The following is a 66,038-nucleotide window of genomic DNA, read 5'->3' on the forward strand; positions in this document are numbered from 1 at the left end:
AAAAAAAAAAAAAAAAAAAAAAAAAAAAAAAAAAGGAAGGGACTGCCTTTATTTCTGTGTTTGTAGCGTGCTTGGGCCGAGTGGATTCCTTTCGGCATTCCTGGATTGCTATTCGAGATAGAAACAGGCTAATTTATAAACGCCCACTGCGCTTACGCCTATTGCTTTTAATGGGCTTGTGAGCAGGATCTAGTGACTGCAGCGTGTCTGCTAAGAACATCTATCCCGGGGCTCTGCCCACCTGGCTGCGGGTCCCCTCGACACCCCGGCCCGGCTGGGCTGCGCTTTGGGTGCACCAGGACCACGGTGTGAACTCCCGGGGGCAACTGTCCCTTAGGACAGCTCTTCTGTGCACAGGTCAGCAAGAATTCAGTAAAGGAGCAGCGCACACTTCTTTAAATAAAATTTAATTTTTTAAAGCGTGGAAGCCGACATAACTTTAAAATAATTTGTCAACTATATTGCATTTGTCCTCTTAGAAGAGACGTTCAGAGATTACTACATCTATGTCATCAGGGAGTTTCAACTGCAATCATGACCTATAATGTCAAGTTGCCATTCCACAAAATGAGTTTTTAAATGACGATCCTGAAAACCTTGCTAAGCTGTAGGAAGCTATTCCATGACTAACTGGTATAATATTTCATAATACTTTTCAGCTATATATTCTTCTCAGCTCAATGTTGCCCGAAATATATGTGTATATATAGAGACACATAAAAACTAAAAACCTTCAGGAAAAAAAAATGCAGGGAGTGTTATGCTGAGCGAGATTTCAGAAATAATACACGAGAATGAAAGGGAGTTTTATTGGAAGAAAAAACCCTACTGTTCCTATTCCCTGGCCAGAGGGATGGCTAGACCTGGCAGGCTCATACTGGAAGAGTTTTATCATTCTTTGCATACTTAGGGGCACTCTACTCCCTGAATATGAAAATCAGATGAATCCGTTTTAATTAGGGATATTCTTGTTGCTACTGCCTTGTATCACTTGAGACAACTGGGAGTCTATAGGTAACAAGCTTATTTGATCTGTATCGCTGTAGTTAAATGGACACATGGATGAGAACTCTATTAAAAAAAAAAAAAATCAGTGTATGTGATTTTGGCTGCTGAGTCTCCGTGGGCTTTCGCATCTCGGATGGCATGGAGCCCGAGGTTTCTCTCCAGTGCTCCTATTGAGCTTGGACGTGGCTTTTTTACGCCCCCACCCTTATGTCCAGAGTTATGTACATGTTTCCACATATTAAAAATGCAGTCTACACTGCTCGGATTGACAACAGCACAAGAGCCTCTGCAGACGTATCCATCACCAGGTCTACGTGAGCTTAAATGCCTCGCCGGAGGCAGCTCGTCCCATTGATTCGGTTCTGCGCTGGGAGGCAACTTGCCTAAGAGTGGAGTGATATTTTTTTTCCTGCTCACTTCGCATTTGGTGCCTCCTCCACAACTACTGCAGTCCCTTTAACCCAACAAAAATCCCCAGCGCTGCTGCGGATAGATTGGTGGGTCGGGTGGCCTTTCACTTGGTTGTCACCTCTGGAAAAAACAAAGTGCTAATGGACATTTGTGGGTAGGATTGTCGCCCAACCGACGGCTCGGTTTCTGCGATGCAGGCACGGACTTGTGGCACGGGGCTCACTCCTCGCCCGTGGGTCCCGCGACTCGCGTGGAGCTGACCCCGCAGGGAGCTCTGGGCTCCCCAGGGCACCTGTTGTACCCAGGTGCTCTGAGCGCCTCGCGCTTTGCGCTCCTTTTCATTCCGTTACCCCGCGGGTGCGAGTTCCTCCTGCACGGGAGCCGTGTGCCGACGAGAAGGGCACTTAATCGATACAAAAATAAATAGAATAATAATGACTTGTCACTCCTTTGCCTGCGGTCAGTTCTGAGGAGGGTGCTTCCCGTGGCAGTACAGCGGCCGTGTCAGGAGGAGTAGCAATGCAGCTGTACTTCTGCCTTGCTTCAGACATCATTACCTAGCAAATGAGCCCACCAGCTTGTGGGCAGGTACAGAAGCCCTGGCAGGCAAGCAAGAAAAGAGATTATTTTTGCATATCTTCAGTGAATCTCCGGAGAATTCAGCGGTGTTCTTGATCTCAAATGCTTGTAATTAAGAGGATGGCATCTTTAGGCTAGAGAATTCCGGAGAAAATCATTTTCACAGCACCTAGAGGGCTTGATGTCGCGCTTGATGACAGATGGGGAACCTTTATGAAGGCTCTGTAACCTATTGCCCTGAGAGACTATACTTTTTGACACCGCAGGATTGGGAGGATATAGATGTTTTTGCTCTGGTGATAGTGTGGTGATTTTTAGGAACAATGAGTCGTGGATTAAAGTATTTTAATGAACTATGCAAACAGCGAAAACCTGACAAAGCCTGTGTCACTGCTGAGAGCGAAAACATAACTATTAACCACAGAGTGTTTTGCTTACGGAGACTTTTACACTGCACAGAACTAAGATGCGGGAAAAGACCAGCAGATAACATTTCGCGTCTCATCTTTTCAGATCATGACCTCAGGAATGCCATGCCACTTCCCTTCCTTCGCTCCTTTCCTTGAGTTAAAGGTCTCTATGAAGTTCTTTTCTTTTTTTTTTTCTCCTTTTTTTTTTATATAGATAGAAAGAGAGAAAGAGAAAACAAGACTCATTCACATTCCGAGTCTGCTTTCTGTCTCACACGTATTACATTTCACAAAACAGATAGAAACAATAGAGCTTATTAAGAAAAACTTGTTTGAATGGCAAATTAAGCATAATGAAAATACACACGTTTTTACAAGTAGTTATTTTTTCACCAATTGAATATTTTAAACCTTTTTTGAGAGTATATACTTGTCTCTGCAAAATGTTTTTCTTTTAGCTCATTTTCACCATATCACCCTGCTATATATAGCTATTTAAAATTGCTAATTTGGTCAGCTCAGAAACCTTAATAAATTTTAGCACCTTGAGCCTTCATTCTGTAGCCAAATATTAGCCAACGGGGGGCCCTGCCCCAACTATTATGAGTAAAATGGAGTTGGTTTCCAGGCAGGAGAAGCTGATGTTCAGACCACTCCACGCTGTGTGTCTCCTTAGGCAGGCGAAACGTGGCTATGAAAATCAAGAAAATATCTTAGCCTTCTCCCTCGGTTCCAATACACGTGTTTGCAGCATAAATCGTTGTAGTAGATTAGTAATTTCTCAACAACTGGGAAAATTGCATGAAATGAAGAAATAGTTCTTTTTTTTTCCCCAGAAAAGTAACTTTAAACTAACAAAGAGTCAACTTCATCCTTGTGTAGACAGCTTTAACAAAAAGAAATGTGTAGATAATAGCAAAAGAAGGAGCAAGATTTCATTCTCCGTTCCCCATATCACTGAATTATGAAGCACAAACACACACAAGCTTAGAAAAGGGCACAGAGGTTATCGTATTTCTTCCTGTATATTGCATATCCATTAAATTAGTATTTTCTGTTCACATTAACTTGTGTTTCTAGTATTATAATGTCTTTTAAACATAAAGTAATTCGATTTTGAGCAGTAAAGTGGACGGAATTTTTGTACTTCCTAGGTATTGCAGCGATCTGGGAATTTATTTTTACAGCCTGAGATGTCAGTATGCCACAGAAGCACGAAAATCTCACCATCTGTATGCTCACGGACAATCTCATCAAGAACACTCCACGACAGACTTAGAATAACAAAATGTAGACGCTATTACTCCCCTCCACCCATACAGGCACCCCGGCGATCTATTTTAAATAGCATCCAGCCTAAGTGGTGTTGCTAGCTCGGGCCTAGAGCGGGTTGATCCCGCTCTTTGTTCGCCTGCCCCGCGGTCCTGCCGCAAAGCGGGTTCGCGCTGCTCGAAGCGGCGCGTGTGAAACGGCACGGGAGGCTGCGCCCGGGCGCAGGGCCGCGCGCGGGGCTGCTGAGCCCGGCGAGGGCTCGGGACTCGGGCGAGGGCTTCCCTGGCTCGGGCAGGGCCTCTCTGGCCGCGCGTTCCCCGCCAGGGCCGGGGCGCTGGAGCCCGGAGGGAGCAGACATGGCGCAGCCCGCGTGGATGCGCGTCCCGCCGAGCCGCGCTGCTGTTCCCTTCCCCCGAGCCCTGCAGGTCGCGCCGATCTGCAGTAACGCGGGGTGGAGCGTCCAGCAAGCCGGGCTCCTGCGGGGCCGCGCGGCAAGGCGGCCGTGTCGCTTCCCGCGGGCTCGCAGCGGCTCCCCCGCACCCCCGTTCCGGGGCACCCTCTGAGCAGGACCCTGTGTCCCTCGCTGGGCGCAGCCCGGGAGGCGGCGGGGACGTGGCCGCCCGTTGCCTCTCGCCCGAGGCCTGCGGCGCGCGGGGATCCCCGAGCAAGCGGCAGCCCCGCGTGCCCCCCGCCTCGCGCTGCTCTCCGCGAGTCAGCGGGAGCCCCCGGGGCCGAGCCCGCCCCGCCGGGGCCCGCCAGGCCGCCCCGTGGCCGTGCGGGCCGGAGAGGAGGGATCGCGGCAGGCAGGGGCTGCGGGGGGAGGCAGGAAGGAGGCCGGGCTGATTAGCATGCAGCAGCGCTCGCGAGCCCGGCTCCATTGTTTTAACACCTCCCCTCTCCTCCGCGCCAATCTGTCACCGTTCAGCAGGCGAACGCTGCTGCCTCGAATGCTGCTCTTCTCAAATGAGACGGATAATTAGCTGCCCCGCACGAATGGCGCACTCTTCTCACCCCTGATTGCTATCACCTTCTTGCTCCTGGCAGTTTTGACACCTCGTAATCAGCCTGCTGCTTTTTCTCTTTTCTTTCCCTATTTCTGATTTTTTTTTTCCTCCCCCTTCCTTCATTTTTTTTAATGTAATCCCAGTTGCCATTTGGATTGAGACTCCCCTGTTGAGTTAACCTTGTATGATTGCGGGGGAAAGGGGAATGTACGGGAGTGAGGCAAGAAATCGCCTCCTCTGAGTCTCATCTGCTGAGTGAACCATGGGTGGGGGTAGGAGCAGCTCGGCTTGATCCCACAGCGCTTTTGTTTGGAAGGGGGAAGAGCCTCCCCGAGTGTCCTGCGAATTAACCTGCCCTCGGACGGGCGACAGCAGCGGAGGCTTCTGCGCTCCCTTAGGCTGCGCTTCCAACCACCTTTTCCTTCTAGTTAGATCCGGCGCTGTGGGGAGGGGATTAAGAAACTTAGCTCACATGGCCGGAAAGATCTGTCTTCCTCCCGGGGAGCTGTGGAGGGAAGGTAACTTTCGCTGAGCCTCTTAGAGGGAATTAGCCGTGTTTCCTGGCAGTCGGAAGGGAGCCCTCATTGGAGCGCGGGAATAAAGGAGGTGGCAGAGGGATCTTCTCCCGAATGCGGGAAAATTAGAGATCTCAATTAATGCTCTGGCGATTTCTTAGCGATGCTAAAAAAAAAAAAAAAAAAAAAAAAAAAAGACTCGTGGAATCTGTCATAGGAGCGTTTCCCTCTCCTCTAACGAGCTCTGACAGTCTAATTACGAGAGGTACGAGCAGCTGTCGAGGTAGCCGGCGAGCGCGAGGAGCTGCACGTGCTGCAGCGGCCGGGCCCTGCCCCGGCTCCCCCGCCGCCGGGGCGCGTGCCCGTGGGCACCGGGGGTGCCCGTGGCTACCGGGGGTGCGCGTGTCGCGGCGGGGCTGCCTGGGCGGCCGCACAGCCCCGGTCACCCCCCCAAAGAGGGACCGCGACAGGGAGGAAGGCGGCAGGGCCCATCGGCAGGACCCTGCTGCTCCTTCTTTCCTCTCCAGCTCCACTTTGTCCTTTCGGATCATGATTTCTTTTTTCTTTAATGAAATCCCACTTCCCATTTGGACTCAGCCTCCTCTGCTGAGCTGAGCTCGCGCGCAAGGGGGAGAGGAGGGAGGAAGGCTGAGCCTCCTCTGGTGAGTGTAATAAAGCAGATGTCCCTGCTGGCAGCAGCAGCCCCCTCCAGCAAAGCTGTATGAGAGCGGGGCCCACTCAGGGAGCGCACTCACCTCCCACGTCAGCCGCTCACAACTGCTGAGCGCGAGATGTTTATTTTTGTTTTCTGCTCCCCAGCTGCGGGTTGACCCGAAGCCCTCCCGGGTGCCCTGGGGCAGGGAGATCTTTACCCGGAGTTAAGAGATATCTTTACCCGGCGTTAAGGAATATCTGTACACGGAGTTAAACCGCTCCCCAAGCCGGCGCCCGGGGCGCTGCGGCTCCCAGCAGGACGGGGGCTGCTCCGCGGAGCCCCCTCGGGGCTCCTAAGGTTTCTCCTAAGGTGCTTTGCAGTTTGTTCGGCTCCTGCCAGCGTGAGCTGGGACTGCAGGGCCGGGAGAACAAGCCGCTTTAGCGCGGGGCTAGGGGCGAATCCCCTCTGCTCCACCCCGCACCTGGAGCCTCTCCCGGGACGCGGGCGATCCCGGCGGGGCCTGGAGCTCTGCAGCCCCACGCAGGTCGCGCAGCGCAGGGCGCTCTGCCCACGGCCAGCCCCGACGCGAGAGCTTTAAAGCACAGCAAGGAACTGCGGGGACAAGATGTGGCTGTACAAAACCTGCAGGTGTGAATTGCTCCGGAAACAGGCCACCTGCAAACAAATCTTTAAAGTGTTGCGCTTTATTGCTATAAAAACATTAATGCTAACTGTCAAATATCTGAACTGAAAACTATACTCAGGTCAAATGCCAGAAAAAAAAAAAAAAAAAAACCCAAGTCATCCTTTACCGTTAATTGAACTTGCTTAGTAAAAAAAAGTCCCACTTCTTAAATTGGGACCAAATAAATCCCTAATACATGCAACTTTGTCACACTGCAATGTTGCAATTAAACATGATTTTAAATTGCATTGAGGAAGCTCCCAGGTGCAAGTTAAAAATGATGTCGTCTAGATTTGGGTGAAGAGGTTTTTCCTCTTTCCCCTCTAGGCCATAAGGGATTTGAACAATACTCCGTGGCAGACAAACCAAAGGTTTCAGACACTTTTGGTACCTTTCAAACTCTTTTTCATCACCTTTGATACGCTTGGTTTAAGGAAACATTTAGTCTTTTCTCACTTCATCCTTGATATCAATATAATTTTTTTTTGTGAAAGAATATTGTAGAGCTTGAAAAGTACACTAACAAAGTTGTTATCTTTCACCAATATTTATCAGATGTACATAAAATTGCTACTGTTACATTTTAGCAAAAGGGTTAATTCTATGCTGTAAAAACAGACAGTAATGTGTTGGGCTTTAATAAAAATGACATGGGAAAGACATTTTTATTATCAGTGAACAAGCCTATCCCAATTTTGACACACCTGGCATTCAGGTACTTCACTGACCTCCTGAGCATCCAACTTAAATAGTTCACGTTGTAAATGAAATGATTAAATTTGGTAAATATATAACAGAATTTTTAAACAAGACCCTACTTCTCCTCTCAGTTTACTTTAAGAACAGAATGTCAGTAGCTGCTAAGAAAAAATCCAAATGTGATACCAGCCTTCCCAGATGAAGGTCTTGCTACTGTAAATCTGTATTCGTGCACATGAGCACGACTTTGGGGTTATTCCGGCAAGCATTAATTAAGGAGAAAAAAAAAAAAAAAAAACCCAAACTAAACTCAGTTTTTAACATCAATCTCAAAGGTAATATTGAAGCACAACAAGTAATACAAGTAATAATGCGAATTACAGTCCCGAGTGACTTATGTTTTCATTTTACCTTGTCAGATGACAATTTAAAAAGTGCTCATCTGACAATTTCAGCTATGAGTTCTTGTTATAGAAAGTCTTAAATCTAAAATTCTTAGCAGATCTATCTATTGAATACAAAAATCAAATGTATGCAAACCCAGTAATCCATTCAGTTCTCATATATTAAGACTGTACTTTAAAGTGGGAATTCAGATGCCGAAGAAAATCTTCCTTAGATGTTAGAGATGGTGGGAAAGCTTCTCGGCAGAATTCACATATTCCACACTGATTCGGTTCAGAGTCTGTATAGGCTTGTGCCAGCAAAACATTGTCTTGAGGCTGCCAAACAAGCTAAAAGAAACAGAAAATAGCTGCTGTGTGGTTTACAAAAAATACAGTTCTATATATTAAAGAAAACCCTACCTGTTTCAACTATGTGCACTTTACACCTCCTGACCAGGGACATAACTAGAAAGCTCTCACTTGCAACTGCAAGACAGGACTTTTTTTAAGTTCCACAAACATGCAATCCTTGCAGAGATTAAAAATACTCTGGTACCTACTGCTGATAAATACTGCTGCTGTGAACAAAATTTAATGTCAGTATGATAAATACTATTAAGGCTTTTCATTAACATTTTATTTCAGTGTTTTACTGTAGAAACCATAGTACATTTAGCTATGTAACAGAAAAAAAGAATGCACATTTTTACTTCAGAATAAAATATACACTTAGTGTAAAAAGTGAATATGAAACTGACTTTATTCTTACTGGCACATATCTAGTTTTCTGTTTACTGAGAGAAAAAGTGGAGCAATGTCATATGGCTTAAGTTACTTGTCTAATCTGACTGCCTTTTAGTGTATATGTATACTAAATAACCTCAGCTTTGTGATCCACTCTGCAATGACAGCACCAGCTTAATAGAGCCATCTGAATATTCACCATTCAGGCAATTCCGTACATGACACTAAACTGGGTTTCTGCAGCTGTACTGTTCTGGGTACCTGAACTAAACTGACTAGTTTAAAGCTGACAACGCAGTTATAAGGTGAGATGCACTTTAAGTCAGAGACATAATATAGCTTGATATCAGCAGGAAACAAAATGTCTTCTGTCTGTTTGCCAAGCAAAGTGAATCAAGTTTCAAGAATATTAGCAACACTGGGTAAAGTGCATCGTTATGTTAGATGGCCAGAAAGAGGAGGTTTTGAGCACACTGAAAACTAAATGCACACTGCTGTGAGTGCAGAGCAGGCGGAGTGGCAGCAAGCTGCTATCAGCTCTGTGTGGGGATGCAGCCTCCGAGAGGAGAGAGCCCCACAGCTTTTTTGGCTCTCCTTCCTTTTCCACTGCCTCAATCACACATGGAAAGGCAAGTAAGAATACTTTAGAAAGTAGTTTCTTCTGAAGTTTTAAATTTCTTGCTATCTATACTTACCCAAGAGTCTTAGTTCTCAGCTCCCATTCAAATGTCATCAGAGCAAATGGTTGGAATCTTTTGTTCCTTTTCTCACGGAAACTCACTGTGCCACTAACCTGGCTCTCACCGTGGTTAATCCTTACCTTTTAAACCAGCTGCAACTTCTTGGAGTCAATTTCCTGCCTGTTCCATGTTTAAACGGTGTTTAGCTCATCAAACAGCAGTAGCAGATTTACTGTCTTTCATTATGGTCAGCAATCCATATAATTAAATCGACTAATTAGTAATTAAGTGCAATCACACCACTTTTTTTTTTTTTTCCAGCTCAGAGAGTCTCCTTATTGTATATTGTTGGTGTAAATTGCATATCAATCTATCTAGAAACTGACACGCTTAAATATTCCTACAAAATGTTTACAACTACTGATTTTTAATATCACTTCAGGTAAGGAAATGCTATTTCAAAAAGCTGAAGTGTTCTTGTAAAAACTCTATTGAGGACGTAACAAGATTTCTGTTCTTAGAAACACAACACAGCTCAGCCAGCAACAGACTGAAACAGGCACTTAACTTCCATTTCTTCCTTTGAGTATTAAGCACGTGCTTAAAATATTTTTTTTCTCAATAGGAATGTATTTAAGTAAATGTTTCTTCACAAGAAAGTTAATAGTCAGATTAAGATCCACGGATGAGTGACTTGCTTTTAAAATCCTCTGTGAAATCTTTGGTAGAAATAACCCCCTCAAACTGTGAGCATCCAGTACACAAATGCATAAATGTGCAAGTCTCGGTTAATGGTAGTCTGTAAAATCACATGTCCACTAATATCCATGTTTATTTTAAACTGCTGCTCTTTTCAGTCACACGTTTTTGAAAAAAGTTACTACATCCTAAGGAAACAGTGCTGAGTTTTCACATTTAGTATCCACAAAGAAGGAAAGAGCTAAATTTATTACAGCAACTGAGAACAGTTCCAAGAACTTACTGTTGCCAAATCTATTGCATTTATGGGGTTTTCCATTTTATAAGTTAACATATGTAGTAAATAGTTGAAAGTTTTATCTACACTAGGGAAAGAAATCAGGTATCTCATTTCTCCTTACTGGAGCATCACTAATAGTAAGTAAGGATGACGGAAACCACAAGCAGTACAACTACTCCACAAGAAGGTGTCAAAAATACTAAAAACAAGCATTACACATAGGTTTGACTAAGGTGAAATGTAGTCCAAAGGGCATGAGTGCAAGGAACTTTTTAAAAGCATCAGTATTTTAATCTACATATATATATTATCGTTAAATCCCACCCTCAACACAGTAGTGAGCAAAAAGTCCAAAGCTGAATCCTATTCATCAGCCAAAACATGTACCCTAACCTTCTGAAGGCTGCTAAAATAAAGGTGAAATGTGTTTAGACATATATAGGCAGATGTATATGGTTTCTACAGTAAAACTGTTCAGTTCAAACATTCTGGATAAGATACAACATTTAAATCAATTTTCTTTATGTTCTACAGTGCTATATGACTTATAAATACCAAAACAGCTTCCCATTGCTTTCCCCCCGTCCCTCCAATATGAGCATTATTATATTTTCTCCACAAAATAGACTATTTCCATTCTAAATGACGGACCTAAATTAATTTTCTTATTTTGCAGAAATAAAAGCAAACCTAAAGGGTTATTGCTATTCATCAGCAGTTAATCTCTACTTTTTAAGCAGCATCCTCCCCTATCAATTTATAATCACATACCAGCTGTTTCACTTGCTGTAATACACAATGCAGGGTGCCATCTATTGAAAAATGAATACACAGACTAACTAGTAAAAGAACAAGCTGGAGAGAGAACAGAGAAAGAGAGAAGAGTATCAAGCAGTAGAGTGAATGCTTCACAGCTCCCCAGGAATTCTGCCAGTAATAAAATAAATGGTTTAATTTAACTCAGTCACAACTATAAGTGAGGATCCAATGAAAAATAAAGCATGAAGGAAGTGCTGTTATGAAGTTAGTATAGAATTGAGATCCTCTACATTACAAATAGGCATTTAAAATATTTGAAGAAGCATTTGAAAAACCAGCCTTATAGTTTAAAATAAGATGCTGAAGGGCAGCAAAGTTTCCACATGTTCAACTTTCCATCCAAAAGTGTTTACAATAGAAAAATTAAGCTAGACTAGGTAGGTTTTAGCGGAGAAAATCACAAAATGTAAGATGTCCTAAAAAATGCTTTCCAAACGCTAGTTTTGCTTGTCAAGCAGCGACAAAATAGAGAGATCAAGCTCTTTTGCTGCAGGTCCCCTCTCGCTGGCAAAGAATACAAAACTACATCAATGCATACAGTAAAAATCCTGTAAATGCAGATTTCCTAAATATCAAAAGTTTGTTTTTGACATTTAAGATACTTCCTAAATATCTAAAGTTTGCTTTACTCTTGAATAAGCTCTCCTCTCACAAGGAGGAGAAGTCACAAAATCATAAAAAACTCTGAGCCTATCTAAGTCCAGAATAATTTTGCCAGTAATTTCGATTGAGACGGAACATGGGACAAAATTAGAAAAAATATTCAGAGATGTGACTGTGAGAGCTGCCTTACGAGCCTGCAAGCAGACCTTGCTTTTAGAAGCTCCCATGGACTTAAATAGGCATGACTGAAATTCACACCCAAAGTATCTACGAGAACCTAAACTCAGGATTTTAGCGTATTCCTGTTTACTTACAAAAAAAGAAAATCTTTCTTACTTGATTGTTTAATATGAATAACATATTCTAAGTTTTCCTACAGGGGAAGAGTTGGGGTGCTGCTTATAAACTTCAAATCTTGATGAAGACCAGATCATTTTTTTTCATTTTCCTAGTGAAGTATTTTTCTATTTACTTTTTTCTTTTCCTTTTTTTTTTGCCTGTTAGGTCTGTTTGTCATACACCGTGCTGTGTATGAAAGCAATTAAAAAAATATACACTCTATTAATCTGAGCTCAAGAGCCGAAAGAAAGCAATTTAGGGGGGTAATTTGAGGTATTAATGACAGCTCTGAAATAAATACAGGAGCAATTAGTATCTACTATCTACATGGCCGGAAATTTGTGCAAGCATATACAGCGCTTACATCTGCTTCAGCTCCTGCCCTGTTTCACTGGAAAAGTCCTCGTACACACACATCACTACGAGGGAGAACTGCTGCAACACACGCTCTTGAAAAATGGGCAAGTGAGATACCGCGCAGAATTGAGTAATCCTCTCTCAAAGCCTTTGCAAAGCAGCTGCCTGAACCGTTACCTTTTCTGAAATGCACAGTAGGAACAGAACAGAAAGGTACCTGTTGAGGACCTCTGATGGTTGTTCCGGCGGCTTCTAGGGAAGGAAAAATCACTTCAGGTACAGCAGGGTTTGTGTGCTTAGGTACAAATGTGAGACCAGTTTCTGTCGTTTTCAAACATGTTTTGTCACAGATATTTTCTATGGGCAAGTTGGCATGATTCTGGGGGGCTGTTTTGTCAACAATAGTTAAGTTTTGTAAAGCTGAGGTCATGAGATCAACTCTATGTGCTTCGAATGAGTTAGATTCCAATTTACTGAGGTTAACAGCATGGTCTCTGTGCTCCAGGTTAAAATGATGATCTTGAAGCATGTTCTCAGCTATAGCAGTGCAAGGAACTGTTGGTTTATCCTGAGTGCTTTGCAAGAAAGCAGAGTCATTGTCTGTAGGTGGAAACTTGACATTAAATTTAGAAAGTGATTCTACAGAGTTGTTGTCCTCATCCTGGCCCACTCCTCTTGGTGTGATAGATGTGATGCATGATGCACCTCTATTTATATCCTTTATAACCCGAGGTTTAAAAAGCTCTTCTGCTTGTTCATCAGTTTTATCAGTACACTGTATAGGCATGGAAAACTGTATTTCTGTGAAAAAAGAAAGAAGAAAACATTAAATTATCTGTCTGAAAATAATTATGAAGGTGCATAGAAGGAATAATTTTCCTGAGAGGCTTCTCATTTTCCTTCTTGGCCTTTTAACCTTTTTTTTTTTTTCTTTGAAGTCTGAGGCACATTTCTCTTTCACAGACATTACCTCCAAGACAAAAATGATCAGAAGAAATATAAATCATTCCATCTAATAATTTTAACTTCTCTTTGATTTATGGTTATAAATATTTCCATTTTATTGAAACTTATGTTGTCCTATACTCTTAACACATCTTTGCATATATTTACTGAAGTGTTCTGGCAGAAATAGAAGCTGGAACCAAAACTATTTCATACAGTGCCAACAACATGCTAGGCACCATTAGCAAGATTTTAGAAGGTATTCAGGTACTGAACTCCCATTGATTTCTAAATATTATGAACACTTCAACTGTATAGCTATTCCGAAGAGCGACCGTATTTTCCCTGTGTTTTGAGAATTCTCCATACACTTAGGGCACTTTAGTAACAAAAGTAATACACGATTACTCCTAATCAGGAGAGGGAACTACTTCAGGGCACATTTATTGTACTACGGCCTCCTGACATCACTCAGATATCATAGTAAAGTGGGCCATATAAGTAGCAGAAATCAAAGATTTATATCACACATAGCTTTTCACATAGCTGAGTTAGGCACAGATTTAATGAAAAACAAGTCCAGTCTGGAATAAGTTTCCAAGCTCCCCTCAGTTTCTCCTCCCTCCTTCCTCTCTCCCCAGTCACAAAGTTTGGTAGTGTTCAGTCAGAATTCAACAATATAGTTCAACTGTAGCCATTTGAAGCCACAAGTTACACATTCTAACTTCATATACATATAAAAAAAAATCAAAACAAAAATCAAACAAACCAAAAGAAATCTTGCCTAATGGCATGACTTAAATTACAGGCAAGTGCTGGATTCAGTGCCTTCTGTTTCAAGCATGCAAGTCTGCAGGGTGTTTCCGAAATCGCCTAGAGCCTGATCCTAGCATCAAGAAAAGTGTGTAGGAACGGTCCTATTAGCCATTACACATTACTGAACATCATCTCCAATATAAGTATTAGCTGAAATAGAACTTCAAGACCTCTTCTAGTTGCCACAAAAATCAAGTCTTTTCTGCCTTTCCAGAAGTGCTGGTTCTTGTCCCATGTAACAAAACTATTTACAAATGTGCACAACAAACTTTAGAAAATAAGGTCTCTGTCTCTCCTCAGTCCAGCAGCTTTCTCTTATCAAGTATGGGGGAGAGACATTCACAACAGACATTTTTTGAACTGGCAGTTTAATCAAAAGCAAGTGCTGTCACTCACGTAACATGATGGGATATTACTTGTAGTAAGTGCCTGCCTCTCAATGCAAGGGACAGAAGAATTACGAGAGCCACTGGTGTGAGGACTGCATTTGCAGCAGGGATTCAGAGCAATCGCCACAGAACGCCAAACCTGGTGGTGTGTTTTCTTGGTAAAATACCATGGACCATGTGAACAGACTTGAAAAAGGCAGATGGTAAACAGTAGAAGTACTTCTATGTATGTGTAATCTACAGTATTTTCAAATATAAAGCAAAGCTTTCAAACAGTTGAATCACAATAAGAGCTTAAGAAAGATATTACCAGCTTCAGGTTCTCGCTTTATCTTAAATTTACTCAGCTGGTCTGTTTGTTCTCCGGCTAGCATACATATTTGATGACATTCTTCTTCCATCTCCTGGAAAATAGTCTCCAGATTCTCCCTGGAAGATCAAAATTGTGAATTAAAATTGTAAATTAAAGCGTCAACCAGTTCAGCTCTTCATGGCCTTCAATTCTATAGTCACACCCACAAACCAGAGAAAAACAATAGTGTAAGCTACATTTCTTGGATATGTCTTTCCTCAACATATGCATATACATTTTTGTTCTCCTTAGTAAAAGCAAGGAGAAAAGGGAAAAAACATAGTGAAAGAGTGGCTTAGTCATATCATAGACACAAACATGCAAGCTTTGGGTTCTGCCTGAAAGCACATCCAGCCTCTACATTTCTCTCAGTTCCTTCTAGTACTACTGGAATAGCTTATCTTTTATGAGGTGCTGCTTCCATCTCATTTTACAGAGAATATTAACTATTTTTCTTCCTGTGGCCTTCAGACTTTGCAAGAGAATGAACACTGTAGGTATCTGTTACTGTTCCGTCCATCTTTCATCTACCTGACATTTTGGAGAGGGGCTGGAGATTCTTTGCTTCTCTGCTTTTTGCAGCATCATATACCTTTCTTTTCACTCTGAGAAATCTTTTTTTTTAAATATAATCTTCTACAGAGTATTATGTCTCCATGAAATACTTTGTTACATGCACTAAGCATGGTAAATATACGCTAAGAATGTAGCTATTCTTGCAAGTGTGAGTTTTGCTTGCCTGAAGGCAAGCAGATTATTCAGTTTATTGATTTAACCATAAAATTTCATTGTGCAATTTCGATAAACTTACTGAGTAATCTATATCTCTAAGCACTTTTTTTTGTATATTATAAAATGAACTTTATTTAAGGATGAAAAACTTACGTTGAGGACAAACTGCTTTTGTGTTCTCTTTGTATCAAAGTAGCTCAAAAGAGATTTTTCTTTAATCCAGTGAATCATTTTCCTTTTTACTGCTTGTTCATATAGTAATCAGGAGCGTCATGAGTTGTGTTCCTACTTCTGCTGAGAAACTCATTTGACTCTTTTTAAAGAAACAAATCTATCTGTGCATCTCATTTCAAAAAGGAAACATCTATTGAAAGGAGCAACATTAACACTTGTGTTCTGATCATTTTTTCAGTCATTTCAGTAAGAAATAAAAAAATAATCCATACTACAAATTTCTAATCATAACTTTAACACATACATATGATTAGGTCAATCGACCTTCATCTGCTAGACATCTGTGAGAGAATAATCTTACTAGTTTTCCCGGCCACATACCTCCTTCCAAGAAAAGAGGAAAGTAAGGGAGCTATTTGAGAGGAGGGAGACAGAAGACAGGTAAAGGTTTTTAATTCTTCTTTAGAAAAAAATTCACGAAGACAAAACAGTCTTTATCACAGTCTAATTTTCCACTCCTTTTTGTCATCATATAGTCTTAATGAGTCAGACTAAAGATTCATCTAGTTCATTAATCCCATGTCTGAGAATGGCCAAAAGCAGAGGTCTAGGCAAGAGTATAAAACCAGCAAAAATATATGTAACACTTTTCCCCAATACTCTCCCACCTTTGAGAAGCTTCTACTTCACCTAAGCAAAGGTTGTTAAACATGGTATTACCACTTAGGTTGTTAAAAGTGATATTACTATATATACACCATGGAAGATGCTAGCTGGAGACTTCAGCTGATACTTCTCCCAAAACACACGCTGCAGAAGGAATAGTTGCTTAAGAAATGCTTTTGGTCCCTTGATGACCAAAAGGAATAAAAAACTTCATCTTACAGAAAAAAGACGGATGTGAACTTTCCCATTTGGGATGGATGAGGCCAAGAATCATTTCTTCATGCTGACCCTCACAGCATCCCCGGCAGCACAACAGGCAGCTCTGCTGTGTTGCCATCAGTTCATTCATTTTGGTTGCATGCTCCTGTTCTGAAGTAACTTAATGCAAGGGAGTTAATTCTCACCCCAAATCAGCATCAAAGTTTACTCATTCCTGTACAATTGAAACTGCCACTGAACCAAGTTGCTATTTTTCTCCTTCCCTGCTTATCCGTCTATTCTTGTAAAGCCTCAATCATGGTTTCATATGCTCACTGGCTTTGTTTCATTCCCCACATGACCTCTTTGACAGCCTATTCCTTCCTTTTTTTTTCTTTTTTTTCAAGGTACTATTTAAAAAAAAGGGAAAATAGCTATTTAGTAGTAAAAAAAAAAATTACAAGCAAATTAACAAAAATGCTGCAAAAATATTTACCTTTCAGACATAGATGAAATACCAGAGATCCCTAGAGATAACTCATCCTTCTCTGGAACAACTTTCTTGCTTTTCACCTTGAAGTAAAACATGAGAAGTATGGATCACATGTTAGTATAATCATTTGCTGATATGAATCATGAATGTCACAGCTAATCCTTCTCCCAAAACATTCACAAAATGACAGAGGCTCTTTTATGCTGTTTAACCGAAACACCTTTATTTTAGGTTAACTTAGCACAATTTAGTGTAGCATTCCCTGTTCTTACTTCTTTGAAAGAAAGGGAAATGTCCTATGAATATTTTCTGTTCTAAATGTGTGTAATTCTGACTACATGCAATTGTGTTTAAACTTGTTACAGAGATACTTTAGCTCTTATAACAATCAACTTATTCACTAACATTTTCAACAAGCACATCAAAAGCTAATGTTCCAGAAGTTTTATTATGTTTTTAAAGAAGTTATTAACTTTGACTACCACCTTGTGGTTTACATTAGTATTACATAGGTTTAAGGCCATGCTAGGTATTAAAAAATGATTTTTTTACCATAAGCAGTCATTAAGTTGCAATTCAGTAGATTTACATTAGCAGATAACCTGGTAGGTTACATATACTCCAAATCAGATGCAGAACGTGATCATATTCCTGTCAAAATAGCTGATTTCAATGATATATTGTTTATAGTCACAGTCCTATAGCCTACAGTTTGTCTGCCTTGCAGTGAGGTGGGATTGCAGCTCCTGTAGACAAACATTTGAGCTCCTTTACAATTTCTGCTACTGATGCAACTATACCAGCAATATGGGTTGCAAACACCTGCTACAAGAAGGTAAGAAAATGTTTGGGAAGTCTGATAACTACAAGTTAGGTGTTGCTTTGCTCACACTTTCAACTAAGTTCATGTCAAGAACTCTAGTCAGCTAGAGTTTATTTCCATGATCACATTTGACATATGTGACTATAGCTGCTCCGCAGGTACTGTTCACTCTAGATGTTCTTCCATGACAAAAGGAGTACGGGATACAAGGGAAAAGGAGGAAATCAACTTCATGTTAGAGAAAACTCCAGACTGAAAACTGCAAAACTCAAGTGCTGATCTGAAGTTTTCATAAATACTATTTAACTTTCTAATGACATAACACAAAAATAATTATCACACAAACCAACCAATACGTATTTAATAGTTTAGAGGTCACTATATACTTCATAGAGTTAAACAATTGCCTGGGAACTTCATAGTGCTAAATTTTAAAATGTGTTTATCCGATTAATTGGTACAAACATACTTGAAAGAAAAATTACAACATTCTTTTTTCATTTTACCTTGTTTTCATATCTTACCTCCATTTTATATATTGGCATCTGTATACCCTTCAGTGCTTCATTTAATTCTTTCAATTTGATTTTCAGAGTTCTTATTTTATATTCTTGGTTGGAAATAACTGACATAAGTTTCATTTCCTTTTGATTGTTCTTTTCCTCAATTTGCTTCATCCTAATGCTCTCATTTTCTAATTGTTCCTAAAAGATAGTTTTAGAAACACCAATATAATTAATATAATTGAGGCTGGGCAATATCACTGTACATACGCATATTCCTAGGACAGACCACGGAGCACTTCCCATCCTCTTCCTGCACAGAATCTCTATACACTAGATAAGAGTCCAGGGAAGTGGATGATGAAAAGAAATGGTGCAAAGAGGGAAAAAAAAAAAGAAAAGAAGAAAGATTTTTGGATACAGTTTTGAAAAGAACAAGACATCTGCAGTTTTCAGGCTAAAAAACATATTCATTAAGTTTTGTAACTGATGCTACAGCAGCTAAGTTTTTTTTCTTAAAGGGGAATGCAAAAAAGACTGAACTGGGAGTTATATGAAGTTCAGATTGAGTCAAAGAAATATTTGATGATGAAAAAAGAATGCAAAAAACATATCTAATAATGTGGGAAGAAAACAATTTTCTTCTCACATTACAATTTAGGTTAGGAGGAGATAGAGACATGGATAAAAGTATTCTTAAAACATCTGAAAATACTTTGAAGAAAGTTAGAGCTTGAGCAGAGACTGGAAACAATTTCATAATTATTTACCTTTGCCATGCTCTTTAAAGACTACAAAGAAAGCCTGAAAAACATCATGTTGCAGGAGAATAACAGTAAAATCTCGGCAGCTACACAGCAGGCTTCTGTGTTGCTTCATGAACAAAAGAAACATGAAAAGACACAGCTACCCTTAAGCTTGTGACTGCTTCAACTACAATAACCTCCAGTAGTTCTCTTCCGTTTCTCCCACCTTCTCTTGCAGGAAACGGGGACAAGATTTAAGTAATGAGGAAAGCCATTTTCACAGTCAACAGTGAGAAGAGCCATGAAGCACCAGCATGGCAGTTACTGATACACAACATGTTGCAAAGAAGATAAATTCGTACATACTGATGCAAGTCTTCATTCTTGCATACTGTCAGGACCTCACAGCAGGAATAATATTGGAGAAACTGTTAAACCTTTGGAGATCTAACAATAACACAGCCCTTCGTAATTCGATGATGTTACCGTTCTAAAGATAATTGAGTTTGGGAGGTTTCTACAACGCAGCTCCATTTTTAAATTGGCTGAAGTTCGTAAAATTAATGCCACGACAGCCATGTCACACAGGTGATATCTACTCGGTTAACATCCTCAACCACATGACTCATTGAAGTGTGCTGACACTAGCAGAGAAGTCACAACTGTATTCTGAACAGATAACGACTTTTCTTTCAGAGATGCCTTATGGGATAACAGGATAATTCAGGTCAGAGGGATCTCAGAAGGTCTCTAGTCCAGACTCCTGCTCAAAGCAATGAGCAATAGTCAGCTATGAGGTCAGACCATATTACTCAGTTTGGTCTTGAAAATCTCCAAGGATGGAGACTCTGCCACCTCTCCTAGCAACCTTTTCCAGTGCCTGGATGTCCTTCCTCATACTGAAAAGCTTTTTCTTGTATCTAGTCGAAATCTCTCTTATTTCAACTTAGACACACTGCATATGAAGAGCCTGTTCTCCTCATAGCTTCCTTGGAGGTACTGCCAAGTGGCTTGTAGCTCCTCCAAAGCTTTCTTGAGACTGAAAGAGTGCAGGTCCCTTAGTCTCTTCCCACAGACGAGGTCCTCTAACGTCCAACTATATCGTTGGGCTTTCTGCTGTACTCACATGAGTCTATTAATGACCTTCCTTTGCCTGAGACCCCCAAACTAGCTCTAGTTTTCCAGATCCAGTCTAATGAGTGTTAAATAGAGGGAGGTAACTACTCTCCTCACTCTGCTCCCTGTATTCCTGTACATAGAGCCCCAGAGGCTGTTGCTTTTCTCTTCCTGCCAGGGCACCCAGCTGAATTATACTTGGCCTGCTGTATACCACAGCCCCAGTTCCTTTTCCATAGGGTTTCCAAGGATTTTTTTTTTTCTATTTTTTTAAGCATGCTTTAATGGTCTATTTAGGGATTTTCTGAGATAAGCAAAAATTTATAGATGGTTTCAAGGAAAACACTATCTGACTAACAAGCTACTGGAAATATAAACTGTAATGTCTTTTAACAGTTTAACCACACATTCTTTGTTATTTTTAGGTAGACATAGCCTAAAAAAAAAACCCTATACCAATACCAGAATTGCCTGGATCAAACACTAGGACCTAACTAATAGTTAATGTCAGTGGCACAAAACAGCTAAATGCACAGAAGTATCAAGTAAAGTCATAAAGTACAGCTTTCTTTGCATGGACGATAGGAACAAGCAACACTAGAGATGCAGACGTTGCCTGGAACACTCAGCTCTCCCTTACACTGCTGCAGTAGCTGCTGCTCCCAGTTACTTAGGTCATTTTAGCACCCCGCTCCTGAGCACAGGAAGACTTCTCTGCATCTGCCATTCCTCTGTTATATTCTACACAAGGAAAGACCTAAACAATTATTGCACATTGAACAATTTTATATACCACATATATCATTCATTCTTGACACAGCTTCTTTCCCTTTGTCACAGCAAAATAAAGTCTGACCAATAAACATGAATATGTTTTCTTGTTGCAGATGTTGACCTGAGTGTCACGTTTTATGCAGATTACAAGGAATCAGATGCAAGACTTACACTAAAAGCTGCATGCAGAAGAAACACAGAAGTTTTCTTTGACAATGTCTAATCCTGCTTACTGCTATTTTTTTATTTGCTCAGCAGCTGTGGTTTTGAAATAATCATAGCTACATTCTCTCCAGTTATTAAAGTCAAGTCAGGCAACATATTCCATGAAGATTACTATCTTGCCATTTTTTTTTTTGACAAATATCCAGATTGAGGAGTCAAGGAGTTTTGTGAATTTAATCCTACAGACATTATCCAAACATTTGCAATTAATCCATTGGAGTAAGGAAAAGACCTCTCTTGCTATTTTTTTTAAAGACTTCCCAGCTAATTCTTTAAAATTCATGTAAGCACAATGATTACCTGTGTTTTTTTCATACATAAATTCCAGCTCAGATTCAGAATGCTAGAGGAAAACAGGCAGACTTGCACAAAGCAGGTGCCCAGAAAGAGTCATGCAGGAATCAGTTCATGCTTTAATCAATACACAGAAAGGTGAACAAAGGAAACACTTTAGGCAACAAAACACTGGCAACAAAACTGCCAACAGCAGCTAAAACACAGAAGTATGGCCAAGTTTTTGAGGCTAGAAAACCTATAATTCCTCTGCCCTCCATTTCAGACCTCTGAAAATTAAGCTTTGGTTGTGTACACCTGGCATTTCCATCAGCTCTAATGGAGTGCAGAATACAGACCACGAGAAATCCTACTGGAAACGGAGTTTTGTTAAATCCAGTAGGTAAGGGCAAATCCATAGAGCTTCAGTCATGAAAGAGATTCTAAGTTTCAAGATAGGACAGTCAGAAATATGACATTTTAACTTAAAATTAAGAACAATAATCATGATTTTTTTTTTTTAATCTGGAATTATAGATTTTGCAAGCCTAAAAACTTTATTGGAGAAATAAAGTAGTTAATGCAACAGAAGACAATAGTTTTAAATACTGTTTTAGAAATGAACATGGAATAGAATATGGAATATAGAATAATATAGATACATTTTTTTTCAAATAGAATATTAAAAGACTTTCCAAATTTAAATGGTTAAAAAAGACAGGAATTGATTGAACTGGGCCCCAGACTAAGTAACTTAGATAATAAAGGGAAATGAGCATATCCCAAAACATGTTTTTATGTAAGAAGTACTATAGTAGGTCAGTGACAGGATGGTGGATTTTTAGTCTAACACAGGCAAAAGATGACGTTTGGGGAAGATTACAAGAACAAAAGCATGATATATCCTCTAATAAATTCCCAGGTTTCCTTAGCCAGTAGTTTCTATGCATTTAGAAACAGACAGATTTCTCCTCCATAAAGTCGTCCAGTTTTCCATTGAAGAAAAACTTCTATCATATACAATAATCTTCTGCAGGAAGGTTTTTTTTTTTTTTTTTTTTTTTTTTTTAAATCTGTCCCAAATTATTTGATGACTCCTTATTCATGTATTCACAAATACAACACATTGGGAACTCTCAGATGAGCTCTAGTTGGTCCTGTTATTTTGTTCATTTTCTCAGTTGTTCCAGGCATTCATTCCATGCAGTACAGTTGCACTCTGCATTCAGCTAGCAAACCTGGTTTAGGTCTCAGCTGAATCCTTCTGAAATGGCCCTGTATGCACAGGGTCTGAGCTTGGGTTTAAGCTCAGATAGACTCTTGCAAATCAACAAATTGATATCTGACTTTGCATGGAATTATATCAAAATCTTTCTGTCCATGACACGAATGAAACAAAATCCAGATTAACTGCTTATTAACGACAAGCAGCCATCATAACTGACTAAACCAAAATACAGGTAAAGATAATTTATAATCCATCATATGTAACTCATCAGGATCTGAACTAATGATTTCTACCTGTTATTCACTGCCTGTGAAGATCTGTATAGATCACATCAATTCCCAGTGTTTCCCCACATGACAAGACTGCTTAACATGCCCTCCTTTCTTATACCCATTTTATGGTCATGTTACATAAACTGTTGTCCTATAGCAGGCATTCAGAAACACATTCAGAAACAAGGGTATGGACAACTAGGCTTGGTTAAGTCTCCATGTACAATTGCTACAAAAAAAGTATTATCTGATTCAAGGCAGAGAAATGTAAAAAATATGCAAAGATGTTCCATAAGGGAATTAACCCTTCAACCATCTTGTACTCAAAATATAAGAAAGAATAAGAAAGAAATTATATAATAGGATTAGAATCTACAAAGATTTTTTTTTTAAATATAAAAAAGGAGGGTAATAATAGATTTTGTAAGGTTTTAATCTCAGGTCAGATTTCTTCAGGATAGCTAATAGACATCTGTAAATCAATAAAATTACTTTCCAGTTAACACTTCTGATTAAAGACTGCATTTTTGTGAATTGAGTACATTTCATTTGTTCATAGTTCACACTTGGGAAACCCTGAAACAAAGTACTTTTAATTTCATGGCTAACTTTACATAGGTCTTTTAAGATGATTTTACAGGTTATTGCCATGAATATTAGTACTCAGAACCCTAAAACACAGTAGCTTGACATAAGATAAGAACAAGACAAGTTTGTGCATCTATTTTTACTGCCTTTCTCAAACATGCAAGACAAAGTCTTGCATGACAAAGACTTGCAAAAAGTATTTGCTTTTCCTTTATTATTCCCGTTTCTCTCAGCAGGCAGTAGCAAAAGCATCAGTGCTATTCAGCCACTAGGTGAAGAGTAGAAGGAAAGACACAGTATTAGAACTGGCTGTTTAAGAAGCAAACGTAACATTCATGTTTGCAGAGCAGCAGACAGCCATGGGTTCACTTTCTACCCCATTACTTTATGGGAACAGATTCTTCATTTCTTCTTGGAAAAATACACTCACTTGCTGCAGGATGACAGGATGAGAAGCTTTTCTGAGAGAAAGAGGAAGTCTCCTTTGACTGTTATTTACAGCAGGTTAAGAAATAAACAGGCAATAAGTTCCTCAAAATTATTCTAGAGAGCTGGATGGCCAAACAGCTACTGCATAGGGAAGCACGAAAGATGTTTATTAGTTCAACTAGCCAAATCACATGGACACAATCCTCATGCACTTCAGGTAGGAATCTTGCACAGGAAGAAAGGCAATTCAAATGTACCAGTGAAAATTCACCTTTTAAAAATCCTCATAGTATAATCACAGCACAAATGTGATCTTACGTTAAATATCTGCAGGTGACCATACCTTTAGGAGTTTTTCTCTTTGCTTTGCTATGTTCAGTTTTTCAGAGAGCTGGCTGAACGTTAGGTTGGAGGTTTGGGTTTCTTCAGGCATCAGAATGTAGGAATTCACATTACCTTGAAATAAAAAGCCACTGATTGTCACTATTTTCCCTAGCCAAATTCTAAATCAAAATCAAAAAAAAAAAAAAAAAAAAAAAAAAGCTAGACTTATATTAACTTCTTCAGTTTCTTTAAGTTAGTTTTCATATTAAACAAACAAGAGAAGCCCCATTCCCTGTATAGGGAAAATGCAAGATTAATTCAGCAGTAAGGGAAGTACATGTATTCCTAAAAATAAAAGTCAGCCACTTTGCTAGTATTTATCAAAATCAGGAGTGTGAGGCTAGTGTGAGTAAATATTGAACAAGTATGGCAGATTAGCACATGGTTACTTTGACTCTTTGTTTTCTTTTATTTGTGAAATACAAATAGTCAAAAAGCAGAAAAATACCCATCAATGACCGTTTGATTTGAAGGAGCATTACCTGCTTATAAGGCTTAAGTTATCCAGTAAGAACAGCACCCTAACATCATGTTAGCATCTATCATAATAGATATGTATCCATAGTAATCACATCTAAAAGAACCTAGCAGCTAGACCTATTTACAGACAACTGTAAAACTGATATAAAACAAATTTAATTATAGTGAGTTATTTTTATCTGTGTTCATATAACTTTTGACTTCAGTGTGAGTAGGTTCTTCATCTGAAGAAAATCTCAGCAGTTCTTGAGGAAGATGCAGAAAGACCTTGAAAATGATGCATTTTATAAATACAGTTTGAAACTGCACATTTGTATTAACTCTTGCTTTCACAGAAAAGTGTGGCATTACTCTGAGGGATGTTTACTGTAAAAGTGGAAGCAACAAACTCGGAACTGTTTATCAGTGCAAGACAGCATAGAAAGAAATAGCATGTGCAAACTTGGGTACGTACCTCTATTAGCATTCAGAGCACCTAACTGTGACTTCAGTTTTGCAATAATATTGTTCTGAAGCTCTATCTGTTCCTGCTGTTCGTGTATTTGCTGCATGTAGCTTTCTGTCTGCAAATACAATTTAATCAGCATTAATCTTATCTTGTTTTAATACGTGCCTCAAATTTAGTACATACAGGTCATCAGCTCCGATTTTAAACACAGTTGTAGTTGTGGGGCTGTCCATGTAAACCCACTTACCATAACCTCTAGCAAGGCTGTACTGTTGAAGATTGCATTCATTAGGAAAGCATTACAGCAAATAAACTATGATTTTCAGTAACTGTGTTCTAACTATGACAGCTGTACAGTGTAGGATAACTTTTAAGTGTAGGGATCTCCCTTCACAGCCATAGAACACACCAGGTCTAAAATCAGAATTCTAGGTATTTACTTTTTCAAGTGGTGGTCAGTTAGTTTAGATATAAAAAGAGTCAAATTTCTTCCTCCACTCCTTCTAACAAAATAAATTAAAATACATTTTTTTTATAAAAAGAGATTTACTTTAAACCAGAAAATATCTACTGGAGGATATAAAGCAAAATTACTTTTTTCAATAACTTTACCTATAGTCAGGGTTTATATTCCTTTGAACCTAGTACAGCTGATTTTTCAAACCAAACCAACCAAACAAAAAAAACCAAAACCAAACCAAACCAAACCACAACAACAACAACAAAATACACAGGAGGGAAGGCAAGCAAGCAGATAAAAGAGATCAATTGAATTTTTCATTGAATTTTACTCCATCTTGTGCTATAATCTGGCCATACAAAGCCTAATAAGGCTGCTCACATACCACTGGAGTGTGTAAATATTATTAGACAGCCAGTTAATTGAACAAATGGTCAGGTGGCAGGAAGATGCTAATATTCAAAAACTACTATTTCATTAGCACATCTTTAATGTTGCAGCTAATGCAGTGTTAAACACAAGCAAGAAAACTTGTGAAATTTCATCAAGGAAACACAAGAAGGCATGGAATTTTTATGAAATTAAGAATATATCTATCTCTGAGTAGACCAAAATTTGGGACAAGACCAAGCATTACTCTTCTACTTCAAATTTATCTGTACTGCTGTTAAATTCCATATCTCAATTACATTTCAATTCTCTCCCCACAAAGATGTGCTTGTCTACAGAGCATGCAGAATAAACCTAAAACCAAAGTTTATTTTAAAAGACCAGGTAGATGTACTGTGTTTAAAGAGTTCTTTAAAAAAACATTTTTAAAAAAAGTGATCAAAGAGCAATACACTCCAGCAGCAATAAGAGACCTCATGAGGCAGAAAAATCACTGAGAACCAAATTGAAAATGTACAACAGCAATGTCTTGTCAACACTTCTGTACAGAGCACAGACATGACAGCTAAAACAGACAGAAGAGAAGATGCTTTTGACAGCCAGTGTGCACAAATTATTCCTTGAGTCAGATGGCAGCAACAAGTTACCAACTAGAAGATCTGCATGACAACCAACCATCCATCTGTATCAAACACCATCTGGCCGAGATGACTCTGGCTTCTGTGTGCTTGACATGGCTCCCAGCTCTAGAGACTGGCAAAACAAGTGGCCTATCGGTAACTTAAGTAGTAAACTGTTAACAACAGCATGGTGGACAATCCAGCAAAGTGCGAAGGCCACATAACGTACAGGGGAAGCTGCTAGAGCAAAGCGCTGCACAAAGGTCACTCAGAAACCGTGACTTTGGTTGTGAAGGGGGAAAAAAGGAAGAAAAGCAAACAAACAAAAAACCCACAAACAAGTTTTAACATGATCAACTCTTCCCAAGAAAAACCCTTTCCTTTTCTTCTGAAGTCACAGAATCCCAACTGCAGAAAGTTTGATTAAGACACAGTTTGGAACTGGTAGTAATCCCTTATGAAAGATTTTTTCTTTTTTTAATTTCTCATGGGAAATGCAAAGAGAAATATTGCAAATAGCTCTTTTAAAAAAGTATTCATATCTCATCTACTTTTCTGGTTTTCTTCTGTGGACTTCAGAGGTACTATTTCTTGGCCTTGTATTTGATGTTTTATTTTGAGGGCAGAAATCTCTTTCATGTACATTATTGTGCATGTACAATTTCTTTCATGAAGCATTAGCTTGACTGGTTTTCCTTTCAATAGATAATTGCTCATCATAAGAGATAGTATTTAATAGATTCTTAGTCATTCTCATGTAAGTCGCCTCTTGCTAAATAAGTTGCAACTTCAGCACAAAATGTTTCTGACCAGCTACTTGTACTAGTCAAGTATGAAAACTCCACAGAAATGGATTTGGATCAGCACTGCCTGACGGACTATGAATGTAGATAGACTGCCCTCAGTCCTGACTCTGTACCTGCGGCACAGTGCTGGAGCTCATTTGTTTCACAACAGGAGGATGAGAAAATGGTATCCAGATGGAAGAATATCCCCTAGCAGGCCCTTCCCAGTTACACCAGTGCTTTTATAATTCCATACAGTGTAATTGCCTTTGAGTAAAGTCCCAGTCTACAAGCTCCACCAAAGCATCTAAAAATGCTGTAGCATAAAGAACATTCAAATCCTCCTATAAAATAGCAAAGATTCCACTACTGGGCAGAATATGCACAATTAAATTAGTATTTCAAAGCCCCACACTGACAGTTTTTGCAAGATGCTAGTCTCCAGACATGACAGAAAGCTCTAGAAAAATCTGTGGCCAGAGTAATGGGTAAAAAAAAATAAAACAGCTTGCAAGGTGCGTAACATGTGAGAGTCTTCTGTCCTTACATCAAGTAACTGAATAATTTGCATGACATATCCTCCTGTTAACACAAAAATGATTTAAGCTATTTAATATATTAAATTGTTAATGTAGATAGCCAAATTAAAAAGTCACTATTGAATAAAGTGATTTAAATTTCAAACTATGCTTTATTAAAGCTGGAGGACTTGTGAACTGATCTTTGCTACTTACACTGAAAGATATCACTAGCCCTCCCCAACAGGCAACACCTTTCTCACCTTTAAAGCTACACACAAAAAAAGAAAGGTCAAAAACCCGAAACCCACCTACTTCTTTGCACCCTAATGAGTTAGTCTGCAGTGTACTGGCCTCTTGCATAACTGCAATTTCCAGCTCTAGCAGATGCATTAAACTGTGCACAGCTAAAGCGAAACTGAAATCTACTTTTACCACAATTCTCCACCAAAAGAACAGCTTTGAGAATACAATTTAGAACCCAACACATACTTTTAGCTGTAGTTCTTTCACAGCATGGTCCCTATCCATGCATGCCTGTCGATAGGCTTCATAAGCTTTGTTAAGCTGCTCTCCAATGTTCTTATCCATAATTCCCAATGTTGTTTCATCACTGAAAAGATGATGAAGTTAGTTGACCTGAAAAGTAATCAGGAAAGAGAATGCTAAGAAAAAAGCAGCATGCAATGAAAGACATGTATAAAATTATGATTTCCATTAGTATCAAACTCAGATAATAAGTCTAGTGTGTTTGAGCACAAATACTGGAACTAAAATTCGGCTCACATAAACATTTAATGTATGTGCTGGCACAGGTTTAAGCAAAGACTAGATAAAAACAGCTTAAATGTGAATCACAGTCTGGGTGTATAAGTATAGTCCATCTTAACTGTATTGTAATTACAGTGTTTGAGGATTGACACCTATAAGTTGTGCATATCACTATACAGCACCAGTTTCCTATTTTTAAGATGTAGATTACACAATTGTAAAGTAACAGAAATAATTAATAACAATATCAACTTTTGGTATCAAAACAAACAAGGAAGCAAGGAAGAGATAAAAGCCCAAGTACCTTAGGTCACATAAGCCTATCCTATTCTATGTTATATTTGAAAACAGCAATACAGGAAACACTGCAAGGTGAATTCCCTCAACACTGATGCATAAGACTAGGCCAATATTAACAGGTCACAAATTTTAAATTTCAAGGCAGAATGAACTTTGTAATCACTGTTTCTTTGCTTCTAGTATAATACATTATTTAAATTACTATTTAAATAATATAATATTATTATTATTAAATTATTAATTTTAAAGTTTACCATAATGTAATAAAGCAATTGCCTCATCTCCAGCATGGCTGCATTTCTTAGTGGCAAAGCAAACACTGTAACAGCTTGGACACACTTGGAAGCCTTTTACATAACAAGTATTACTGAAATCCAAGTTTATATATTTTGTCTTAAAGCCCACCATCGTTTCATATGCAAGTTTTTTATTTTTTGACCACCAATCGGTCAGTTGTTCATAACCCCAGGTCCATACTTACCGTCTCAAAGAACTGTTACTAACGCAAACGACTTCTCCCCCTTAAAAAGTTTCACTCCTGGAATATTCACTTTAATGTCTGGGGCACATCTTTAAATAAGTGCGTAGGTTTCCTTTCAATTTCAAGTGAAGGAGTGTTCAAGGGATAAGGAAAGATACTATATTTGACTGCATGGGGATTACTAAACTGAGAAAGACTGAAAATGACTTGCAAGCATGCTCTCATATTCCTTGAAAGCTTCAGAGTACCAAAGCTGATTCTGTACTGATCCAAAAATTTCCAGAAGACGCTTAGCTTGTAACAGTTTACATAATAAACTGTAACATCCTGTACATACAGAACTTGACTTCAAAAATTGAGTGCGATGGGATTTAAAAGACAATGTTCAGCTTCTAGTAGAGGGAACGGAGTTCAGCTCCAGATGAGATGAGCTCCATAGAAAATGGAAACTTAATTAGAAATTTAATTGAGAAATTTAACTTAGAGATGGAAATTTTCTAAATTAAAATTTCAATTTGAAAAATAATACTTAAAATTTATCCTTAACTTTCAGCCTTTTCCTTTCTGATTAAGACTGGGAGTATCAGCAAAGGTTTCTGCCCTCGCCTGGACTGCAGGTGGGATGAATCATTTTGGGATACCACAACGAACTGTAACCCTATGCCTGCTTTTCTACTTTGTATGTATGAATAAGGAGAACTTTCATGTTTAAGGACATCCAACCCAGGCAGTTTCCTAAAACCAAGGTTTCATGAAGCAAGAAAGAGGCAATGAAACTCCAAAGTAGTGCAGCTGGACACTTTAAGATGGAACTCTTACTAGAAGAACTAGTCCTGCACTCACCTACACCCCTAGATGCTCATTTCTGCTTCCACTTCCCCCTGCCAGCACAACCATGTCTATGAACCAATCCAGCTTACGTCAAGGCCATAGGTATTTTTGCTGTGGTAGTTATAATGTAGTTATATATATGATTGTGTGTGCGTATATATATATATATATATGTAGTTCAATGGACTGCTTCACACCTCATGATCACACTTTGGCATTAAGAGGGAGCAAGTCTGGGAGCAGAAAACATGAGCAGAAGGGAGACAGATCTCCTGTTTCACTGACAGCATTAGCTTTGGAATTATATCATGAAGTCACGGGGTTACGTAACGTGAATTAGGACTGCACAGCCACAGACATGGGTGCTTCCTGCCTTCCTCCATCCCTGGCCCAGGGATACTTTTCCCATCTACTTGTACCAGAGTCAGTATTTTCAGGCTACGTTGTGAGCTGTGTCAGGGAAACAACTCGCAGCCTCTGCAGAAGGGCTAAGCTGGGGCTCGCTCGCTGCACGGCTGCCGGAGCGCGCCGAGCCGGCAGCGGGAACGCGACCCCAGCCACGCACAGGGCTGCAGCAGCCTGGATTTGCTCTGGACAGTCACACCCCAAGCTGCCTACTGCAGGCATAAAAAGGTAACCAAAGAAGCAGTAATCTCATGTCTAGAACATCTTGCAATTAGGAAAAAAAAAAAGGATGGCTCCTTTTCCTGCTTCTTATCCTTGCATCAACTTTTCTTTTTTTCGCCCTCCCCACTTTGGGGAGATTGCCAGCTCTTCCTTGCCATTAACTCTGCTCTGTGCATCCAGCTAGGATTCCCAATAGCCCCCAAACAAATATCCACACTAATCTAACCGTGCTGGGTTACACTGCTTCAACAGCTGGAACATCCTCAGCCTAAAGCTCACCATCTTGAGCTACGGGCATTTTGGATATTCAGGAGCTACTCAAAGCTTCTTCTTAATTACTAGCAGCAATAGACTACAGAGTTGGTACCAATCCAGCGTTACCAAACAGTGTATTCCTTCTGACAAGGGCAGATACAGAGACAGTGGCTTCACAGCCTGAGAAAGTCCTGTGAATGCAAAGAGCTCTAAGGGTTGCCAGAACTATGTCCGTGAGAACTCGAATTTCATGTTGGAATAAAGATATACTGGTAATACTGGAAACAACTGTTTTAAGATGCACACGCTTTTAGACAAACTCCTCAGTAACAAAGCAAATGAAACCTGCAGAAGTTCTTTAAATGCATTTCAAGTGCAAAACATATTGACATAGGAGGACTGAAATACACGAGAAACAATAGAAATTTCCTGGAAGTTTTTCAAATGCTGGTACAGACACAGCATGAGGATGTGCAACACCATGTAGGGTATCTCCCTGGATCCCAGCACCGCAGTCACCAGAACGACACACAGCACCTTCTCACAGTGCCTCAGGGAGCACCCTAAAGCCCAAGCAGGTGCAGGTTAGCTAATCATGTGCATGTTCATATGAATTCCCAACACACGTGCCTACCTCCCCGAGGTTCACATGAGACTAGAGCTGCTCTCCAGGATCAAGCCCTTCCCTACACACTGCTGCGCTCAGGGCAGCCTCTTCGGTGGAAATGCCCTGTGAGTTACACTGCCAGCGTCCCGGGCACGGGAAACCTGTTGAAGTAAAGAGACCGAGTGTGCGCTGCGCTTTGCAGGGGCCGTTTTTAGCATTTGTACCTCCCTACCGGGCAAAGCAACTGCTGCTCTGCGCCAGAGAAGTGGGAAATCCCCTAAGTGCCACTCAGAGCCCGTGGGCTCAGGAAAGGGGCGCCAGGCAGCGGCACCGGCGGGCGGAGCGGGGCCACCAGCAGCGAGGCGGCTCCCGGCCCCGTCCCGGCCCCGTCCCGTCCCTGCCGCGGCCCGTCCCCTCCCGCCCGCCGCGGCCCGCGCTGCCGCCCGCGGGAGGCAACGGGGCGCGTCCCACAGCGCCTCGCACTTACGAGCGCCTCGCGGAGCCCCCGGCGCCCGGCGCGGAGCGCCCGCTCCGGCCCCACCGCCTTAACCCAGGAACCAGAACTGACTTCCTGTGGGGCCTCTCCCCGCCCGCCGGGTGACGGGGCCCGCAGCGCCCGCCGCCCAGGGCGCCTCCCGCCGGGCCCGCGTGGGTCCGAGCCACCCTCCCGTCCCAATCCTCGTTCCACCTAAGAGCCTCCCGAATAAAAGCGCTCAGCGCGGACTGGTGCTGCTTGTGCTCCCGCTGGGAGTCCTGGTGCCACGGGGAGGTGCGGGGTACTGAGGAGTGCCATGATGAGAACCCAGCTCACTGTGCCTTCCCAAAAGCCATTTACACTATGATTTACCTTTCCTGATAAGTTTTTAACAACGCTTTTGGACTGCCCTGGTCTTTTTTTAAGGCTTCTAGGCAGATACTTTAATGAGTAAGCGTATTTCCTGGTTAGCTGCTGTTAAGGACTTTGGGTGACCTACTGGTGAACCTGGTAAGGTCCGCAGAAGTCCTTCTCCCCAAACATAATCCCAAGAAAGGAGGATTCAATTTCTTCTTGCCAAAACTTTAATCTTAACAGGCTATTTGAGACACTTACATTCACGTTTCATTTAAGTAGGTCTTTTTTTTTTTTTTTTTTCAAAACAAACCCCCAAACACTTATCATTCCCTTTTTAGTTTCTATATTCTTTATTTCTATCCAGTCGTGCCAAGCAGTTGAAGAAGAAAAAGCACTGCAGTATTTGATTTCACATCAATGTATGTAAATATACTTTAACTGCAACTATATTTAAAAAATTGTTTATGTGCAGGGGAAGTACAAGTGTTGTAGAAAACAAATGACAATGAACATGAACCAACTAAGCTTATGGATGCCTGGGAATAGAGTCCATATACTGTCTGTAAAATATAATTACATGTTAGTGCTTGCATAGGGAAGAAAAGGGTCTTAGGCCCATCAGAGCAAAGCCGACAGCCATCAAGGAACATGACATTGATTTGAAAATCATTATTGCATTATTGCAGTTGCATTATTTGGCTTGGGCTTTGCAAGGAATATTGTTTCATAAAATAGCACAAGAGAACCTGGTGTCTTTTCTATCTTCATTATTCATTTTGTTTCTTTTCTGCATTTCTTCCCCAAGTATGATGAAATGTATGTTACTAGATTGACAGTGACATATCTGAACATGCACAGGCATTTCCAATGCTTTGAATAAATGATTGTTAAATAAAAGAAGGGAAAAATACCTGTGAAAATCATAATGTAAAAATCTATATTCTGTAGCTAGCTTGCTCTCTAATCTTTTAAAGGAAGAGTAGGTTCTGCCCCATTGGTTAGTTATTTTTGTCCCTTTCTTCCTCATCTTGCTTTCTTTTTCATTTTCATTTTTTCTCTGCTTACCCCTCCTTAATCTCTGTATCTCCTTACCTACAACTATCCAATAAACACTTTCTCCTTTTCAGCCTTGTGTCAATATTTTACATTTTTATGTCCATGTTACTGCAGAATTGCAGCCGCTACCTGCAGTCTTCAGGAGATAACTGGAGGGAGCCACCTCATTTCAGTGCACTTATGTCTGTTCTGAGGTTTTAGGCATCCTACATCTTCCTGCTTTAAAAACATGCCTGCAGCACAGCAGTTGCAGGGCGATTATATTTCAGTAAAGGTTTAAATCAGTTCATTTATACAGTTTAAGTTTATAAATACCCGTTAGCTTCTGCTGACTGCCAGATTAAAGCGTTTCTTGAAACTTCCTAATGTAGCCGTGCTTTTAGGCACTAGGTGGCTCACGTCAGATATTTAAACCTTTACAAGAACTATTCAGCTTTTCCAAAGGAACGTGTGGTACAAGCTTGGGGGCTGGCAATATTGATGCATGTCCTTACAAGATTTTTCCAAGAGTTCCCCTCCACCTCCCCAATTGCTTTGAAATGCCTTTCTGGGCATAAAGGAAAATTATGGATTAATTTAGAATGAATGTTCTCGTTTTATGGTGAAAAGAAAGAAGAGGCTGGTTTTTTTTTCACCCATCAGAAAAAGTAGTTAGCTAATGAACCAGTGGAAACTTAAGTACATTCAATGCAAATGAAGTTTTTATTTAACCTATAGATTGCAACAGGTAAATCTTGGGATGAGAAGCCAGCTAAACAATATTTAATCAAAGTGCAGACAGTGGAACGTGGTGCAGTCTAAGCAACATAAAAAGCAGTTAATACAATTACAACGGTTATAACTCGTGTTATACTTTTCCTATATGGCGTTGATATATACGATTTACTTTATGGAAACCAAAGGCTTTGATTACCTCTTCAAGAGGATTTTTCTTCTGTCAGCTCTTTGGTGACAGTACAAGCATATTTTTTTGTTATCTGAGAGCAGTGTCGACAAGATTATGAAATGCAGTTCTGTGCTTCAGCACAGGTTATGACTCATATTAGCTGGGAACTTCCACTGTGAAATACCCAACTGCAGAACTTCCTTGTGTGTGATGGCCAACACCCCGCCGCTGTCTGCAAGCGAGGGCAGCAGAAGCAGCCTGCAAACCTGCTAGGCCCAGGGCAGCAGTCTGCAGTTTCATGAGTAATTGTGGCAATTTCTGGCAGCTCAATGTCATGAAGAAATGCTGCCAATGAAAAAGTGCATGAACAGAGATGGTTGAGAACAGCAAGCACACGTAGTTTGCACCCAAGTAGTATGGCCTGTGTAGAGCTACAGAGTATAGCAATAGAGAGTGAAACAAGATAGAGGTTGAAATACTTAGGGAGAGAATAGCACAATTCTCACTGCTTCTGTATTCAAGGGAAGATTGGACATGAGCTTGAAGGAAAGATTCACTGGGGGAAACAAAAGACACGGGCAGCATCAATCTCAGGAAATTCACCGACCTGATAATAGGTGACAGCTGGGAGGAAGCCCTGTGTAAGGTCACATATGCTTGGCCTGTTCTTGTTCTTTCCTGGACATTGATTTCTAGTCACTGTTGAAGAGAAGATAGGTCTGAGTCACTGTGGCATATATTCTGATGTTAATGACTCCATGCTGATGCAAGTGGATAGGAATTTGTCTACATGAAGCAATCTTTGAAGAGAAGATCACCTTTTCACCCAGAAAGGTAGGGAATGCTACTGGTGCAGAAGCTCCAAACATTCATTTATAATTATTTTATATATTTTAGAATACTCATCTAGAAGGTAAAATCTTTTGGCAGCTTTATAAAAGAGGTTTACTGAATTTTAAATGTTTTTGTAAAGATGAGGTGAATAGTTTGTCTTTGGCTATGTTTGTATTTGAACTTTGATGACCAACAGAGAAGCTGCATAACTTCATGGCTTTCATTTTCGCTAGCCGTTTTAGCCCATAGTACACACAAAGCTTAATAGAGTTTGTCTATATGTAAATATATGGTATGAGAAACATCCTAGTTGGTGGTAACATGTTTTGAGAAAAAGGCCTCACAAAGACTGGTGGTTGGAGATTTTCTCCATTCCTTATGAAATTACAATATATAATAGTTTAATTGTAGTTAGTACTGCAGGAGTTTTGAACTGAGTTTCCAAATTCACTAGTTAATGGCATAATCCTATGGGATTTTGGTGGTAGAGAGCATGACTAATTAGATTATGTAAGACAACGTAAGATGTTAAGATGAGCGTTTTCTGTAGAACTTACCAGGTATCTTTCTGTAAATCTTTCCACTTTATCTTTGCACTTCAGTTGTGTGAACAAGTAAAACAAAGTTCATTTATTTTCAAGGAAACAAAACCCCATATTTTTCCTAGCACTACAGTTTGTTGATATGTATATACTCCTAAAATAAATCCACGGCTATGCCTGCTGAATCTTGTAGTAAATATTTTCCAACTTTAAGCAAGGAAAGCCTGACGCTGTGTGCAGAGTAGTGACTTACAATGTGTTGACACTGTGCTTGCTTGAGTACAGCCTCATTGTCTGTGAAGCTGTGTCTCTGAGGACTAAATGACAGATAGAAATGCAGAGCAAATGGTATTGGTTCTTACCTAGCCACACACAGGAATTTTTTTTGGGAGGGGATAAAAAAAAAAAAAAAAAGACAAGATAATTCATGTAACTCTGTTTTCAATTTTAATAGAGAAAAATAAGTCCCTGGTAATAACTTTGACTTTCTGAAACAGTTTTAACACACTAATATTTAAGATGAAGAAGGGAAAGAACAACATAATCAATGAATTCCATGAATTTGGGTCTTTTTGCATAATTAGTGGGAAAACACACACACAGAAACACACACACACACTCACTTTGTCTGGCACAACTTCAGTCTTCTTATTCACCAGCTGCTAAGTCATTTTCATATCCCTAGCTGCTTCCTCAGAGTGAAAACACACCTGCTCTTCTAGCATTGTATCCATTTATTGTTGGCTTTGTGAAAGCAAAAGATGTAAGAGAATTTTGGCTCACATCAGAAAGCCAAATAATCATAGGATAACTCAAAACTGCCACACTCTTTTAAAACTATTATATTATTTTGATTGTATTAATTACCAATTCCCTTCATCAGATACAGACTGAGGGCCTAGAATTACGTGTTCTAAATAGCATTTTTTTCTACCACATTATTTCCTGTCTTTGCCATTTGCAGATGCAGTTATTTGACTAGATTTTGGGCATTTCTGCCATGTTGTTACATACCTGCCAGCATTCTGAAGATGCATTGCAATCAGCTTATCATAAATTAAAAGGGAGAATTTTAGGCAGCACTGAAAAATAATTCCCAGCAACAGTGAGTAACAACTGCATTTCAGATTGCAGAAGGGAGAGCAGGCAAAGGAAAAAAGATAAAGACAGCTGTTACTATGGGGAATAAAACTAGGAAAGGATAAATGATAGATGCTAGAATAGTAAAGAATGAGAAAATGAAGTGGTTGAGGCTCTCCTCAGCTTGCAAAAAGAACAAACAAAAGAAAAGAGTGGAGGGAGGTGGAAGCTCAATAGTGTAGATTAACTTGCTATTTGCTGACAGAAACTCCCAAAACTGGCCAGAGAGGAAGCTGACAGATGAACTTTCTCAGCTTCTTTCATTAGAAATTTCAAGAACTGTCCCTTGACACCGAATGGACATTAAAATGTTCCTTGTTTGCATATTAGAAAATCTCTTGAGATCTACCCGAGGCTGTCCATATGGGAATTTGGGATGTCTGGTGCTTCTGTCTTTCCACTGTTACACTGCAGCAATGCCCAAGTGCAGCCAAATTCTTAGCTATATCTCTTAAGCTCTCTGTGGGAAGACTAAGGCCTGGAACTTCTAGATATGATCTGATATTCCTTCTCTTACTGTTTCAGATACACTATTATTCTGTTCCATCTGACCCCACATATACATATATCTTCCAGGCCATCTATAGCAACTCATAAATCTTAATGTATCAGTTAATACTCAAGGATTCCCTTTCCTTGTGGAGACTGAGGGAGAATCTAGCACAGTGAGGAGCCAGCTAGAGGTTAAGGGCAAGCAATGATTGGAAAATCTGTTACAAAGGAATTCTGTTTCTGTAACCAATACAGTAACCAACAGGTTACTGTGCGAGTCCAAACTGCTAGTGATTTTTCAAATATTTATAGTCTTCTACAAACAATAATTAATTCTACAAGATCCCAGAAAACTAATGGTGCTTTTCCTTGATTGATCGTAGAGCAGCTGAAGAGTAGCCCCGTGAAAGGCATTTTAGGCTATGGCAACACCAGCTACTTTATGGAACGTGCAGCCACTGGTCTGTAACCTTCTTCCCTCTAGCATATGGAGCCAGCTGGGAAGGAATGCTTTATCTACAGCAAAGTCTCTGTGTAGTCCAGAATACTCTCTAGCCATCTCTCTTGAAGATGCAGATAGCACTTTGCATGAAATAGTTAAGAGCTGATAATTCTCCACTCTCTTGGCTATAGTGATCACTGGCTTCCAGATTCCATCCTGAAGTCTGCACGTTTTATGGCACAGGCAAGAGAGGCAATAGGGCATTCCCACCTCAATGGTTTTGATAATCAAGTTTTCTGAGTGATTTTCTGTTTTACTGGTGCACAGAATCAGCCCTCTGAAGATATCTCTGCCAAAGGCAGCATCAGCTTTACCTAAACCATTTCTAACATATGTTTGCCTGTTTTGAAGAGCTATATTGGTGATAAAGATTTCACAGCCTCCCAAGGGACCTTCTGTTCATCCTTACAGATTGTTTTCTAAACCTCTAATTATTCTTCAGTTGAACCACACTTTCCACAAGGTACAAGGAACAAACTGGACAACATGCTCCAGCTGAGACTTCGCAGCATTTGTCACCAGCAAATGCATGCTGCCTATATCTTAAAGCAGGATAAAAGCTCAAGTTTTTAGCAGAACTTGTTCAACTATTTGCCCCAGTATTTTTTTTTTCTCAGAAAGAAAGTAAAGCAGATTGGTATGTAATTGTGTGGTGACTTCTCTCATGTTAAAGATAGAAGATGATATCTGCCCCTTTTCATTCTTCTGTGAGCTCATCTGTGCTCCAGAAGTTCTCAAGGAGAACTGCTAGTGGATCTGAAATAGCCTCATGCAGTTCTCTAAGAGAAATTTCATCAAACCTAACTGGTTTAAAAATATTTATCCAAGTCCTAATTCCTTTGGCATTGTCACTGATATTTTATCTACCTGATTGAGGTTGATCCATCTTATGAAGGAAGAAGGAAAAGAAGTACCAGCCCTTTTCAATATAATCTCTAAGAGTATTTCCTCACTGGGCAGGAGACTTCGCTTTCCTTCATCTTTGTCTTTCTACAGAGGTATTTACAGAAAAATTCCTCTTTTTTGCTGCATTGCTACTTATTCTATTTTATACCTTGATTTTTCTGATTTTGGATCTTTTTAAAATCCTTGCATTATTCTTTTATAATACTCATTAATTTTACCAAGGATATAGAAAGCAGGTAGTTAAAAATAAAAACACCCCCAAAAAACCTCTCGCTTATTTAGAATGCTGAGATTTTTTTAATCACATTTATTATTTTGTGCCTTGCACTGGGATAGTTTACGCTCATGCCTTTTTCTAAAGAAGCTGGGAAATCTCTTAAATGCCATAGTTTTGGTTTTTTATTTTTTTCTTTCGAGGATCATAATGATGCCTGCATATATTGACACGTAGGTATCTGTATAGATCTGTTCCTGAGTCATTTGCTGAAAGTCACACTGTACGTTTGTGTTAGAGCTGGGTCTAAAGCACAGAAATATCCTGCTCAAATTAGTGGCTTTGAATCCCTCTCTAATTTATGGTCTGAATTATTTCTTACTATCTGATTTGTGTTGGTTTATTTTATGCTATCAAATTGCCTTACTTCCCATCTTTGCGCAATTATATATTCTTCATTGTCCTTTTTTTCTCCACATTGTCTTAAAAAAAAAAAAAAAAAAAAAAAAAAAGAGTTTCAGTATGTATTTTTCCCATCTGGTTAGTCCAGCACTCTTCTTAATTAGTAAAATGCCATCCTGTCAGATTCTCTCCTGCCAGGAAGTCATTCAGCTACCAAATCACTTCTTCACCTCCATCATATATTTTAACATTTGAAAACAGCAAAACTGTAACAAATCACATTATTCCATAACAGGGAAGAAAAAAAAAAAAAAAGCAAACTCAACTACAGCAATGCTAATTAAAGTGTAGTTGAGCATTACTTTGAATTTAAACCAGGCCTCCTGAGACTTCAGTTATATACTCAGAGTGTCATAAAATATGTAGCAACACTTCTTCTCAATTAACATTCATTTATTTGGGAACAATAAAAAGCAGCAACAAATAGATGCAACCTGTTCTTTACTGTTTCCTTGCTGTTTTATGCTCTGCTCAGCCTGCTTTCCCTGCCTGTTATTCCAAAGGCCAGTTCCTTCTGATGTCTGGACAATACCAAACTAGACAGAGTACCACTGTATTCCCCTCCTTTTTCCATTAGAAAGCCACCTAAAGGCCATGTATTGTGTATTAGACCTTATGTCTGAAATTATCAATTGTGTTAAAAAATTACTATGTGCCTATTCCATTGTATCAAATGACATTTCAGCCATTTAAGGCTACTGGACACCTTTAATTTTATAGAAATTCTTATCATATCAATAGAAATATTCAAATCAGTGACATGCCATAATACTGATTATAAACAGGAAGATTAAAAAATGTTTGAAGTAGGTATTCTTTCAAAAAAATGGACAGGTTCAAGCAAAAGCCTAAACTATATATTCTGTAGTTAGAATATAAAATATATTTGAATGACTTGTAAGAATAGAAGAAAAATATCAAACCTAAAGCCTTCATTTTCTGTAGTATTTGCTAAAGATGAAATCAATAGGAAATTATTCTGCATATTCCGGTAACTTAATAGAGATTATATTTTTTCTATTTTTTTTTCTGTTTTTAACTGCTGCCGAATTTGTAATAGATACCTGTTTCTGTTACGTTCTGTGGGACTTTTTGTTTTTACATGGAAGTAATTTGAGAAGAAACTATCTAGAATACAAATTGGACGTTTCTTTAAAAATTATGATTTCTGCTGCATTCTCACTCCTCTGTGGGGTGGGCTCTCCTGTTCTCTAGCCATCTGGCAAGTGCGTTGAGGTGAGGTTTAAAAAAATGGAGCACAGGTAGGAAGGGTGAAGGAAACTGCCCTTTCACGCCTCGAACGCTCTTCTTTCATCATCCACTCCTAGTTCCAACTGGAGATCAAATCTGTGACTCGGTGAGGTCGAGTGGAAGCCAGCAATGCGAGGCAACGTGGACGTGAGTGCCGCACACCCCCGATTTTGTCATGTGCACCGTGTGCAGCCAGGCTACAGCGTAATGTGAATGTAAGTCCCCTATAACTCTCCCCTATGCTTCAACCCCTACTAAAGAAACTGAAGATGCTGAGGCATCGCTTTGGGACCTGGGTTGAAGCTTGCTTCTTGCTTCCAATAATGTAATGACATAAAGTGCTGGCATTTGAGGCAGTAGGTGGCAGCTTGGGGATTTTTCTAGGTTCCCTAAAGTTCTCCCTAGCTTACTTAGGTTGTTCTCTCAGACTGAAGCAACTCCAAGAAATGAACACACCAAACCCATATTTTAGAATATGGGACCCCCCCACACCCAGCTTTCCATCCCTGTCCCCCTGCCCCAGCTCTCTGTTAATCACTGTCTCTTTGGACAACATTTTACCTCTGAAAGTGTTTGTCAGATTTGTGCCCCAGGCATGCATGCCTGACAAATACAGTTTTATTTGGGTATGGAATAACATAATACATCTCATTAGTAATAAGCTGCTTTCTTATGACAGAACATAAGACTTATTAAAAATGACTGTTGGGTTCATTCAATGTCTAAACAGGACTTCACTACAAATCCCGATCTACTTTAACAGACATACAGTAAAATGCCATGGGCAATACCTCAGAATATCATTAGGAAGAGTGATAATAACCAGTGATAATGAATCTCTTGGCCTCTTTTATATTAAAAGAAATGAGAGCATAATGCCTTACACTGCAGAAAAAAAACATTAGTTGACAAGAGATTAAGACATACACAATGTAATGAAAAGAAGTCAATTATGGAGAGAAATCAGTCAGTTATTTCATCTATAACTGTAATGTTCTGTTACATTATAAATTCAGCTTTCATGCCGATTCTTATCTTCAGCAGCCAATACTGATATGCAAAATACCTTAGAAATAGCCCTGCATATTGGGAATTGTTCTGCCAACAAAGCTGAGGAATGCTAGCTAAAACCTCCTTCTCTCAGCCAGACACTCTTTGACTTTGTCTTTCCTTGTGGTCTTCCTGTTTGCTCTTTATCCCCAAGAATCCTTCAGTTCTGTCTAGATCCTCCTGTCTTCATCCTCTGCTGTTCCTGCTAAGGGTTTCTCAGTTTTCACTCTCTCTCTGCCCAGACTTGGGTTCTCTTGAACTCACCTGATCCTTCCTACTCTGCTTCTTGTACTCCAGAGACCTCCCAGTTTCTACTGCCAGATTCTTCTGCCACCACCTCTCTTCCCAGTTAGCCAGCCTGGCTTGCATATGTTTCCATATTTCACCATGGTAAACACCAGCCTCAGAGGCTGGCAGCATAAAGGACCTTTTCCAGTGCTTGACATAAGGAGGCAGGAAATTTGTCGTCTTTTGCTGCCTTCTTTCGCTGCCTGGAGGGAAATACAGGAAATAGAAAATGGAAAAGTAGTAGTATGGAAAAAGTAGCATGGAAAAGCAGAAAATTACCTATTTTTAAAGAGATGGCCAGAGAAGAAGGCAAATAAGGTGGGATAACAGGGTTTATATAATGTTAGCTACCCCTCTAGCTGTCCTTTCCTTTCTCCTGCTAGTCATATTTTTTGTCTCATCTCACCCCCTCTATAACTTTCAGAGGTTTTGTTTATGTCTAATCTTTAATTAAATTCACTCATCATTCACAGCATATTAAATTGTGCTTTTAACTAAATTGTTCGTGTGGTTAAATCAATACATTTTCAAAACTAGTTGAATTGAAAGCAAACATCATCTAACTTTGCATATTCTGTCTGAAAAGCTTACAAATGCCAGGCTAGCAGTATGGTTTAAGAATTTAAAGGTTTACAAGGTTTATATTACCAGATCTATTCTTTTAGTTAGAGTTATTTGCTTCCTTATCTCCACCCTTATTCTATTATTCTAGTTATTCCCTTCTGACATCTGAAAGTGATTGACATTCAGCTAATGCAAAAAAAAAAAAAAAAAGAAAGAAAAGAAAAAAGGAAAGAAAAACCACAACCTTAAACCTTGACTAAGATCAGCTGAACTGCTTCTGAGAAAACAAGAATTGACTTGAACTCTTTTGATTTAAAAATCTGGCATTTACCTGAATCTTATCCAGCTCTTTGGGTCTGTTCCCATCTGTGCTGCAGGTACCATTTCCCTACTATTTTTTTCCTTTTTTCTTGTTAACACTTGAAGATGAACATACATACATTGCTAGTAAGCATATCTCAGCTAGCACTTACAAAGATAATAGAAAAAAATAGGTTACTGGAGAAAATAAAAGCACTGAAAAAAATTGAGATGCTGTCAGATATGAAAGGTGTTTTGTGACATTTGTTAGAAATGTTGTCATCTTTTGACCCTTACTTTTATTTTTTTATATGTATGAATATTAAAACAACAAAATTCATTAGTTTAGCATCTGGGTTTACTGTATAATTTTGACAGTTGAAGCTATAGAGTTTCTACCCTAATGGTTTCGTCTTATCATGTATTTTCAAGAGAACATTGCAGATGGTGCTCTTTGCTCACAGAATTTTGGGTGTGTACTGTGGTTCCCTAAGAATTCTTTTAATTAATCTAATAGATTTCAAGAATGTTTGTCAGGACTCTGAGGCCAAGGTGAATTTACAGATGTAACATAAGGTTATTTGAGGATAACTAATGATATGATTAAGCCTTGCAAGTTTTGTGTGGGTGGAAGGTAATCTCAGATTAATCAGATTTTAAATTGATACAGATTTGTCACCTGGATTCTCCCTCCTCCATACATTATTACACAGAACAGTCCTTTTCCACTCATAATCCATAACTCCAATGAGTTATCAGTAACTAATATCATAATCAATAACTCCATCCAAGCCAGAAAGGGGTACAGAGCATAGGGAAAGGCTTCTGCAGGTGCATTGGCAGCAAAGGCCTATGAAAATGTTGCCCCTTGGGGCTAGCAACCTAATGATGAATGACGTGGAAAGGGCTGAGGTGCTCAACACCCTCTTTCCCCTCAGTCTTTATTGGGGAGGTCTGCCCTCGCCAAGGGCAGAGAGAGTTATTGGCGAGGGCTAGAGAGTTGCCATCCACAGTAGTGGACTGAATTAGGATCAGCTTGAGTAAACGGGATATGTGCGAGCTGGGATTCATCTGATGGTGCTGAGGGAACTGTTTGTTATCAGTGTGACACCTCTAATGCCTTTGAAAGTTGTGCTGATCAGAGAGGAGCCCTGTTGACTAGGGAAAAGGCAAATATACCCATCTTCACAAAAGTCAAGCAGCAGGGAATGATGAACTACAGACCTATATTCCTATCCAAAGTACAGGAATAAGGCATTTATAAACATTTTTTTTTTGTAAAGAGAGGAAAATTCATTATAAACCATAGATTTTCATAAAATACTTTATTTATTATCACCTTTGAATAAACAGGTTTGGGATCTTCTTCTTCTTTCTATCATGCTCCTTCCTGCAGAAGTTTCTTTGAAAATATTGTCACATAACAGCTGGTTCCTTGCAGAATCTTCTCCACAGAATACAGATGGCCAGTTACTACGAATTAAGGACTACTAAGTAAGCTTCAGGTTTGCTATAACTTGCCCTTTGAACAACAGAATCACCTCCTGGCATTGTTTAGTAAGCCATAAAATATAACTTTGGAATTTGACTAAATATTTACAGAGTGGAGCTATCAAAGAGAGGGAGTAGATGCTATTTCAGTTTATTAATGGTGAGAGTTTTTACTTCTGTTTAAAGGTGGTAAAACCCATCTTCTTTTCTCCATTCTTCTTTCCTCTAGAGCAACCACTCAATGCTAGAGCAGCTCCTGCAACCTCAGTTTAGCTTCCTTTTCTCAATAGTCTGTGTTCTTTCTTCAGAGTTAAAACAATCTAGGACTTGTTAAGGTGCATCGTGGTGAGCTTCATATTATTTTGAACTTGATGACATCTTAATATCCTTTAATCTCATTAAACTGTTATCCTGGTCTATTCAAAACTGCATATTTTTACCAAAAACCTTCTTTATTGCTCTCTGGCCCAAGCAATGAACCAGGGCTTGAGACCTTGCATTTGCTATATGAATGAGTTGTTATACAAACATTGCTATGTGTTGTTATATGAATAAGTTAATGATTTAAAATTATTTTTAGTTTATTAGCAACAAAGACAAATTCTTTTTTTTTTTCCCTCAAAGAATAGTGTATAACAAACAAGAACAGTTACTTGGGAAGTTTCTGTGCCCGACTTCCCAAGGGAGCTGCCTCAATGCCCTTCTAAGGTGTAGCACAGCTACACCTGTCCAGCTCCTTAACGGCTCTCTCTTTTTAAAATTTGCAGCTATTTTGAAGATGAACCTTTCCTTATAATATTGCTGTTCATCAGTTCTGTGCTGAATCTAGTGTCATTTGTTTCTATTACAGTTTTCAATCATCTCATTAAAATACTTCTTTCAATTAGCATATAGCCAAGAATTACCTGTCTCTAATGAGGTTTCCTATTCCTTGCAGATCAAACACATGCTTGATGGCTTTATACTCTCAGATATGAAAACATCCTAAGCTTTTCTAGTGCACAGAAGCGTGCAAGGGCTCCCCTTCCCCCACAATTAGCACAACAGTTCTTTGTTCCTCTTTGCTTTCTCTGTTTCTTCCTACTCCTGTAATCTGAGATGCAGCCGTAGGCCAGCACAGGCGCTGCTTTGTGCCCTGTCACTCCTAACTCGTACTGCGTTCACTGCTTGCTTTGCCTATGCCCAGTGGTCTCATGATACCTTCTCGTGACATTATGCGAGAAAGATCTGTGTTTTAATCATATGGAAATCAAAATATCCCACTTCTGTTCCCTATTTGCTATTGACCTTTTAGTCTTCTCAAAAATTTTAAGACTTTATTTTCTATGAAGATCCCTCACTTTCACTATTATCTTCTGTATCTTCTTTCCTAGCAAGGAAACGTTTGTGCAAAATGCTCTCTTTTTCAGGTGTTTTTGCCTGTGCCAGTGAAGGATACTCAGAGGACACCCGAGCAAAACAGTGCTGTAAATAACTGTCCAAGTTAAAATAACTGACTTCAGGAGGCAGCTGATAAAGATGTTATAAATTCATAGCCTGACAAGTTTCCTTGCTATGTGCAAACTCTTCCTAAGTGTAATTGTTAAGGTCCTTTTGAAAACATTTCCTTTACCTCCATCAAACCCCATATCCATGTGTTAAATATGGATAATACTGTAGAGAGAATTCAGCATTTCGTATTATAATTTCTTCCCAATGCATTAATTCGTTGTATCAATTTTTATTTGACAATTAGGGAACTTTTGTTTTTTGCAAATATTTTTCTGTGAAAATTATAACAAAGGCTCTGACTGATTATTCATGACTTCCCCTTGGATAGTAGTGTTATTTCAGCTTCCTACTCTTGAAGTCAAATTAGTCGTTTAGAAGATGGGAACTGTGACAGTAATTAAAATATTAAACACTTTAGTTCTATCAAAGTGCTTGATCCTGTGATCTTTTACAAGTGAGACATTTATTTTTATGGCTAAGTTAAATGTAAAGAAAGGATACTACATTTACAAAACTGTGAGCAATAGACACATGTACGTATTTAGAAGAGAAAAACACATGGATCGTAAAACATATGGTTTTCTCTTTCACCTCATCTGTCATTCACTAGCTTCTGCTTGTAATGTTTAAATTTTATGTATCAATTTTTCTTCCACCTTCAACGAACTAGAGGTTTTCAGGTTTCTGTATTAGGAAAAGACTATCTTACAAAAACATTTGTATATTCTAACTCGGGTGACCCTGCTCTGTATCAGTATTTCAGAGATACCATCATCTCCTTTCCCAGTCAGAATTATTCTGGACATATGAATCTTATTCAGCTTCTCTGAAATTTCTGTGCAGTTGAAGCAGTATTCATTTTTTTCAGGTGAAAAGTAGTACTAGAAAAGTATTGTAAATATTTGAATCCTCTTTTAAGGTGATTTCTACATCTGGAAATAGAGCCATTCACTGTACACTGTATTTATGGTAAATGAAATGGTTAATGGTTAAATGAAATGGTTAAATGAAATAGGTGGGTGATTTATTTGATCCATCCTGAAAATGTAAATTTGTTGGGAAGGGTAAGGAGAATTTTCAGATCTGAATTTAGTAAAAATGGCCAATAGACTTCAGCTGTCAAAAATTCCTGACTGATTCCATATAGAAAAATCAAAGCTGTCTTTTAGCAGCCAGACAGCTGTTTTTTGTTTCACTTCATTTTTTCTTTTTCTCAGACTAACACTGTAGTTTAGGGGCAGTGAGTATTTGAAGGAATGTTACCAGCATCCCAAAAGGACATTTTTTTCCAGCATAAATCATCCTGAGTGTGGATGAATACAGTGGGGAGTCAGATGTTGTGTGCTATTTACTGAAAAGAATTTCCGCAGGAAAAGGCGTCAGAGAAAGAAAACCCGTCACACACATCTGTTAACCTGAAGGCAAGAAGTAGTAGAGAAAGGGTTTATATAGATTGTAAACCAGAAGAAACTGTCTTATTTTTGCATGTTTGCAAGCACCTTCCTATATTTCACATGAGAAAACCAGATAACATCTTGAATTCCACAAATAAATTTAAAAAAACCAAAACTATAAAGAACAAGGTCCCAAAAGTGCAAAAAAAAAAAAAAAAAAATTATCTCTGAAAAAGGAGAGGAGATGAAAAGAAATGATGTGTTATTTGGGGATGGTCAAGTGTCATATGGCCAGAGTCCTTTGTTTTCCCAGTGAGGTGTTAGGATCAGGCGAAAAAAAAACCATCTTTCCTGGCATTTCACTTGTGGATACACACTGCAGGATCTTTCCTCATTTCACCCACAGCTCACATCCTACAGGCTAATCCTTGGGGCAGCTAGTGCATGCATTGCCAGGTGCCTACTTGTGTTCTAGAGTATCATACACAGGCTGTCTTCAGTTTATAGCAGGAGAAAGCTTTTATAGGAAAAGGGTTTGTATATATTCTACCAGCATGCCTGTTTTTAATCTGAGTTTCTCTCTTTTCTCTCTCTCAAAAAATAATCTAGGTTTTTAGATTGTGGGTCTTGAGTTGCTTAGAACTCAGCAGACAGAAGCATTTTTGCAACAGTAAGCTGCAGCTTGGGATAATGTCATTTTCTGTCCACCTATGAGAATCAGAGCGGGGAATGTGGGCTGGATCGGATGATCTCTCGAGGTCCCATCCAACCTCACCGTTCTGTGATTCTGTGAAATGTCGTGCCTATCCCACAGCATTCATTTGACGCAGCAAAGGTCAATTCTCAGCTGAGAAGAGCGATAACTGGGGTGTTTCTCAAATGCTACCAGAGGGCAGGGGAAATTCAGGGAAAGCTGGCTAACCTTGCAGCACTTGCAGTATCTGAGGAATGCTGGTTACTATTTGCTCAATGCTTAATAGGCATTCAAGAGTTAAAATTACAGGAAGGTTTTTACTAGCATTTGTTGATGTGGTTTCTCTGTGACTTTTACAGTGAGGGCCAGCCTGTTAGTATTTTTAGAGTGTGTCTTACAGACCAAATAACATAAACTAATACATTTTGATTCTCCTAGGACTGCAGAAATCTGAGTACAACTTATTTGATACATAAAACTGTGAACAATTTCTTTTTCCCCTTATATTCAACTGGAACAGCTTGTTTTTCACTTGTGACCATTGTATCTTGTCCTTTCACTGCATACTTCTGAACCTGTTTTCTCTATGACCTCCTTTTAAGCAGTTTTTTAAGACCAGGATTAGATCCCCCTTTAGGGTTCTGTTCTTCAGGCTAAGCAAAACAAGCTGCTTCAGGTTTTACTTGCACTTCTTGTGCTCTAACTGTTTGGGCATCTTGGTGGTCCTTCTCTGGACTTGTTCCAGTTGGTCAGTATCTCTCACATGGGAGCGGTGTGTGTGAGGAAACTAGGGAGGCATGGGCTTTAAATGGAGGTTGTTTTCAAGATACAGTCTCAAGAGTGAAGAACAGAAAAGGAAAAATCCCTCCTGATGACCTGCTCACTAGATTCTTGCACACACCATGTGTTAGTCTTCAGCACAGGAACCACACACTGCTGACACATCCAACTTGCTCAGCAGGACCGCAGGGCCCTTTCTGTGTAGATACTGTCCAACCAACTTGTCTCATAGTCTTCCTCTTTCCCCTCCAACTTCTCCCTCCTACCTCCTCCGTACAACCTTTCAATCAAGTGGGTTTGCCTTTTTTTTGGCCCTTTAAATGGTTATCTTATCCTTTATCTGCTCACTCTGCTATAAAACTTTCTGTTCGGTCAGGGGGATGTGAAAGGCACTTTACTTTTCCCTGGGGAATCCTCCAAAAGCCACTGATCTTAAGGAGTGCAAATCCTTCCCCATAGAAGCAATGGAAGCCTCCAGGCTCTCACAAGGAAGTATATCCAAGTTCTGCAGGTGTAGAATTTATTTTTAATACAGATGCAGACCTACAAGGAAATAATTTGAGATATAACATTTACTTCATTAGATTATAAGAACAGCCTGTGGTTTCTCCCCTCACATTTCATCTTGTAGGTATTTCATATATAGAGCTCCCAAAAGGGTTTAGGAAATTCATCTGAAGAATCGTGAAGGAAATATAAACAGCACATCACTAAAATTTTCAAAATAATTTCAGCTATCAATAGTAAAATGGGGACAGTGGAAAATATTATAGGAATAAGAGACTTCCATGCTGCAGTGGTAGGAAAGGAGCAGAAAGGCTATTGAACTGATTGCGTAATAAGTTATTAAAAGAACTGCTATGGTGACAGATGGAAATAAACACTGCTGCATGAATAATAATCATGCTTTTCCTTACCAAAAGATCAAATCTAGACATTCTGCCTGAATTAATTTTCCTTTAAATTAAGAGAGAAAGAAAAAAAAATGAAAAACAAAAAGAAAACTCACAAAAGCCTTGCATCTTTCCTCTGTAATATACTGTATTAATTTTCCCTCTAAAAAAATGGAAGATCTTTCTGTGTATAAAAGACTTAGAAATGTAAATGTATCCTGCATAAAAGTGGAGAAACACATTACCACAGTAAAATTTTGAAGAATGATTGCAGCAAAATAAAATGCGAAAAAGAACTGTCCAAAAATGGATTCCTCACAAGAAATTAATTACAAGAAACAAAAGTACATTGCCCATAGAATTTAGGATCATATGAAAATAGAAGCTGGTACCGATAGGTTTTTGGTATACTAGCACATACTAGCACTCCTCCTCTGTCTGTATAAATAAATGACCCTACTTTTCCTCTGCTCTTCCTCTCTTTGCAGTTTTTTTTTTTTTTTAAATCAAGTTAGGATTTTCAGGACAGCTATGATATTTTTTCTGTGTATTTGTACTGTATTTAAGCTGTCAAACTGTCTGGGACCTCTAATGTGCTACCACAACAGCAATAAGAGCAGAAGTAGTAATGACACTACCGAAGCAGGGGGTTGATTCTGGAAGGTTTCCGTAAGTGTAGTTCACATTGATTCCCAAATAAGTTATGCAAAGCGATGCCTGCAGGATTAGGGGATGGCACTCAATGATGGCTCTGTCAGCGCCTGTTTTCCAGCTGCCAAGGGCTATGTGTTGCTTATCTTAGACTGTTAGGCTGTAAACTCTGAGGCAAGAACTTTTTTATTTTGTATTTTGTAAAGCACTAAGAATATTCTGTGGCCTAAATGAATAATGAGTTTTAAAATAGAAATGTGCCACTCAGCCATTGGCTATTGGAGACACTCGCCAGTTTTGCTCCTATCGTTTGGTTGTTCAGCTCGGAGTTGTTGTATTGCTATGTCTTTAAGCCTGTGAGGTTAAACACCTGAAACTATTTTAGTTTCTGAATCAAGCAAAGTTAGTCCTATTGCGAAAAGCAGGTATTTCGTATACTCAGAGGTCTGAAACAATCCTGTGCCTTTAGTAAGCAATTAGCATGCTTTTACTTAAGTGTAGCATATGGCAGGCATACGTGTAAACATACCCTAAGATGCCCTTTTTATTGCTGAGTTCTGAACTGAGCTATATTTTCATCTACGTATATTATTTTTATATGATAGCCATTATAATCACATTGATATTTTAATATTACCTATGACAATGCCAGTAATTGAATCTCTCTGGAATATTTGGTCACAGGTGTCGAGCAGAACTGGGACGCAACGTTAGGCCTGACCTGGGGTATGGATTCACGTGGGCTTCACTTTCTGTTTGGGAAGCGAGTGAGGGGCTTTGCCAAAGGATGCCCAAACAGCAGTCCTTAAAATCAAGGTGAGAACAGCTCTGGGGAACTACTAAACGAGAACTGAATCCAGTATTTGTAATGGGGCTTCAGGGGACACTTAGCACCGTGTCCACCCCAGCGGAGACCTGGGCACTACACTGTCAGAAGCAGGTACTGCACAGGGTGTGTACATTGCTTGTGCTACTGTTCCTCTCTAATGCAGGTTTTGTTCAGAAAGCAGCATGGAAGTCTCACATTGCTTTTGTGTACTGTACAGCTCGAACGATAAGTTTGTGATTCAGCAATGTTTTTACTTCAGTGAGTTTTTCTGAAAGAAAAAAGCAGTCTGGCTTAGAGAAGATTCAATTAAATAGTTATCAGAGATTTGTGAGTAATTTTTGTAAGCAGCTAGAAGTGCTAGAGATGTAATTTTGAGAAACTTAGAGTTTGATTTCAGTGTAAGTCAGAGTGTCGCCAAAGGCTACACATAAATAATCTTTTTTTAATTGGAAAAACCTTCATTACGACCCAACATCACAATTACCTTTTCATGTGACTGTGTAACAATATTTTTCTCTCTTCTCCTTCTTCTGCCTTTTCTTTTGCTGATATTTCCTACTTAAGCTGTTAATTTAATTTAGATAGATAATTCTTTGGTACCAGATAATTCTTCTGCCTGTACTGCAGTGTATTTACATAGCTAGCTCTGGCACAATACAAATGATAAACAATAGCATCATCTTTCAGTGAACACTAGACTTATATTTTATATACATAGTGCAAATAGCATTTACCTAGATTCTCAATGAGAAAAAACAAAATATTTTAAATAGATCTGGGGCAGACAGAAGCAGCCACTTTGCAAAGAGAAGGCAGCTCTAGCTCTTGCAGTAGCTCTAGAACATAAAATGTTTGGCCTTGGCTCCAAGTTTTTTCAGGAAACCCTTGCCAAGAGCAATGGAAGTGGGGGGGATCAGTTTGCCTCAGAACTGATTTACCCTTCCCCACCATGTAGGGAAAATCCAAAATTACAACCTCTCTCCCAAATGTAATTTAAGACTTGTACTTCAGAGGTAATTCAGATGAGCGTCATGCAAATAACAAATATGGAAGCAATGCATTCTTATTTATTTTTTATTTTTTATTTTTTGAAATTTTTCTGGGCCTGCGAGTTCAGACTCAAGGGAAGAAAATCCCATCACATCAGATCAGCTTGGTGACCTCCACACTCTGTTAAAAACTTGAAACTCACCCTGCTGTGGTGCAGACGAGCTTGCCGCTCACCAAGCTCAGAACAACCCTACTTGGCCACACTGCCAGTTTCTGCCTTCATTTGGGCTGCCATGGTGTTTTCTGGCCAACACAAAATTACAGGTCTGTAAAGGCACCGTGACCGGAATGACCTGTTTGTAATTTGAAGTATAACGCATTTTTCCCTGCCTCCCACATACTCATTTTTACCAGTATGCTTGCTCTGACTCACTGAGGATGTGAAGCGCTGAAGCCTTGTACCATACCTCGTGTCCCTGGAAACCACGGCCGCGCCACTCCGCTCGCCTCTGTGCAGGGAGCACTGTGCCAGCAAGGCACAGCAGCCTTTTATGCTGCTTGAAGAAGTGTGTCTTGACCAGGATCCAGCTCCTGAGAGCCATAATTCTCAGGATGCGATTTATCACTGTGAATTCTGGTGTCCGGACTCATGTATCTACTAGCCAGAGACTGAATGATACCTAAACTTCTTTTACACGTGGATCTCACGGTGGCAGTCATCATAGCTGCCACACTGTATTGGAAGGTGTCGTGGCTGCAGCCTCTGTGCTCACACCTCATAACCACTGGGCAGAAACAAAGCTGGTGGAGATGCAGACCCACCATCTTGCCTTCATTGCTGATTTATCTTTAGTCCTGATCCGGGAATCACTGCTTGCCTGTTAGGCCTGATTCCAACTAGTGAGCATGTGGTCCAGATCGTTCCATGTCTACCTGCTGCTCCCATCCGCTTTTCTTGTTGACTTGCCTCATCTCTGCCTTTTTGCTTTTTTCCATTTGGATCAATGCATGTGGACCCTCTAGTGCCCAAATGGGACCTTACGTTTATCCTTGACCTTTCTCTGCTTTGACTTGTTTCCCTTCTCTCCAGTTTTGGTTCACAGTTTTCGTCCGTGCTGTGATTCACTCTCACTCTCATACATGGTCTTCGATGCATAAGAAATCCAATCCAGGAGTCCAGAGGCCCCCCCACTGCTGGCAGGCATGTTATATACTAAGTGCTGAAATTGTTTTGTGGATCTGGGCAAATAATCTCTAGTATTTACATTTTAAGACAATAAATGAGTACATTCTGATATATCTTTTATTATAAAATGCTTATTGAGTCTGACAAATAGATAAAAAATTCTTATCAAGCCAACATGTAATTACAATATAACCACTTGAAGCACCTCAGAAAGCATATGACAAAATATTAGCCACTTCAAGCTAATAACACTTCTGAAGTCCAACTTCAGGAAATTGGAAAGAGCTATATTTCAAAATAAGATATAAATTGAACCATGAAGTAAAAATTGCCATTTCATTAATTTAATGCTTAATTAACTCATCTTCTTTCTAACCGTGATATACCTTTAGCTCCTAGAAAGGCTAATTTAAGAATTTCTTCTCATTAACTGATGTCCATATGTATCCTATGACTATTTGTAGTTTTTTTTGACAAGAGTATTTAACTGGTTTTCAGATATGGTGCAGGAGACCACAGTGTTGCATACATTCTAAATGTGCAAAACAAATAAAAATACAAAACAAGTATCTAAGAACATGCTGTGTTAGGAGATGCTTTATATTGGAAAATATATATTAAATTTATAATTGTAATGTGCAAATTTTCTGTGAAAGAGTTGAAATTGAATTGCACTTGCTAGTATGCTGCATAAATACTGTACTTGAGTGGGTTGGTTTTGATTTTCTCAATTGTACAAAGAAATTTATTTAACAGAAGGTCCAACTGCTGGACTCACAGAGTGTAGAATGTATTTATCTTATGAAATGCCTGACACTATTACCTGTCTAAGGTGCAAATCTAGTCTGCTACTTGAAAGAGTTGGGAAGGATTCATCACTGAAGACTGGGAAAATCCACTATGTCCTGGAAGTAAAGCTGGGAAAGTATGTGTGGATTTTTTGGAAGAGGGGAAAAATATCCTGGGAAAGGTCAGTCCTGTACTGTCAAGTTACCATAGCAAGTTTGGACATATGTAACTGAATCAGGGACCTGGTGCTTGTCTCTGCTCTTTAAGGAAACTGAAGTAGCTTTAATGACACAGAAATATAAAAGTCCTTGAAAAGCTATATTTTGGCAGACTTAAATCTTTGAAAACAATTTAATCTAGATATTAATTTGTCTAGTGTGGGAAGCAGCTAAATCTGTGCTGATGTTGTTTTGGTGTCTCGGTGGTGACAAGGACGTGCCTTTGCATCCCCTCAAAGGGATGGCTTTGCCTCAAGCGAGTGCTCTGAGCTGCAATGAGGGCACTTTCTTTGCAATGGCTGCTCCCAGCTTCTTCTTACAGTGTTCTTGGTTCAAATATAACATCAAACATAATCATGAAAAACAGGAGAAAAATATTGATTTAATAGATAATTAATTAATTAATAAGAGATATTGAGGTTAGAAGAATAGGAAGTTTGAGAGTAGGAAAAAGTCTGGGAAGTTGCTGTGCATCTTACTCTGTTTCTTACTTAGTGGGTGTAATGCTCCTCCCAAATGTTCAGTGAACAAGCACACAGTTTGTTCTTTGCATTGATTTAAGAGCTGAAAGTAACCCCATTACTATTTTTTTTCTGGTTATTATTATTTGTTTCTTCAAATATTTAAGATTGCTAAAGCTGCACATGTAGATTCTGTATATTATAACATACACTTTCAAGAGAAATATTAAAAATAACGTTTCTTATATCTATCAGACCTTCATGTGCCCTGTCCCTACTACGAATATAAATGATGCAAGAACTGCGCATACAATAAACTCCAAAGGAAAATGTGACCAGGCTTGCATGTATTACTGCCCTTCAGAGCCTCAATCCCAAAAGTTTGTTTTACCTTATGAATGCCAATCTTATTTTCCCTCAAGCCCTCAAGCAATTGAAGAATTTGGGAATGACATTGGAAGGGATTTTTAGTTGCAGTACAACATTTTGGTCAGAGAGAGAGGATGTCATTGAATAGTGTGAACAAGTAAGCAAATTTTGTAAAACTTTCTGCAGCAAAAATCAGAGAGCATGATGAAGAAACATAAGGATATTTTTTGATACTTTTTTCTCAACTCCTTATGTCTTTGACAAAAAAAAAATCTTAATTTAATATAGAGATTAAAATTAAAGAAGGTGAGTTTTTGTTCTTTTTTTATACATTAGCAACCTTCGAAGATTTGGCAACAGAGTCGTTAGCCTTGAACTCAAATTTTAGCAGAAAATAAAAAAAACTAAAGTATCCCCAAGTACCTAATAGTTCAAAGCTATATTATAAAGCATGTAACTGTGATGCTTTAACAGTTTGAAGTCACTTTAGTGTGGTAGGTTCAAATCAGTGACTTTTGAGTAGGCACAGGCAAGTGTACAGCGACTGTCCCATAATTCATCTGTATTTTGTAGTCTGTGTTAACTGGTTTATCAATGAGAAAACACAAAGGCAAAGAGACTTTACTGCATATACTGAAAAAATATACCAACACAAAGCTGATCTTTCCCCTTGCCAGCAAATTGACCTGAATTTTGCAGAGCTTTCCTATGTATCTCTTGAATTCAGCAAAAATAACTGCAATTAATATTTTTTCTGCCATATGTCATCTTACAGTAGAAGAATATTTTATTATTACCTTGTTTAAAATTAGCTTTTTAAATTGATGATCTTTTAGAAAATAAAAACATTTTTCGTGGCTGGCAAGAAGTGTATAAACAAATATATGCAGACCAGTTGCATTCACTTCTAAGACATGGTAACTCAGATAATTATGCAGAACTAATTAATTCAAAATCTGTTTATCAACAGTAGTCTGCAGCTCCAGCATTTCATCCCAGAGGCATTAACGAAGGCTTATCACCTGCTTTCATGTTGCTTTCCATCTCAAAGGCAAATCAATAGGCAGAGTATGGAAAAAATGCCATCCCTACAACTAACGCTTTCCAGAACTTGCAAGAACTTTTAATATCTTATACCAGTTTCCTAGCTTAAATTGAAATCACTTCTAAATGGAAATGAGCTCTCTTGCAAATATCAGCATTTCCACTTCTATGGCTATGTAAAAAGAATATCAGATATATGAAGAGATATTTAAATATTTAATTCTTTTTTTGAACATTAGGTTGTGATTTGCATCATTATACTCATTATGCAGTAGCTATACAGCTTTGTGGATGGATTAAATCTACCTGTAGAACTGTGCTGATGCTATTTTTTATAATAATATCTTCACATTCCACTCTTTTGTCTTTGCATATTGTTTGCTGCTTGAGGCATAGGTTGCCATTCATTATTATTTTTAGAGCAGTAGAAATGTTAGCTAAAAGCACAGAAGGTGTACAGAGTTCTTGTCATGATATTTTTTTTCTCATTTTCTGCCAGGTTATAGGTGTTCTAGCATGTGAGTAGCTTATCTAACCTTTGGTGTCTGCTCCGATACTCAGTGGGAGGTCACAAGCATTTATGTAAAATAATTTAGTTCTGTATCTGAAAGGTTTATGTTTCTGTTCATCAGTGTACCTAAAGTATTATCATATGAATATGATATATTCATATATAATATGATATGATATAATATAATATGATATATCTGTGTTTTTATAGATGTGAGATGCAGAACACCAGAGTAAGCTAACTTCAGCATATTCCTGTGAATCTCTTCACCTAAACCAGTGGTGAGTTCCCAATGTTTTTCAATATTGTAAATTCCCATAGAATCATTAATATTGGCTGCCAGACTCTTTAAAAATGTAAGATGAAATCCTAGTGCAAAGGAGATCAGTTATATACAATGACTCTGGTATGAATCAGGGACTAATCACAACAGGTGACTGCCCTGATCCTGCAGATATTCCTAGAACATACTGATGTACTTGTAAAAATCAGCCATGAGTAAAAGTGTTTACAAGATTTGAGCCACTGTCACTAAGTTAATGTTGCATTAATGATTTTTTTTAACCTTTTTCTTCTTTTACCCTCACTTACACCTATTGATAGCTCCTTATTAATAACTCATTCTCTCTTGGTATGTGTCTCTTGCAGAGAGATCAGTGACTATGTATGTTTATCAACAAATTTACATTGAGATGCATTTTTATTAATGTTGCCTATTCATATTTAAAATAAAGTTTTGGAATAAAATGTAGTTGTTTCATCAGTGCATTTTAATTATTGATAAATAGCAGAGAAGAACCCACTTAAGAATGCAGAAATACAGACTTGCTGGACTTCAGTGCAGGTATCAAAATCATTCCCTCTTCCAGACTAACTGTATTTATTTATGCACTAGACATACTTCCAAAATTTGTGGAAAAAGCAGAGGAAGAATTATGCACTGTATTCGGTGTTGTAAAACACAATTGATTCAACAACAAAGGAATTAAATAGTCCCCAAAGTATGCATTGTGTTGCCTGCTTGTGAAAAGTTATAGGTAGGGCAAAGAGAAGTGATAGTGAAGGGTTAAATTATGAAATTTTGCAATTTATTTCTTATCATTTATGAGATTGTTAAATGTCAAAAAGTGGATTTTTTTTTTTTTACTATCTGTATAAAACTGAACATACTGTGAGACATAAGGTAGCAGGTGTCTTGGCTCTAAACTATCAAGTCTGTGGGCATTCTGTTATAACAGGTGCTCCAAAAATTTGAACAGATTTTAACAAGAGCTGTATGGGCTTTTTAATTAGCCTGGTTACTCAGCATGTGGAGAAGGCACTAGGTATGTACTTTAAACATCATTGTATCTTGCAAACAAATGCTTCACATACCCATAGTCATTCTTTTTGGTTGTTACATTAAAATTCCTTTCTTTCTGATAGTAGAATTTGATCCTTGTATTCATCCTGCTGTAATATAGCCTGGCTGAGAAGAATCATCTTACTAAAAAAAAATGTTGAATAATGCACATACATTACCTCTTCTTTGGAAGTAAGTATTTAGAAGCCTGGTAAACACCTGATATTTTGATGTAATGATACTTAGTATTATAGAACTATAAGACTGCACAAACTAAATAAATTCTTTGATTTGAATATATCTTGGGTTTTGACTACAAAGTGTTTTTTCTTCACTTCCATTTATGCTTTTTCTGTTATCATTAAGTGCATTAGAAGAATTTGTTTAGGAGAGAGGATACTAAATTGTAAGATGAAACCAATCAAACTAATTAAAAATGTTTTGTTTCTATAGGAGTTATCAATGTATAGCTATTGGATGTCACAAAGAAATAATGCCATATAAATTAATCTGTGTTATAATGTTGGTTTAAAAAGAAAAATCCAAAGATTAAATCATGTAACATAGGGGGCGAAAAAGGAACAAAGCAGTGGCATTTTGGGCTTTTTTGTGCAAATTCTCCTGTGACGAAGTTTGAGATTTTAATTTATAAATAGCTTTATTTTCAAATAAAAGATGATTATACTAGCTAATTGCTCTGCAGTAGTGGCACAGGTATCTAGACGAATGCTGACAGTATTCATCTAGAGAGCTTTGAATTTATCATGATTTCATTGCTATAAAGTTTTGTATTGTACAGCTTAAATTACAGAAATCACGAGATTCTTTTAACTCACGAGAGATGGTTGTGTGGAGGGTTTCACACTTGAAGTATTCCTGTCAAAATATCTTTAATCATTTGGGCCAAGATTAAAAATATCATGACACATTTTGATAGGTATAAAATGCATACTTTAAAAAGTGTTCTTAATTTTAAAAATGTTTGTATCTTCTTTTTAAAGGAACTTCTTTCTTACACTCTGAAATATTTCATGATTTAATTCTGAATTCTTTTTTTCTCTCTGTGTATTATTATTGATTTTTTACAAACTAAAATATATCCATCTATATGAAACACGTTAAAGGATTGTCAATGATCATTTATTGCCTAAAGTAATAATTCTTAGTTCTCTTACTATATCTTCTCAGTTCAGAAATCCCAAACACTTAACGGAAGACCAACAGGGACATAGTTATACAGCAAAATGAAGGTAATAATTTTTAGCACAGATGCAAATTTGCAGAGGTAACAATGATGGTGAAAACACAGCCAAGCACGTTATTTAGATAAATAGATAGATATATTTATCATACAGATATATTTATGCATGTGTATGTATGTATATATGTGTGCTTATGCATGTGTTTGGTATCCAAATCCCAAATGGTATCCAATGGTATACAAAATAGATTTGTAATCTACAATCTGATGGATTATAGACCCATGGCATTGGGTGATGGGTAATATGGGTGGCAGTGGCAGATTTCAGTAGTACAAATTACCCCTGGAGCTCAGACTGGGGGTTGACCACAGGTTGCCTTGGGCACCAGCAGTAACTCAATTTCTGACCTCACTGATTTCCATGATTTGCTGCTACTTCTCCTCCTGCACTATACACTACTCTCCGAGTTGTGCCAGTGCATTTGATTGTGTGTTATGCTACAAGCCAAATCTGTCTTTGTTTAGAAAGTGGATAGATTTGGCCAATATTACTGCTGCATATAATATATTGTCAAACTGTTGTCTGCTTTTGTTGTGAAAACATAACCTAAAGACAAATGAAGTCTGCTGGGAGTCAGTAACAAAGCTGAAAACAATTATATGGATTCTGCGGTGACAGGCTAAGGGAAGATGACTGTGCCAGAGAGACTTCAATGGAAATAACTTCAAAAATGTAGTCTTTATTAACACATTTTTTCCCCCTCAAGTAAAACACCTTTGTTTCAGTCTTTGAAGAGGAGAAGAATCATAGTTTTCTAGATTCATCATCATGCTACATTGTCTGGATAATCATGAAGATTGAAATCGGAAGTATCTGTCCTACTGGACAGTAGCAAACTGCCGTGCAAGAAAATCTGTAATGAGATTCAGGTAGTAATGCTTGCAAGATACAGCAAATGAAACTGTAGGAGGCTGGCAGTCTAAAGTTAGAAATCATTACAGTAATAACATAGTAAGTAGTGGGGGTTAGGAGATGAAACCATATGGAGTTTAGCAACCTATTACTAAATTTAATAGAGCTAGTAAATTAATGGACAGAACTAAGACAAGCCATTATTTTTAGATCTGAAGTTATAAACAGGGAGCCTATCTGTCCAAACAGAACCATACCTTAATGCAAGATTTCTTTTTTTGCAAAAGCAAATAAATGGACAAAAGATAGATAGATAGACAGACAGACAGACAGATAGATAGATAGATAGATAGATATCAGAAGTGATAATGCTGTTGGAAATTGAGGAGTTTGTATTTTGTCTTTGCTGTTTTATGCGAAGATTGATTTTTTATAATACAGGTCTTTATACTAGACGTAAATGCATTGATTAGCATAAAGACAGGGAATCAGTCATCCAAAATCCTTTAAAGCCAGCACTAGGAATTTCACATGTGAGGCAAGATTTGGTCAAGGCTCAAGGTGCTGTAAGCTTGTCTGTAGGATAGCCATGGCAAATACAATTCTGTGATACAAACATGAAGCTGTGTGCACCAGCTATAAATCTGACTAATCTGTTTGTATGTGTATATTCAGTGTATGGCAATTCCATTAATTCATAGGAAAAATACTGCAATGGTAAATTATGTAAAAAAAAATAGGTCTCAGTCTTGAAAATAATTCAAATTCTTAGTGACATAATTAGTTCTATTAGTTTATTCAAACACAGGAAAGTAATGTGTAACTATTTATATAAATATTTGCAGGATTAGAGTCTTTGAAGCAGTTCATGATAATCTGCCTAAGAATTAACTAGTCGAGTAAGGAGATGCCATTTTAAAAGAAAAGTTAATTCTGCATCTCACTGGAAGACACATTAAATGGTACGTTCGCTGCTCATCACTATTTATTCTCCACTGAATTTCTCTATCCCACTGACTGCTCATTTTCAGAAACACATATAATCCAAGAAACTCATTAAAATGTGCCCAATTTCAGAAAATTTCAGCCTGAAAACAACTTTTAAGCAAAAATGTTTGTATTTATGAATAGTACCTAAACTTAAATGGGAAAAATGAAGAGTTAAAGCACTAATTACAGGTTTTTTTTTTTATCTTTCTAACATTTATTTTGGCAGTTCTGACTATCTTTTATTGCACACTGTCTAAGGTCAATTAGATTCAGCTGATCTTGGAGTCAGTTGACAATGATGTTTATAATTAGATAGAGGAAAGGGCAAAAGGTTGATGTTCTTTATCTCTTCCTCATTAGGGCTTGCTGGCTGAGCCAATTTTATTGCTAACTTAAAGGCAGTTATAAAGGTCATGTGACTGTTTCCTAAATGAATTGTTTTGCAAAGTGCTGTTGTCTTTTTAAGGATACTCCATTAGGATGGATAAACTGACAAATGGAAGGCATCACTTTGGGAGACAAAAAGAGGCTGGAAAAGCATTTTGACTTTCACCTGCTAACCCCTGAACTGCCAGAATTCAGATTCTGAGTTTAGTCTTGCAGGAAACAATTACAGGGCTCACAGAATTGACCCCATTTACCCCAAATTTAACCTTGTTTTTTTTTTTTTTTTTTTTTTTTTTTTTTTTTTTCTCTCTCTGTGGCAGCTACTAAGCAATAGTTTCTACAAATAACACAATTGGTATGAATTTCCCAATGTGACCAAAACCTTTTCCTGAAACTGTGCAGCTTGATGATTAATTAATAACCATTCATGATAGCACTGAGGTAAATGCATTGAATTACTATATGTCACTGCAAGAAGAAGTACCTAGTACATAGAACTGAGGTATATTTTAACATAAAAAAATCATGTTATCATTGAAAAAATTGCTATGCAGTGATATGATAAAAATTGTCATAATTCGTGAAGATCTTTGATATATTAGACATAGTTCTTTGGTTAACATTGCAGTATTTATTTCATTGCAAGTGCTATACTGACTTTCTTAATATTAAATTAGAGGTGAAAACTTGTATAATCCATGATTTTATTTTGATAATTGTATTTGGACAATATACATGAGTTATATAATGTTTTGTATCATACATTATAGTAATAATAGTAGAAGAGAAACAAAAAGTTACCTCTTGTAGTTATGTAATTTGAAATTAATGTAAACTAACATACTAACATTTGGGAGATCATGAGAAAAAAAAGAGACAACAACAAAGAGAGAAGAAAGGAGAAACTGTAAATGAAACACAAGAAGGGAAGTTCTAGCAGCTCTAGTTAAAGATGTTTCAACATTAAAACTACAGCATCCACCCACCCACAAGTCATTCTCACATGACATGTAACAGAAGATCCCCAGTTCTGTCTTCAGTGATATTTTTCTCATCTGGAAAAAAAATCCCCAAACTATCATTGTTTATCCAAATCAGCAGAAGTGAGAGCTTTAGCATAACTGTGTCTGCTAGTTATATAGAAAAGCAGTAATTACCTGATTGTAACCAAGAAGTGATTGGTAAAGTAAATTTAAAGAAACTCTGCAAATAGTGTGTTATCCAATATTTTACTGTGCATATTGACTTCCTTCATCAAACACAAGATGAGCAGCCTGAAAAAGATGACTAAAAAATAGCCAATGTAAAAAAGTTAAATGCTTATTTCCTTTATTTTATTCAAAGAGGACAGAAGTGAGAACAAAAAGCCAAATATATTCCTGACAAAGTGGCAGATGGTGCCAACCTTGTGCAGCTATTTTCTCGGATTATTGGCTACTTATTTTAACTTTCAAAAGGAGAGACAAAGGCTGAATGCTGTGGTTCTAGACAAAGATAATGAAGTCAAACTGCCATAGATTAGTGACCTGAATGTAATACACAGATTAGTTTGGGGTCTCTGTAGAATTTTCCTCTATTCCTCCTTCCACTTCATATTTTCTCTAAGCTGAAAACAGATCTCATAATATTCACATTGCTATATAAGCTATGTTTGAGTTAAGGTGGAATACATTTGCTGATACGATTTTAGGACACCTTTAATTATTTTTGGTCTTCAATTGGTCTTCAGTTGATCTTCAGTTATTTTTGAAACAGCCTTTTTTCTTTTCTAACAACACTACCTCACAGTCGCTTGTATTTGATTTGCTTTACCACTGTCAAACAGTGACTGTGGATTTTGAAATTTGAATATCCAGTACTGGAAACTGCATGTACTGTGTTGAATCATACAGAACTTGGCACAGCTTTGAAGAAAAATTAATGCTAGATTTAGCATGGAGGTATTTTCAAAGTGTCTAAATAAACATCAGAAGGTTTTTGAGCATTTTTAATTTTTTTTTCCTTCCTGCACAGAAGATCCTATTGCATGGTATTGTGAAATTTAGATGCATGTTTAATGAAAATAAATATTACAGCCAAGTTAGAATTAAATAGAAAGGAAAGCCTACTAAGGCCTAATTTGCCATTGTTGATTCTAACACTTGTTCAAGCAAGAAAAGGCTTGTTAATCTGCACTGCTCGAAAGAAAGCAAGATCCTTTCCACCAAGTGAATGAATCACATTGCCTTTTTGAAGAATCTGGAGGATAAATAGGAGAGTTGGGGGACTAATGGTTGTGACAAGTGAACTGTTCCCAGCCTAGGAATTTGACCAGTCAGGCTCCGTTTAAAGAGTAGACATAATTTGCCAGTGGTGGAAAAAAAAAACGATTAATTGTGAAGGGGAAGCTGAGCTCAGAGACACTCTTTGCTAATGGGGTGTAAATTCATGCCATCCTTTCCAGAGCAGAGAAAACATTAGAAACAAAGTAGATTAGGCTGACTTGGGGTCTGAGAGAGACTTGACTGAGAAATATAGGCACTGGGATTTGTAGCTGATATGTTTGAAGTAGGGCATTACTAACGTCATCCTTCAATATTTATTTCAAAGAATTATTTAAAAACTAGAAAGATTTGTGAGTTATTTATGTTTTGTTCTTAAGCAGCTGCCATTTTAGAACATGCATGGTCAGCAGTTTCTGGGAGAGAGGGAGAAAGGGTCTTGGAAATGATACAGCTTCACAGGCAGTGCTAAGCTCATGCCACGTCCTGCACTGTCTTATGAAAAACACAAGTATTCTGTAATACACCTCTGTTACAGGTACTGCAAATTGTAATTGCATAATCTCTGTTTTAATACTTAATTTCCCCCTTAATTTAAGAACTATGGCATTGAGGCCTTAAAATAAAACAGAGAATTTTACTGCTACTCCCTTCCCTCAAAGTTTCTTTGAATAATTTCTGAATAAATCTTGAATGTACAAATGCTTGATTGCCTAAAAGATATAATTAGGGTTTTGGTTTCATATTTTGGGGTTCTGAGGCTGTGCTGTGATTTAATTAATTGTTTTGTCCTTCTTTTCTCATCTGTTTTCACTCCTACTGTGAAGGGACCAGCTTTTCAAAATAGGAGCCTATGGAGGATACTTTAAGTTGCCACTGCTACTGCAGTACTGCTGTATTCTCCTTAGGTGCTTGTGTTTGTTTGTTTGTTTGGTTGTTTTTTTCCTGAGATTGCACAGTAGAATGGTGTGGGTCCATTTCCCCATCCAGAGTATTAGATAAAATCAACAGAACAGGGTGCAATATGCAGCAGTGCTGCAATGATGTTATATCCCAGGACACTTAAGTACAAGCTTAAAACACTGCTTGAAGTCTATGCCTGGTGTAATTGGACTAATATGTACATTTAATATGACCTTTACCTGAGGAGGATATTCTATATGTTAGTTTCTTAACTGCAATGCTAAACTCTTAGCTGAAATAGAGAGTCTCACTCTGATTATGAATAATAGTAATGTCGAATGTATTAACAGTGCTTTGTTCCAGTTTCTGTGGATGCTATTGTTTCCAGGGAAAAAAAAAGCACACAAGGTTTTATTGATTTATAATCTTCTTGCTATAATTTCAGTACTTGTTTTTTGGCGACTCAAAAAAGATTATCAGAACCTATTCACTATACATCGTTCATTATATTTTTTTCTTCTTTACGTATTATCATGATGGTGTTTTTTATGCCTACTATTGACAGCGAATGCTTTCTTTTTCGAAACCATTATCCTCCACCAATCCAGCAGATACACATATGCAGAGATATAGTATGGCAGAATTATCGAAAGACACTGACAACTGATCTGCCTGCCTTCTCATCCCAAACCTATGTAACAGATGGAAAAGACAAGACATGCTACATCCCAGATGTGCAGGAACACAAGTTTCTGTTTTAAAAGTAAGCGCTTGTATAAGCCTTTACACTATCAGGGTCTTTTTTTCTTTTCTTTTTTTTTTTTCCCCAATTTCTCAGAGCCATTTTATGCCTTGCTTTTTTTAACATTGCTACTATAAATTTCTTGATTCTTTCTTTTAGTATGTGGCTCTATGAGGTCCAGCAAACTGAGACGAAGGGTACTTTTAAAGCATATGTTCTCTATAACATAGTTTTGAGCCCTCATCACAACATCTTTTTCCCTGGGAAGAATGATCTAGCAGTTGTCCTTCAGCTATAAACGAAATGGAATATTTACAGAGATATTTAAAATAGGATCAAGGGAAA

General features: G+C 38.5%; 1 protein-coding gene across 1 annotated transcript; it reads right to left on the bottom strand.

Moving 5' to 3' along the window:
* Nucleotides 1–6,941: 6,941 nt before the first annotated feature.
* On the bottom strand, nt 6,942–31,930 carry TANK (TRAF family member associated NFKB activator). Its single transcript, XM_026052589.1, has 9 exons — nt 31,872–31,930; nt 28,465–28,611; nt 25,206–25,314; nt 24,231–24,343; nt 18,258–18,437; nt 16,914–16,990; nt 14,606–14,724; nt 12,363–12,946; nt 6,942–7,972 (listed from the first exon to the last, which is right to left on the bottom strand). Exons 2-9 carry the CDS (start codon nt 28,561–28,563, stop codon nt 7,805–7,807), a joined length of 1,449 nt encoding a protein of 482 aa, XP_025908374.1. The 5' UTR covers nt 28,564–28,611; nt 31,872–31,930; the 3' UTR covers nt 6,942–7,804.
* Nucleotides 31,931–66,038: the final 34,108 nt, after the last annotated feature.

The sequence above is a fragment of the Nothoprocta perdicaria genome, unplaced genomic scaffold (genome assembly GCF_003342845.1).
Source record: "Nothoprocta perdicaria isolate Ctin4 unplaced genomic scaffold, notPer1 scaffold_0, whole genome shotgun sequence".
Classification (NCBI taxonomy): domain Eukaryota; kingdom Metazoa; phylum Chordata; class Aves; order Tinamiformes; family Tinamidae; genus Nothoprocta; species Nothoprocta perdicaria.

Coding starts and splice junctions, on each gene's coding strand:
- TANK (XM_026052589.1), bottom strand. CDS start 28,563: ATGGATAAGAACATTGGAGAGCAGCTTAACAAAGCTTATGAAGCCTAT. Junction 16,991..18,257: donor TGCCAATATATAAAATGGAG/GTAAGATATGAA, acceptor TTTTACTTCAAG/GTGAAAAGCAAGAAAGTTGT. Junction 12,947..14,605: donor AAAGCGAGAACCTGAAGCTG/GTAATATCTTTC, acceptor CTTTTTTCACAG/AAATACAGTTTTCCATGCCT.